Raw genomic sequence first — 72,089 nt, forward strand, 5'->3', positions numbered from 1 at the left:
TATGTGTCGTTCTAAACGGACTGAATAAATCTTGTTCTGGCCGTAACCAAGTCCAAACAGCTTCTGGTGCAATGGACACAGAGACATCACGACAGCCCATGCCACTGGATCAGAGACCTGATAATCCACCTAACCGAACTCCAGCTTCTCATGTTTCAGAACTGAGAATCCCAGACATCAGAGAAGGTGAGGATGCTGAGAGCTTCTCTGTGCGGTTTGAGTGCATGGGGGTGGAGGCAGGGAAAATGGGTTGCCCCGGTTGTCACTTTATGGACCAGACGGGCCCTTGAAGCATATGCTGGCATGGATGAACAACAACAGTCAGAGTCATATGAAGCTATCAAAACAGCAGAACCAAACAAATACAAGGCTACTGAAGAGACTTATCGACAGAGGTTCTGCAGCACCATTGTTCCAGCAGAGGAGACTGTCAGAGAGATCTGACTGAAGGGGCTGTACAAGTGATGGATGCGTCCAGGCAGTCGTACCAAGGACGAGATTGGAGAGGTCATCATTCTACTACTACTACGCTACTACTTGCTGGGGAGGGAGTTCAAGCTGCTGACTGACCACTGAGCCCTAAGGTGGATGCACTAGCTTGATGCAACATCAGAATGCCTGCATCCTCCAGGCATAGTCTATAGCCCTCCAACCATACCAGTTCACTATTAAGCATTTTTGTGGTAGGAAAAACCTTATTATTTTTCAAGGTTATGTGTGAGCCAAAGGGAGAAGGGGTGAAAAATATCATGGAGGCTCATTTCTCCAGTCCCAAAATTCCAAACATGTAATCACATTCATATTCAGGTATGAGGTCATTGATTGTGTAATGTTTGCAAGGGGAAGGTTCGGATTCCTCTTGCTCATGTTTTCACTATTCACTTTCACTATTCTTTGTCTACAGACTTAAATTCCTGGACATAACCATTTAAGAAGGAGTGTTCATCCCCCTTAAGTTGTCATGTGATTTCCTGGTTATATTGATTTTCTGGTTGTATTATTAATTTCACAGAAGGTAATACTTTGTTAATTTATTAACATTAACACAGTATGTGTTATTGTCTGCATTGTACACATGGTTATGTCCTCTAACTTAATAGGCTTGACAGGTTAGGTCTAATTGAGGTGTGATCAATGCCACCTGTGTCTAAGTGGAACTACTTAGTTAGAGTCTTCCCTCAAGTTAGCTGGTGATCAGGTATAAAAGGTGTTTGAAAACTAGAAATCAGATGGGGTTGATGTTGGTGAGACGTGTCTTGTGTGAGCTCCTGTTTGCAAAATAAAACCCTGATTTTCTGGAACAGCTCTGCTGCATCCTGGTCCATTTTCCATTTCCACACTACCTACCAACCATCCTCATGTGAAAAATATTAAAAGTTATTCAAATAATATTTCATTTTATGTTATTAAAAGCTATTAAAAGACTAATTATGTGGTCTTGAGCATTTATTTGTCACGTTGAAAATAATCTATAATCAGAATTAATGTAGCTATTCAACCCTGTTACTGTCATTTCAACCCTGTTACCATTATCATTTTAATCAAATATTAACATAAATGTCTTTCTCAACGCATAAGGGTTTGACCTATTGTCCTTTAAAGAGTTTAAGTAATTATATGCATAATGGGTTAGAGCAAATATTTGAAAATTAATACTTAAATTAGTAAAGTGAAACATGCCACAATTGAAAAGTTGTGCAAGACAGATTTCAAAAGTTGCTTAAACTAATTGAAATAAATTCATATCTGAAATCAAATGTTTATTCGGAGAGAATGTTACTTCTTTAACCTAATGGTAAAGGAATTATATTAAAAAAATACATGAATGCACTTTTTGTAGGTTCCTGAGTGTTGGTAACAGGGTTGCGCCAGGTATAGCAAACAATAAATAAAACATGTAATAAAAAAAATATCTTTGATGCCTGAGCTGAGCCAATCAAGCTTTTGATAGTTTAGTACCTATTATTGATGAATATATAACAGAAATGTGTCAAATAGAAGGTTAATTTTTCAAAAATTTGAAAGCCCAAATGTCCTCCAATTCTGGAATGACCCACGTATGGAGGCATGAGCTCCAATTCCTCCAAGCCAATATGTGCACCACTGATCAACACTTACCACAAACCTTTAGTTGCACTTATTGATGCACAAGGGCTCACACCACATGCTGAGAGCAAAGCTTCACATACATTTCCCTCAATAAATAAATCACCAAGTATAATATTGTCTCTGTCGGGTGGAAACCTTGTACATCCAAAACCGTTTCTTTTTTAATCATTATTCTAAAAATGATTTGACGCATTGTTGACCGACTATTTTCAGTGAAAAGATATAGTGTGTAGAGGGAAAGTATAGACCTCTAGGGGTTTATACTCTTCCATCTATGGGACCCACCCATAGATGGAAGTATATATTGGTTTTAAGTGGTTCATTACAGTTTGTATCAGGTTTGAGTTGACTTTTTATTATTTTTATTGATTGGATACTTTATTAGCCAGAAATGTAAACAGCATGTGGTAAAATAAGACAAGGCTAAAAGGATAACACAAAGAAGACCTGGGGACTTGTTTCCACTGTGGTCCTATGTATTAAATGCATCAACATTTAGAGGTGGGACTATAATCCTTTGTAAAATAATAGCTTTAATTGAAATCATTTGGTGCTTGTCTTCATTAAATGTTTGTCTCGTGTCCTTTTTCATATTTTTTTTAAAGCCTTGAATGGCTTAGCTCCACAATATATTTATGATCTACTTACTGCACCTCCTGCTCCCAGGTCACTTAGGTCATCTTCCCAAAAGCTCCTTACAGTTCCCCCAACACACCTCAAAACTAAAGGTGACCTTTAACCTTTAAGGCCTTTTCTGTTGTTGCCCCCAGACTCTGGAACAATCTCCCATTACACAAAAAGTCCAGCTCCACCATTGAACATTTTAAATCCACCTTAAAACCTCACTTGTTTTCTATTGCTTTTAGCTCAGTCTGAGGGAAACTAACTCTGACTAACTCTGTTTTGCCCACTGAATGTAATTCACTTTTGAGTTTAAACTATATTGCTTTTCTTTTGAACTATGCTGTATTTTAGGTCTATGTGCTGTTATTTTCAATGAAAGTTGTTTTTTAAATGTGCTATACTGTACAAATAAAGGTGACTTGACTTGTATCCCGGTCTCGATTCAGTGAGGTCCAGACACAGATTGAAAAGCAAGAGCACCTCTGAACCAGTCACACCACTGGACAGCTGGTCAAGTCAACCAACCACACATCACCTGTTGAAACACAAAATAATATACCTTTAGGATTTAGGACTCGTCACTGTCATGTTAGAGTACACTGAATCATAATACTCCACACTGTTGGACTTAAACCTTGTATCTGCTTATTTCATCTCATGATGTTTCTTGTTCTTTTTCAAAATGTTGTACTTGGCGAATGACAGTTTCATGTAAAAGTAGCCAAACTATTAGATCAGATTTACAAGCTTGATCTTGACTCTCTGCCAGTACCTCTGCTGTTTTTTCCCCACTGCTGTTGCTGCTGCTTTGACACCTGAATTTAATCAATAAAGGTTTATCTGGATGAGAACATGAAAATAGGTATTACAGTAATGTTGTGGAATCAGGTTGATTGTTTGAAAGAACTAATGTAGCAAACATTCTTATATGAGTTGTTTCTCTCTCTCTCTCTCTTTCCCTCCACTCTCAAGTTTGAAAAGATAGATTACTAAACTATCTGTATTTATATTGTTTATTATTTTGGTGTCAGCATGTTGGCACTGGAAATATTGTGTTCTTTACAATGTGTTTGAATAATCCCCAAAGGGATGGGCTGTGTTGAGGCAGCCAGACACGAAAATAAAAAGTATTCATTCATTCTCATAGGAAAATATTGTACTTTTTACACTACAATTAGGGTGGCCACCAGCAGAACCTCAGAAAGGAGGACACTTTTGCACAACAAGGACACCCACATTGATATGTATTATAGCCGCGGACCCCCTTCTCAAAATATTTTGTGCCAGGGACCCCCCAAGATTATTCCAGATTTTTCAAAATGTACAAGAAAATACAAGCTATATGAGCTTGTACAGTATGTATATGTCCAGTGTATATGTGTAAACTATTTGCACATTTTTATTACATTTTGCAAATTTTTATTAAAGCATAAGATATCTTGAAAAAGCTTCTTTACTGATAAATGTAAAACAAAATCACACCCGTGGTTTCAGCAGGTGCCAAAAAAAATACACTTTTGCTTGAAATGCTCCCTCTCCCATTTTCGTGTTCTCGCAATGTTATGAATATTTTTTGTGGTCATGTTACCTGTTGGTAGTTTATTATAGATTATTTTTGTTTTCTGTTTTGTTAGATTCGTGAGTGTGTTTGCTAGTTTAAGTTTTTATGGTTTATGGTTTTTATGGTTTTATCCTATAAATAGGATTATGCACTTCAAAAAATCCATTTAAAAAAAAAGTGAGCTTCCATCACTATGATGACCACTGTGATGACCACACCACCCACTTCACACTGGGTGTGATTTTTGGGCGGTGAAACTGCCCCTATATGTGAGGTTTGGACATCGACATTCGCTGCACTGTGATTGGCCACCATTGTACCCCCCCCACCCATTGCACCCCCCCAACCCTGCGCTGTGATTGGCCACCAGTGTACCCCCCTAACCCTGCACCGTGATTGGCCAATCACAGTCTATTCAGGACTGTGATTGGCTAGTGAAACATGACACATGTGCATAGCCCTATAAATAGGACTATGCACTTAAAAAAAACACATTTATGTTTTTTTAAGTTAGGGGTGTACAATGGTTGGTCCACAATATTACTTTTCTTTAAGTGAACTTCCATCACTGTGATGACCACTGTGACCACACCGCCCACTTCACACTGGGTGTGATTTTTTAAATATAGGAGGAAGATTTAAGAAGTTCACAATAGGTACATGTCTCAGTCATGTACACATCCCAGTTTCACTTAACATAGCACCAATGCTTGTGTTGCCAAAGTTGACCAAATTGACAAAGACTAAAACTATACTTTAAGGGTAAAATAGCAGAAATAAATCTACAGGGATTAGTTATTTTAGTTAGTTTTGTATATTTTCTATTCTTTCTAAAGTCTATTTGTATTTTTTATTGGAGTAAACAAATCAATGCTACAGTAGGGTGCGGCAACCTCTGACCAGTCAGAATCCTATTTACAAGTGGTGAGTGCTGAGGAGTCTTTGGCTTTTCCAGTTTCCAGTAGGCCTACAGCACGTTCAAGATGAACTTGTGCCAAAAAGAGATGCCAGGAGCATATGGCTACAGTCCTAATACTCAGACTGAAAGGAAAATTGAATAATTGATAACATTTCCTGCCCTCTTGTTTCAGAGAAATGATAATTGGGGTCTGGTGGGGATAGGCTGTGCATAGTCACTGTGACATCAGTAAAGCACTCCTCGATGTCTACATTATCCTTTAGCACCAAACATGTTTTATATTGGTGTTCACTTGTTGGCGTGTTGTTTAGCCCACATGGCATACGAGCTCTGCCATGCAGATAGGCATTCATATTGTACTAACTAAGCATTAAATTAAAATTTCGTTCATAATGCAAGCTGCAGTTAACCTCACTCCGTCAAATGGAAGAAGCTTGCGACACACATTTTGTTTCACAGCGTACTTGCATCTGAGACTCCGGGCGCAGAATCGATGACAGACAGTTTTTCTTTTTTTCAAGCTACTAGGCAGGTGATTGGATGATCCCGCCCCTAGCAGCCGCTGATTGGTTCGGACACGCAGTGTTCGGGCATGCTTACTCCTTGTGCAATCCCAGACCTCCCTGAAATCAAATGCAAATGAGATTTCCGGAGGGAGGGGGTTTACCAGGCTAAGCTGCAGTGCCAGCTTAAATGAACCGAATTAACATAATTCACACATGAAAAGCAAAAGCATTAGTTCCGTTACTTATTTTCATTTATTAAATCCACCAAATGAGGATGACATACAGAGGAAAAATCCCATCATCAATCCTCTCTGAGACAAAACAGGACTAAAATGTTTTCCCTCCATTCAAATGGGACAGCAGAGTGACAGGAACCTGAGGGCAGAGGGGGGGTGACATGCAGCCAACCATTCAGACTAAAAATGGTTGTTTTTAATGAAACCATAACCAATGTTCACATGGTGCATACAGAAAAACAAACAATGTTTGGCTCCCGTTGGCTCCCGTTCTTCTACAGTTGAGGTGCATTGGGATGGGTGGAAGGGCTTTCTCTCAGGAACGTAGAGCTGTCACTTTCTCCACCAGCTTGTCATAATTGGCCCCAGAGAACTCCTCAACCTAAAAAGAAAATAATGCATTAAGTCAGGGGTCTTCAACAGGGGGTCCTCAGAGTTACTACAGGGGGCTCGGCAAATCTTTGTGTGATAGGATCATCCTTTTTACATGAACCACTTGAACCCTAGCATCCCTATACTGAGGGGAACTACACGCTCACACGATCTACAAGCTCACAAGAGCTTGTAGATCAGCAAACCAAGTACAGAGCCAAAGGTCAAGTTTACTAAGTACTGAGGGTTTAAGTGGTTAAATGTCTGAAATAAACGAACAAATAAAAGGAACATTAATTTACACAACACTGATAAAAGTAAATGAAGCTATCTATGAAATCTCTGAAAAGGTTTAATCTGTATCACAATTGTATACAAGCTAGGAGGGGGTCCCTGCTTCTTCTCTCTCTCAGCTAAGGGGTCCTTGGCCTGAAAAGGACCCCCACCGCTTTGACGGTCTTGGGTCACCCTGTCTGGGTTTTTGTTCCAATAATGACCACCTCATTGTACAGTATCCCTCTTATTATACACCTACTTTATTCAAATGCAAAATGATGCTTTTATTAGCCAAAGATGACCTGCTTCCACAGCAATGCAAATAAAGAGAGCATGCCTTGATTGACCAAATAAGAATAGAGTATTCAACAAAGTGGTATAACAGTTAAACGAAAAAGGAAAACACATTTAATACTGATGTTTTCTTCCAGTCTCCACTGCTCAAATAACTGATGATTATTCCTTAAGTCACACGTAGCCAGACAACTATTCCTCAATCTCCGAATACGAGTCTGGAACTACCGAGAGCGGAAGCTGTCATCTGCTCGTCAACTCCGTTCACAAAAATACTAATTTAAAATAACTACATTTGATATTACAATTTCAATTTTTGATAAGCAGCAAGCTATGTATGCTTCAATTATTTAAATTTATATGAGAACGAATTGTGACGAAACGGAAGCGGGAGGAGGCGTCACATCCGCTTTATCCTCTGATCATTTTCAGAGCTTCCGTGCTCCAGACTGTATGTACTGTACTGTACAATTGTGGGAGGCAACAGTCTGGCTTGCGAGACTAGTTATTCCTGAACACATACTTCAACTAAATAGCTTACCATCTTTCCATTCTTGTAGAACTGGAATGTGGGCATACACTTGACTTTACATTCTGCTGACACGTCCTGAGAAGGGAGAAGAGAGAGACGGTGAAAATGCTTGTCAGACATTAAAACGGGACCGTACCTATGTTCCCCAGGTTCTATGTTCCCCGCTTTCCTAGGGAGAGCGGGGAATATAGGACCTAACCTAAACCTAACCCTAACCATAACCTTAGTGGGGAACATAGAACCCGGGGAACATAGGTATGACCCCCATTAAAACGACCAAGACCTTTCACCTTGTAAGCATGGCCAGTATAGAGTTCTTAGATCTTAGTTGCATTCGCTGTTGCGTTCACTTCCACATGTTCCGCTTGTTGATGACAGGAGTATCAACGTAGACGATGTTTGCCATAGCAGCATTATACACAATGTCAATCGGAACCACAACCACACGGTTTGGTGAGATAATTAAAGAGGAAAATAAGCATGTCACTGTGAGGAGCAAGAAATCGATATTTTCTCTTGTTGTGCTGCGCCCATACACCCACAGAAAATAAACTAAAACTAAACTAGATGTTGAGCAACTGCACAGCCTATTTCTTGCCTTAATGTTGCCAGAAACTGGTGGGCTGTATAGGTAAAACACACTGACTTACCGCTGCCACATCCACATCGACCTTCAGGAAGACTACGTTCATGTTCTCTGCTTTTTCTGCCAATTCCTATGGGAGAATAGATTACATCAGCATGGAATTGGTTTATGACAGCTAATACTGGACGTACAGCTGGCAAAATACACAACCTTGAATCAACATCATTCAAGGTTGGATTTTCAAGTCTTGATGGAGAGAGCTCATAAGACAAGTAATAATGAAAATATGGAACAACAGCTACAGTATCTGAGCCCAAGCTGGTTCTGTCTTCTTTGACTCACTTCCAGTCCAGTCTACATCCTAAACCACTTTCAACCTGGCGTCCACATTTTGGGCGTACCCCATCATAGGCAAAATCTTTCAAAAATAGAAAAATAGCAGATCTACCAGCTCACAACATATTGCACAGTGACAAGCTTGTAGATTGGCTATTTTCATGCAACACAGTTGTATGAAGAAGTCTAAAAACAGGGCTTAAGTGATTAAGTCTATCTATGCTATCGATGAGCTCCAACTCTGCGATCACAATCATCTGATCTCTCACCTTGAAGCGAGGGGCAATCTGTTTGCAGGGGCCACACCATGTGGCTGTAAAGTCCACCACCACTAGCTTGTCCCCAGCTTCCACCAGGATGGCACGGAAAGAGTCCTAGAGAATGTCAAACATTATTATACTATGGGTGACAGACAGATCATCAATTCACCTATAGGCATACATTCCCACTCAAATCCACACTGTCCACTTTATATTTGTGACATTTACACACCTTCTTTCTGGCTCATACACGTTTGCAAACCATTCTATGTCTGGCATACAGTAAATATGGAACATGAAATGAAGATATTCATTGTTAAAAACTTAAACATTGTGTTTAGAACACAATTGGTGTATTACTTATTTTGTGATATCATAACTAAAACACACACTCAACTCTGGAAATAGAAACAAATGAACAAATTGGCGCCTATATATTCTAAACAATTGCACTGCCTGAGCCTGAACCAAAACGTCTTACTGGATGTGACAATGACAGAACGAAATATGAACATAAACAATAGCTAAACACTCACCAGGTCTTTAACTTCACGAACCATGGTGACTGATGATGGTATTTCTCTGGATGATGATGATCAGACTGCTGGCTGGGACTAGAGGTAGAGTGATCCTGTCTGTCTGCCTGTGTTGCTTTATGACACTTACTACAGAACCTCCCCTTTGAGGAAACACCACAGCATGCACTTTGATCATTGGCAGCTCGTCAAATCACCATGCAATCAATCACCAATCAATGATCACAATGGTCAACCTTTGTTTGTTTGATCAACCAATCGCCATACGACCATGCTTGTAAAAAAAAAAAAAAAGATTTCATTTTCCAGATATATGAAGAGATGAAGATGAATCTGATGTTTCAGCTCTTAACCACTTAAACCCCTATGGGTAACCGGAGTCCCTCAGGGCTCAATACTAACTTTCAAAGCTTTAGCTGAAAATAGCCGATCGACAAGCTCACAAATGAACGCGGAGCTTGTCGATCTGCTATTTTCAGTGAAAGCTTTCCCCACAATACTATGCTGGGGTAAGTGGTTAATGAATATAAATGTAATTGTATTCTATTATAAAGTGCAGTTTGCATCATGGATGTGATTGTGTGTTAGGAGCCGCGCGGCGGGGAGGCTCTTCCTCATTCTAGTCACTATGACTTGACACATTCCTCTGGTCTACTGTTAGAGACTGAATTATGAATGAAGCTGCATAATGTACAATGGCAATGAAAGTATTTGTAGTATAGTATTATTTAGTCCCACATTACGTTAACGTTTTCCTAAATTTGAACAGTAGCCAATGTCTTGAGCTCATCAAACACATCTCACATTCTCCTTGACAATAGAGTAGCAGTAGCAACATCCTCAACCATGGAAACAAGACCACAGACTTATAATCAGTGTATAAAAATAGCCTCTTTTTTCCTGATCAAACAAAAACCTCCAGTAGGCAACCTAAGGCCAGTACACTGGGTGCTTTATGTTTGAGATTTAAAAAAAGGGTTTTCTCCTTTTCCCAGAATGATAATTCACAAACATATACAAATGAAGCTCTACACAAAGTTATACAGTTAGTATTAACTTGTTCTCTAGTCTAGAGCCAGTGGGGCTGATGAGAGGCCAAGATACAATGTAAGTGTTAGAAGTTTATTTGAATGACATGAGACAGACAGGAGAAGTTGTATGAAAAACAAAGTTAAATTTTTTGTATAGAAAGGCACTCAGTAAACTTTCATATTTGACTCAACTGGATGAATAGTAAGTGGTCCAGTAATTAGATTTATGAGAAAACAAGTGTGCTACAAAGTACTAAGATAGTAGGTAGGTAGACCTTAAACCTAGCAACTATCACAAACATTACAAGGTATAACAAATATAAGTCAACAGAGTTAACATTTGTTACCTTGACAAAAACACATAGTACTGTTTATTTGGTGTAGTGAGAGTTTACCCACTTTCTACCAGGTGTCCTTATTTTGGGCATGTGTTATAAGTGAAAACATTGTTTAAAGCTCACAATGCATCCAAAACTGTTCCTCTTTTATTACTATTTTAAAAACATTTTAAAATAGTGAAAATAGCAGATCTACAAGCTCACCGCGCTTTGCGATGCGTTGTGAGATGTAGATCGGCTGTTTTCACTACTTTTGTGAAATGCTCTTGTATGATGAAGTAGGGCAGGGGTGGGTAGCATTTATTTCCAGAGGGCCATACTGACTTCAATAAAAATGAGTGAAGGGTCACAAATTGTACAATTGAATTGAAACTTGAAACACAAGGCGCTGAATGATGTTAAAACTGCATGAATTTGGTAGACATGCCAGACTACTTTAGAATAAGGTCCTTGCTTTCACAACAAGAATTTTCAGTTGATCTTTCTTTTTGTATCACTCTGGTGTACTCTGTACGAGGTTACAATGAAAAGATTACACAAAACAATCCACGTCAATGCTGTATCTCATCTTATCTGATATGCACCACTCCATAGGTCACTGATAAAACACATTGCATTCACATTGCATTCATTATATATAGACACACGGCAGACTGTTTCACTGTTACATTATAAACATAAAACATTAGTTTTACATACGGATGGAGGAATTCATTTGTCTCAAAACCATTAACATATGGCAGCCTTCTAAAATGTAGATTTATAGATTAGGGGGGCAGTTTCTTTTTTTATTTTTATGACTTGGCAGGCTGGATTGAGGTGGTCAAAGGGCCGGGTCCGGCCCCCGGGCCGTATGTTGCCCATGTGTGAAGGAGGGCGTTAGTTTACGAAAACACATAAAAAGTTGAAATATGGAGATACAAGATTTCTGCCCAACAGCAACAATATAATAGGGCTTAAGTGGTTAAAGGTGTGTTAATGTGGGTGTCAGAATCTCCAGTAAGTACTACAATATTGTTTTTGAAAGTGTCTTGATCCTTGGTGGGATTAGACTTTGACAATGGCCTTGCCAATGTTTTCTCTTTTTTACTAGCAATCCCATGAAAGCAGCTGGCATGTTTTCAAATCCATCTGTGCTCCCTGTACGTTTTTCATCTGTGGTAATCTCTCAAGAACAGATTCTGCTCTGCGTTGGAATCTGTCGGGGAGGTTCGTCATAACGTGTACGCACTGACCTACAAGTGGGCGTGCCTTCAGATCAGGAAGCAGGCCACGCTTTACCCAATCAAATGTAGTGGGCGGGATTCAAGTGTCCGTCGATCCTTCCCCACTGGAAACCAACCGAAACTAATTTAACAATAGCGTCCGTGGAGCAGACATAACCACGGAAAGATATTCACATTTTAACTTGCTCTTTCATCATAGAAACAAGTGGGCTTATAACCAAAACGATCCATGTTCTCTGGGAGAAGTGGTGTTAGTGTTCCGTGTAGAAATATTGTTAGTGGGAATGAAAACACCGGAAGTGAAAAGCTGAAGGCAGACCAAAACCCCGGTTTCCTTGCGCACGGGTGCTCCATTTTGCTCCCCCCAGAGCTAACTGAGATAGTAACAAACAGCAGATGTCGCTGTTTTTCCTTTTCAGTTGGCTCTTGGTTCCCAGATTGCATCTGTGGCAATAAGGCAACACTGGAGAAAGGCCCTCCCACCTGCCGTCAAGAAAAAGATTATCAGTAGGATTCCCAAAAAATATTAACACCCTTTATGTATCCCTAAAATAGGAAAAATGTCCCAATAACCCTATAAAAGACACTTGTTGTTTATCAACAAATACATCCCAAGATTGTTTAATGCTAGTAATGACAGTTAAAGGGACTACACCGTGAATTTTAACTTTTTCTTATTTTTTCCTTTAAGCAACATGTATGTGTAATCGATGACGAATGCTTACATCCTCAAAGTAGCAGTCATATCCATCTTAGGAGGCGTCTTTCAGGGTCTGGTCCAGTGACGTCACACTTTTGTAGTTAAAGGCTTGTAGTTAAAGGCTCTTTGAGGAAGACCACCTTGGCATCGGAGCCTGCGCAGCTCAAATTCACATGCTCAATTCACATGCTCAGTGCTTCACATAAGAATGTATATGAAATGAACATGAAAACCGAGTGCGGTTAAGATTTTTTTCTTCTTTTTTTTAACAAGCACTGTAATGCATCCAACACAGTTTCTGGTTGATAGTGGACAGTATTGAACCTTTTGTGTGGAAATTAAACAAGAAAACATGCTTAAATATTTTTTTAACATGGGCGTCAATGGGAAATTGTGACATCAGCACACCACCTATTTAAGCATTTTTGTCTCCGCCAGAGCGAGAGAGTATGTTTTACCCTCCGTCCGTCCGTGTGTGTGTCCGTGTGTGTGTCCGTCCTGTCTGTGTGTTACCAGCTAATCTCCGGCACCGTTGGCCCGTTCGCTCCGAAACTGTGCACACACACTCCCTGGATGCCAATTCAGAACCTCTGCCCCAATTTTTTCACATGGGCCTGTTATAGTGCCACCAGGAGGCCGATTTGTGCAATTATTTTTTTTTTACATTACTCCTACAGATTTTATCCAAACGTCATGCAAATCGGTACACAGTATATAGTCATGTGATCAACACGGATCTGTCCGATTTCCCATATTCCATCCTCATTGCCTATGGTTGGTTTCCAAAGTTTGCAGGATTGGTCCGTTTTGAACAAAAAGCCTCAAACTATGCACGTTCCCACTAGGCCGAGGAAGAAATGCCACCCTTTTCACATTGGTCTGTTATAGCGCCACCAGCAGGTCTAATTTAGCAAAACACATTTTTGGAACAAAATGCCTCAAATCATGAATGCAGTGTCTAATTGCCGTGGAAGACCTAAGAATAAATGGCACCCTTTTCACATTGGCCTATTATAGCGCCACCAGGAGGCCAGAATAACGTACCTGACCTGGGGCCTGTTCCTCAAAAGGTGAATTAGAGCTAAAGCCTGGCTTTACCACCTACGGTTCCTCAAAAGGTGAATTATCTTGAAGATTAGTTTAGCCAGTTCACCCTGGCTAAGTTTAGCCTTATCCGATTCCTCAAAAGAGAATTGAAGCAAGCCTAGCTTAGTTACCATGGCAATTTAGCTGTGAAGTTAGCCTGGTCAGGAGCAGGCTAACAGCCAAGCTTACTTAATCCAGTGCCTTGTTCTTCAGGTTTTTCCACAGTTAATTCAACACATGTGTTTGAATATGGACTCATTTTAATGACCTTGCATTCAAATAAAATGAAATAAATACAATAAGATATAATCAATTTAATTATATTACTGAAATAGTGTGTGACCATGAATCATAATTGTTTCACAATGACTCATGTGATATGTCATTGTCACTCTGTTAACACTATAGTTCATATTGTTGTTAGATGTTTGATAATATATTACATTTCTTTTTAAATATTATAAAAAATGTCTAACACATACATATACATATATATATATAAATAAATATATTTAAATATATATATAAATTATTAGTTACAGGTTTAAAGGAGCCTCTTTGTAAGTCAATAAGGAGCATATTTTAAATTATCAATTTCTAGTCAATGGAGAAATTATTTTGTATTTCTTGTCACCTTTGGAGTTACATCATGATGGCAAGGTAACTACACAACCCAAATCTCTACCAAAGTGGTCTTGCAAATGTGGGGTTATTGCGTGTCTCGTCCCGTCCCCCGTTCATCCCGCCCCCCCCCGTCCCCCCGTCCCGTCCCGTCCCCCCCCGCCCCCCCCCCGCCCCCCCCCCCCGTCCCCCGTCCCGTCCGTGACCGTCCCGTGCGTCCCGTTGCGGCCCCCGTCGCGGCCCCCGTCGCAGTACACCACTCCCCCGTCCCCGTCCCGTCCCGTCCGTCCGTCCTGTTGCCCGTCCGTTGCAAACACACACACAGACACACAGACACAGACACACACACACACACACACACACACACACACACACACACACACACACACACACACACACACACACACACACACACACACACACACACACACACACACACACACACACACACACTCTGTGTGTGCTTGCAATACTTTGCCACGCTTTCTCCCTGGATCTATTTATTGCGGTCGCTTTTCCTTTTCTGTTGATAACATGTTTCACTTCCTCATATGCTTACATGAGCTGCTGCTGTTCGGCCACAGAGAAAAACGCTGCTCGAGTTTTGTTCCCCGCTGCCATGATTGGTCAAGTTCAAGGAATCTGCGCTCGAGTTCATGGTCTTTTATAGAAATACGTCGCCGGCCCATTCAGCCTGGCTTCATTATCCTGGCTGGACACAGCCTGGCTTGACATAGCCTAGCTCGACAAAGTTGCTCCTGTTCAGCCTGGCTTGGCGTCTGAGGAACGGAATAAACGAGGCTTTTCGGACCCGACTTTGTCAACCCTGGATTTGGCTTAAGGCCAGGCTTTTTTAATTCACCTTTTGAGGAACAGGCCCCTGGAGGAGACCTGTGCTCCGAGGAGCACTTTTTCTAGTTCAATATGTTCCACCTCTGGGATTTCTTAGGACTTTTTTGTTTGTTTTTGATAACTAACATATTTATGAAACAAAAAAAGTTCAAAGAGTTTTTGTTGCAATTTGTCCTAGGTTAACCCCTTATTATCCATAGAATGCCTATACTTGATATGGCTGTTTTGAATGGCCCACTTAATTGCAGATTTCTAAAGATCCGCTCATCCAAACAAGTTCAAACTTGATACTGCGTTTCCCTTGGACCCCAGCAACACACCTGACAAATGTCAACTTCATACAGTGTTCGGTTTTCAAGATATATAATTGCATATGTAATAATAGTGTCGATGGTGGCCATTTTGAATTAAAATAATTTCCCTACATGCAATTCCTTGCGACTTTTTTCCTCTCATTCAGGACATATTTAGGACAGAAAATCTGTTGAGTTTGTTTTTGTTGCAATTAGTGGGAGGTCAAGTGACATTATTACTGGACTATACTCCTCCTCCTACCCTTCACTGATCACTGATGTCTGTCAATCTGCCTGAGTGGTGATGTGATCAGGAATTTAATGGATGGGTTGATGATGACATTCCTTTAGTCAATACTAGTCATGCGGTGAATCATTGTTGTAGCCTAAACATTGAATGGCATTGTGTCTTTGAAATCTGCTTATGATGTAGTGGGGGAAATAGGTCTATCTATCTTTCTTATGGTGGCCAATGGCCATTGAAGATGATATCGACTTATTAGACACACACAGACACATTGTTGATGTCAGCAACAAAGGGAAAGGTGCCATAATGGAATGCTTTGAGTGAGTGACAAGCAATGACTCAATCTGAGAAGTGCATGTAGGCCTACCCTCTCGACTTTTTCCCCATCCTGTCAGATCCCCAATTGAGAACAAAATAACAGCACCAGAGCTATCCAGTCCCCTACTATGTCCATGAGTCTCCGCTTCTCTTCACCTCTCTCTCTCTCTCTGTTTTATTCTTTTCTAAAGAAAATCTAATCATGAACAAAAACAAGTAAATAATAAGATTACAAAATACAATCATTCATGAATGATCTTTGGTTCCCTAAATAAAGGGGGTCCACAGTTAATAGAGTTAATAGAGCATCAAAGTTTAAACGCCTTTATGTTTACACTATATTCTAAAGTAGCCGATCTACAGTATGCACATCATACAAGTATATAGCAGCATATATTTAATACTGTGGAATTTTCTATTTGAAAAAATGCAGCTTTATTTTACAAAATGGTTCTTGCTTTGCTTCTTCGGGAGATGAGAATGAATGGTTTACAATTGAGACTGTATTTATACAACATTTCGGCCACAGGAATGAACAATTATTATGGTGTTTCCCTTTAAAGGCTTCTTAAACTTGAATGATTTTCAACTACTATGAGTGTATTTGTTTCAGTATTGACCTCCTGACAAAACAATAGCTGTCCTGACAAGCTGTGTTTCTATGGCAACAAGATGACACAGTAGTGTACACCAACTCAGATCAGAGCCTTACTCACCAAGGAATCTACCCAGCTCCTTATCCAAGCCTCAGTCATCTCCTTGTTTCACTACTGTAACTCCCTCCTTGTGTAGCAGAGTGGCTCACCGCCTCAGCCTGATGGCCTGAAAGTCTAATATCCCCTCAAGCTATAGGGAATTCCCTTTGGCTTAGTGGTTAAGATGTTGGCTTTCCATGCGGGAGACCCGGGTTCGATTTCCGGGTGTTACACGTGGGTATCTCCCACCATGCTTAAACTTCTTCAACAGAACCAGAATGCTGTGGCAGGCCTGGTTTTAAACCTCCCAACATTTTCATATGCCCCCCCCCCCCCCCTTTGCCGTTCCCTTCTATGGCTTCCGGATGCTGTCCTCATCCAATTCAAAACAATTGTGGTGACCAACATGGCAATCAAGGACACGGCACCCCCACCTCGAGGATATGATGAACCCCTACACCCCTTCTCACTCACTAAAATCAGATAACTCAGGACGTCTGTCCCTTTCTTCCCTATGACACCCTGGTCATTCCTTGCTCCCCAGCTGTTGAATGACCTCTGCCCCCTTACATATTTGTTACACTTTCCTACAATATTCTAAGGAAGAGAAGGGGTATAAGGTAAAATGTGTACTAAACTCTAATCTGTACTCTTTTGACACTTGATTGATTTACAACTGAACAATTTTATTTTTTTCACAGCCATTTTTGTTCAGCTGTACGTGTATACATGTAGCTCAGCTAACAGCCAAAGTCACACATGTATGCATTACACATACACACACTCACCACTGTGACATCACGTTCCCGTCCAGCCCGCGGGACACTCTCACTGGTAAGGTGCCACACAGCACCCTCCGTTCAAGCATGGCAGGATGCAGATTGCTATGATAAGATGCAAGAAACGAGAGACCATGTGTAAAAACAAAACCATCGTGACTAATTTCTCTCTCTCTCCCCCATGCAAACGTTCTTTCATTCTTCGTTATAATTTCCCAAGGAAACCACACACTATTTCACAACATAGGTCAGGCTAGCATTACTAATGGTTCAAGGCTTAATTGTCACATACAGATGCATATAGGCAGTGAAATTCTTCAAGCTTCTCGTCCTTACAAATAATAATAAGATAACTAATAATATGGAAGGGAATGCGGTTCTGGCTCTGGATAAAGAATGTTTTTCCTCTATATTATGTGCAATCAGTCTAATGACAGTAATCCAGAGAGACACGGGGAGAAAGTGAACTTCTATCATGACTATGTATTTTCTTAAAGGGATATTTCACTTTCAAAAAAACTTTGGGTCATTTTATCGTCTACTCAGGCTTTTGTGAGCCCCCCCGACAGTTTTTACGTTGCTTTATTCAGTATTTAGATATTTGATATTCATTTTATCAGACACGCCCCGTTCCTATACAAACCCATTATAACTTCAAACTCATTTTTAACATGTTAGATTCATCAAAAACACCCATCCTTGGTTCTGGTGACTCACCCTGCCCTCCTAATATGCGAGGGGGCCATGTTTTTTCGATAACTTTTTCCATTTCTTTTATAATTTTGTTTTATTGTATTTCTTTTTTTTCATTTTCCAATTAAAAAAATAAATAAATAAAAGTTATCGAAAAAACACGGTCTCCTCGCGTATTAGGAGGGCAGGGTGAGTCACCAGAACCAAGGACGGGTGTTTTTGATGAATCTAGCATGCTAAAAATTTAGGTTGAAGTTATAATGGGTTTGTATAGAAGGGGGCGTGTCTGATAAAATGAATATCAAATATCTAAATACTGAATCAAGCAACTTAAAAACGGTCTGGGGGGCTCACAAAAGCCTGAGTAGACGATAAAATGACCCAAAGTTGTTTTGAAAGTGAAATATCCCTTTAACCGTCTACTGAAACCTCTCTAGCAAATCTATTTGAGTGTCAAAAGCTTTTGTTGGAACACAGTTAACTGTTTTGTGTAATTGCTTATTCTATTGTATCAACAGGGCATTTATGATGACTATTTCTATTGTATCAACAGGGCATTTATGATGACTATTTAGTAGGTTAACACTTAAAGGACAACTTCACCCATTTTCAACCTATTGTGACGTTGCGGGGTAGCTAGAAAGACGAGGCGAGGAGACGATGTGCAAGTTGCCAGCTCAAAACACACTGAGCCCAGATTTATTCCCTTGCCGCAGCACCAATCTAACCCGAGGTTGAGGGTCACTGGACATAAAACAATAAAGAGGGTGGCTAGCCCAAGGCTAATAATAATGAGAACGTGTGCTGTCTCTCAGTTAACTCAGTCCCGCATTACAGCACCCCAGAGCAGCCAAACTTAACTAACTCTTCCTCCCTCCCCGGCACACATGTAGCCAATACCCAAATCAGTGACACCTCCCTCAATCAAAGTAACAGGACACACATGTGTAATAGTACCCCAGCGTTACACTATCTTCATATAATAGGTCCTCACTAATGCTCATGATATAATGATAAAAAAAAATTCTAATCAGTCTGTGTCTCAGAGGAGGGCTGTAGACAGTTCAGAAACCCGTCTACCAGTGACATCATCGATGGGGAATCCAAGCTAATAGAAACTGTACGGCTTTGTATTCCTGGAAAGTTGCAATGCAATAATAGGTCCCATTGTTGTTCCATTAATAAAAATCTGAATAAAAAAAAAAAATCTTTTTAGAAAGAAATATCCTGCCTAACGATGATGTCACTGGTAGACGGGTTTCTGGACTGTCCACAGCCCTCCTCTGAGACACAGACCAAGTAGATTTTTTTTAAATAATTTTATCATGAGCATTAGTGAGGACCTATTATATGAAGATACTGTAGGTTGAAAATGGGTGAAGTCGTCCTTTAAGCTCCTCACATAACCGTCCCATCCAACCTTCTGGGCCTTTGTCACACACCACCGTTCTGACACAAAACACAGCTGGAAAGAGGAAAATACATACAGCAGACAAATTTACATTAAAAACAATGTCGCGCAAATAATTGTCTCCGCCGGAGGCGGAGAGTATGTTTTCGCTTCGTTCCGCTGTATGTCCCCCTCCCCCCTAGCCAAGCTAACATTGGTCAAACTTCACGTGACACGTGACAATATGTTGTCACCAATGCTTTTGATTGGCTAGCGAGACGCATGACGAAATAAAATCCTATAAATAGGTGTGTCACTTCAATCAGTCTTGATTGGAACAGTACCTTCCAGTACAAATCACCCGTCCGTGCGTGTGTGTGTCCCTCTGAGAACACCTAACATTGGTCAAGCAAAGGCGCAGAAGGCCAAAGCTAAGAAAGCATACTCATCTACAACAGTAACACAGAAGAGGACTATAGAGTTGAATTGATCCCACAACAAGGTCGAAGTCTTAATACTGTAACAATTGGCCACCTTGATCAAATACATTATGTAGCACTAGAGAAAACTGACATAGATCAAACACACCAATCAACTGCTGAAACTGTTCAAGACAATGAAGATGAAGAAGACAGACAAGCATTTGAACAAACCAGTCAATTAGATCTGCATCTAATTATAATTAGATGCAGACATTACATATTCAGTCGCCCCTGCAGAACACCAAAAACCACGCGCATTCTACTAGGGGTGTCACGATACGCGATTCAAGGGTTAAAAAAAAAAAATACTCCCGCGCATGCGCACATCGGATTGCACGTCCGGGTGAAACCATGCTGGAGCTGCTGTTGTGTTTTTCCGTGCATCGCGCATGCGTTCTTACGACGGGGGAGGAAAAAAAAGACGACACGACAAACCCACACACAGTGCACACCGCAGCAGAGGAGAGGAGTGTGGAGGAGAGACAGAGAGAGAGACCGCTGTTGCGTTGCGTCTGTACTGCTACGTTAGTAACGTTACATTTCACCATGGCCACTGCTGAAGCCAGCGATGATAATGATGATACACAAACGGAAGAATTGGAAAACCCTCCCGCTTCCTTTAAGTCAAAAGTCTGGCAATATTTTGGCTTCCCAGTGAATTATGAGGGCACCCGACGCGTTGTTAACAAAACGGCTACCGTTTGTCGATTATGCTCCACACGTGTATCGTATCCCAGCTCAGGCAACACGTCAAATATGGGGACGCATATTCGCAGGCATCACAAAGACATTGATCTGGCCGGTAAAAGGATGACACAGCCAACAATTCCAGGCTCATATAGAGCCAAACTCCCACATCTTTCGACCCGCGCTCAACAAATAACGAGCGCAGCTGGGATGTTAATAGCATTAGACATGCGACCCCTTTCAGTGGTGGAGAACGCTGGGTTCAATCATTTGATCAGTGTCCTAGAACTAGAAAGAAGAAAATGTGAACATGCTCATCTTCTTGAAGAAGAATTTGAAAATAAAAAGTGAATAGTATGGCGTAGCTTATTATTCACATTTCTTGTTTGTTAAAGCTCTTACCTGTTCAAACAATGTGAACATACTTTAAGAAGTTTAAGAACATGTAGCCAAATAACAGAATAACAAATTTGGATCCTTTTTTCTTAAATCAATTTTGTATTATTTATTTAGATTTTATTTAGTTATAGAGCTTCACAAGAATGTTGTTGTTGTAAGGGCATAAAACCCTTTTTGTTATTCTCATTCTCATTTGATGTTATTCAAATAAAAGAGACTTATTGAGAAACATGTGTTTTTCTTTACAAATCAAGACAATAGCCTAAATTAATAATCATATAGCCCTCAAAGCTGAAAAAAAGGACGTTTTAAAAATATATATCGTATCGAAAATCGAATCGAATCGTGACCTTAATATCGAAAGTCGAATCGAATCGTGGAATAGGCGTATCGTGACACCCCTACATTCTACCAAGACGACCCGTGCTATTAAAATAGCATGGGTCTGCTGGCGGAGACTTGTGCTCCGAGGAGCACATTTTCTAGGTTTTATATTTGGTGAGAGGGGAAATATGTTGCATGTTATTGTTCATTCTCAGCCAAGTATCTTGGTCTTCATGCAGTGATTACAGTAAACCTCGGCCTTGCGCTGTCATGCTGGAATAAAAAAGACCAAAAGAAAAGAACATTTCATGTAAGTCCCTAGAAATCCAGTAGCTCACATCTCCATCTGAGATATTTCCTCGGAACAGTGCCTCCTTAATTGGTACAGATATCCCTGTGTACTGTATGTGGCCCTAGAGTGAAGGAGTATTTCAATGACAGGTGAGGAAGGTGCTAGTCAGAGGACAGGACAGGAAAGGTCTGCAAAGGAAGAGGTAGTGCACAAGAATGGGAAATACACAGCAAGAGGAAGTGCATAGGAAGAGGAAGAATGCAAGGGTACAGTAATAGGCATCAGTCACAGAAGAGAAGGCAGTTGTGGGTTAAACTATCTCTCTCTCAACCACAGTCATCATATCTGGACATAGATCATAATGTATCAACCACCACTTCCAGATTAGCATCCATAGATAATATCAAACAATTAAGGCTGATGTAAATGCATTGCAAGTGCTGCAGGTGTCCTAGGGAAGCTGAAGGAACAGAAAACATTGGTTGTAGGTGAGGTGCAGACAGGAAGGCCCTGAATGATTCCCTCGACACAGAATATGACGGACGTACGGAAGCAGCTCAAAGTAAAGACCAATGATACGGGAGGGTACAGTAGATCGTACAGTATATGTGTTGTGTTCAGAGCGGAGAGTCCCGCGAGGAAAGGAGAGGAGGGGGGTCCCTCGTCCGGGTCCGTTGCGCTCTCTACAGACACCTGCTCCTGCCGGTGCCCTCCATGGCGTAGCCGGCAAAACACAAGTACACCGCCACGTCCCCGAACTGGAACACGGTCCCCCACATCACCCCGTTGGCCACGTGGAGAGGTGGGCCGCAGGACACCCCTGTACAACAGCCCAAATGGAACCATCCATGATACTGGCTAAATCTCTCATGGTCATGTACTGAGGTCATTTTTTCAGTCTTTTGTCTCTAGTACTAAGAGACAGAGATTCATATAGAGGCGGTCATACAAGGTACTAGTAGTTATCAGAAATTCTCATACTTTACACAATCCAGCATGATTTTGCATGTTTGTCACTGGACCAGTTCAAAATGCTCTAACTTAAGATATGGGGTTTGACAACTAACCACACCCTTCTGCTGAACGGCTAGAACATGTGTTAACTCTACCTCTGCATAATATACTATACTAATGAAGAAAGGTGCACTGCCGAGCGAGGTTCTGCATGAGCTGTTTGTGAAGGTAAACTGCATCTCATATATTTCTCATATTTCGCCGTGCTCATGAAGACAGTGAGGTTCATGCCCAGTGACGCCAACACATTGAAATTTGAGTTTCCTTTAGTACCTCAACGACATTCTGAAAGGATTGCGCCACACAGAGATAAGAGAGGGCAGAGAAACAACATGCAAATGCATATCACAATGCAACACAGCAAGCAAAACAGCAGCACCATAGCTACCATTGTGTTCTGACGTGTCTCAAGAAAGAGCAGGAGATTATCTAACAGCTAGGGTTGCCATAGCAGCTGCAGGTGCAGCCCATAATTAGGCTAGCATGCACGAGACATTGCTTGTTGCATTCACATCCATAATGATTCTATCTCCAGAGGAGAGTGTGAGTCAATAAAGTGGAGAGATGAGCAAGTACTGAAGGTAAGAGGCAGATCAAAGTGAGGAGTCATGCTCAGTGCAGAGTACTAGAATAAAGACACTGTTAAGTATAGCATGATGTGATGTGACACTTGAAAATCAATCATGCACATTGTACCACACTGACACTATCTGTATACTATAGGGCTACCATTGTTCCCTCTGTGATTTGTTCACAGAGGCCTCCAGTGCTGATTAAATTCATGTAATTATTACCTAGCTGTTGTTTTGAAACCCCACAGACTTGGGTTTTTCTGATTACCCAGTTCTATTGCTGTAATACTCTTGGTTCATGTGTCTTGGTGTTGAGTCACACTGCTGTCAGTCTGTGGAATGTGGATCAATATGCTATTTCAAGCTTTGATTAATCCTTCATCTACTGTTATTTGTCTGTGCATCATAAAAAATATGTGGTACATGATTTAATCAATTATAAAAACAATCACTTTTAATAAAAAGATCTATTTTTGGAAAATAACTGAAATTTAATTTAGTTAAACACCATCCCTATTCTGGACATGTTATGAGCCTGCAGATCAGTTATTTCCATTTTGTTGTGCAACACTTGATGTACAGTTTAAAAAGAGAAATAAAGAAGCGCTGCAAGGATCATTCATTGGCTCTGATAGATAGGTGCTCTTTGGTGACACAGGTAGGAACATATGAACAAAAAAGGGGTTTCCAAAGAAGTACTGCTTGCCAAAAAGGTGTGAACTGCAGACTTGCATAGAAAACAATTCCAAGGCACTCCTTCTTAAGTGAAAAAATATATAGATTTATTTAGAGCGAGGCAACAGAATACGACCAACGCGTATGGACCTAGCAGGTCTTCATCAGGGCCTGTCTCAACTTGATGTACATTGTAGGGCTTAAGTTCATTCTAATCGATTTAGAAAAAAGGAAACAGATGGCTAACTGACTTGCTAACTGCCTACACTACATTTTGTGTTTGTATTTCGTATAATAAAATGTAATGTCTCTCTCTCTTTCTTTCAGTCTAACTGCTCTGGATGGCATAGAGGAGGTCTTGGGGCTCAAGGGTGGGGAGACCCTCCTGGTGAACGCAGCAGCTGGGGTAGTTTGTTTAATTGTTTGTTTGTTTGTTTGTTTGTTTATTTGGATCCCCATTAGCTACTACCTTAGCAGCAGCTACTCTTCCTGGGGTCCACACAGAAATAAATTACATTGCATTACATTCAAATGTGGGCTCTGTGGTTGGCCAGATCGCCAAGCTCAAGGGCTCTAAGGTGGTGGGCTGCGCAGGCTCCGATGCCAAGGTGGTCTTCCTCAAAGAGCTGGGCTTTGATGAAGCCTTCAACTACAAAAGTGTGACGTCACTGGACCAGGCCCTGAAAGACGCCTCCTAAGATGGATATGACTGCTACTTTGAGGATGTATGCATTCGTCATCGATTACACATACATGTTGCTTAAAGGATCTACACCATGAATTTAAAACATAATAATACTATTTAATATCATATTGTTTATGTCCCTCAAACGTTTTTCAAAAGGTTTGAGCCTAAATCAAGCCTCAGATATACTCATTCCAACTTACTTCTCTCTGGCTTATAAAGCACTTTCACCTGAAATACCACCTTGTCCTGTTTGGCACGGGGCGCTATTGAGCCAGTTTGTATGCATGTTATCTCCTGGTTCTGTGTGGGAAACGTTTTTTTTTTTTTTAAATAAGAGAAACTTCCAAGAGTTGGTTGGAACTGAAAAACGGGAGGGATTGTACCCTGACGTGACGTCACGTCAGGGTGCAAATCAGTTTGGCCTGTTTTGAGACCAATTTACAGAAAACCCCAGATTTGCTGTGAAAGCCTGAGTGTTCAAACTGGGGTATTTTGGGGGATAGAAGAGAGGTAGGGGAGACACAAAAAAGAAGAAAACTTTAAAATTCATGGTGTAGTCCCTTTAACTGTCATCAGCATTAAACAATCTTGGGATGTATTTGTTGATAAACAACAAGTGTCTTTTATAGGGTTATTGGGACGTTTTTCCTATTTAGGGATACATAAAGGGTGTTAATATTTTTTGAGAATCCTACTGATAATCTTTTTCTTGACGGCAGGTGGGAGGGCCTTTCTCCTGTGTTGCCTTATAGACCAATTATTTGTTTACTAACATTGAGACTTGACGCACAGGTGATTGTTTCACGCAATCAATTCTCAACCTGTTGTTTTGGAGTGAGCTGGTTTCAGCACACCCCAAACCCCTCTTGTGTGTTGGCTAGTGAGGCGCGTCCTAGCGAGACCTGATAGAATGGGTTTCATTGCGCGCATACTGGTTGCACGCATACTGGTTCTTATCAGTGTGACGTCGTCTGTTAAGGGGTCTATAGCCACAGATGAAAAACATACAGGGAGCACAGATGGATTTGAAAACATGCCAGCTGCTTTCATGGGATTGCTAGTAAAACAAGACCAGGAGACCTGGTTCTGCGTCTGGCAGAACCAGGAACCAGCCTGTGTCTATGCCCATGTATGGACGAAAGGGGGACAGACTTTTTTGGCTGGGGCCGGAGGACAAAGTGACCATGCCCATGTATGGACGAAACAGGTACAAAGCCTCATGTAAGCCCGACCCCTTGGGTCTGGCAAAAAGAGAAAACAAAGTCTAATCCCACCAAGGATCAAGACACTTTCAAAAACAATATTGTAGTACTTACTGGAGATTTTACACCCACATTAATACACCTTTAACCACTTAAGCCCTATTATATCGTTGCTGTCGGGCAGAAATCTTGTATCTCCATATATACTTTGTATGTGTTTTCGTAAATTAACTTCCTACTTCACACATGGGCAGGGCAACATACGGCCCGGGGGCCGGACCCGACCCTTTGACCATCTCAATCCAGCCTTTATTAAATCCAGCCCAGGATTTAAAAAAAAAAGAAGAAACTGCCCCCCTAATCTATAAATCTACATTTTAGAAGGCTGCCATATGTTAATGGTTTTGAGACAAATGAATTCCTCCATCCGTATGTAAAACTAATGTTTTATGTTTATAATGTAACAGTGAAACAGTCTGCTGTGAGACCATAATGAATGCAATGTGAATGCAATGTGTTTTATCAGTGACCTATGGAGTGGTGCATATCAGATAAGATGAGATACGGCATTGACGTGGATTGTTTTACGTAGTCTTTTCATTGTAACCTCGTACAGAGTACACCAGAGTGATACAAAAAGAAAAAGATCAACATTTTGTAACTGAAAATTCTTGTTGTTTTAACATCATTCAGCACCATGTGTTTCAAGTTTCAATTCAATTGTACAATGTGTGGCCCTTCACTCATTTTATTGAAGTCAGTATGGCCCTCTGGAAATAAATGCTGCCCACCCCTGCCCTACTTCATCATACAAGAGTATTTCACAAAAATAGTGAAAATAGCGATCTACATCTCACGACGCATCGCAAAGCGCGGTGAGCTTGCACATCTGCTATTTTCACTATTTTAAAATGTTTTTAAAATAGTAATAAAAGAGGAACAGTTTTGGACATACAGTACATAGTTTCCACCCGACAGACACAATATACTTCGTTGTACTGTATGATGAATAGCCAAAATAGCCGACCTACAAGCTCACAATGCCTCGCAATGAAATGCGCTGTGAGCTTTAAACAATGTTTTCACTTATAACACATGCCCAAAATAAGGACACCTGGTAGAAAGTGGGTAAACTCTCACTACACCAAATAAACAGTATTATGTGTTTTTGTCAAGGTAACAAATGTTAACTCTGTTGACTTATATTTGTTATACCATGTAATGTTTGTGATAGTTGCTAGGTTTAAGGTCTACCTACCTACTATCTTAGTTACTGTACTTTGTAGCACACTTGTTTTCTCATAAATATAATTACTGGACCACTTACTATTCATCCAGTTGAGTCAAATATGAAAGTTTATTGAGTGCCTTTCTATAAAAAAAGAACTTTGTTTTTCATACAACTTCTCCTGTCTGTCTCATGTCATTCAAATAAACTTCTAACACTTACATTGTATCTTGGCCTCTCATCAGCCCCACTGGTTCTAGACTAGAGAACAAGTTAATACTAACTGTATAACTTTGTGTAGAGCTTCATTTGTATATGTTTGTGAATTATCATTCTGGGAAAAGGAGAAAACCCTTTTTTTTTTTATCTCAAACATAAAGCACCCAGTGTACTGGCCTTAGGTTGCCTACTGGAGGTTTTTGTTTGATCAGGAAAAAAAGAGGCTATTTTTATACACTGATTATAAGTCTGTGGTCTTGTTTCCATGGTTGAGGATGTTGCTACTGCTACTCTATTGTCAAGGAGAATGTGAGATGTGTTTGATGAGCTCAAGACATTGGCTACTGTTCAAATTTAGGAAAACGTTAACGTAATGTGGGACTAAATAATACTATACTACAAATACTTTCATTGCCATTGGACATTATGCAGCTTCATTCATAATTCAGTCTCTAACAGTAGACCAGAGGAATGTGTCAAGTCATAGTGACTAGAATGAGGAAGAGCCTCCCTGCCGTGCAGCTCTTAACACACAATCACATTCATGATGCAAACTGCACTTTATAATAGAAGACAATTACATTTATATTCATTAACCACTTACCCCAGCATAGTATTGTGGGGAAAGCTTTTACTGAAAATAGCAGATCGACAAGCTCCACGTTCATTTGTGAGCTTGTCGATCGGCTATTTTCAGCTAAAGCTTTGAAAGTTAGTATTGAGCCCTGAGGGACTCCGGTTACCCATATGGGTTTAAGTGGTTAAGAGCTGAAACATCCGATTCATCTTCATCTCTTCATGTATCTGGAAAATGAAATCTTTTTTTTTTTTTTTACAAGCATGGTCGTATGGCGATTGGTTGATCAAACAAAGGTTGATCATTGTGATCATTGATTGGTGATTGATTTCATGGTGATTGGCGAGCTGCCAATGATCAAAGTGCATGCTGTGGTGTTTCCTCAAAGGGGAGGTTCTGTAGTAAGTGTCATAAAGCAACACAGGCAGACAGACAGGATCACTCTACCTCTACTCCCAGCCAGCAGTCTGATCATCATCATCCAGAGAAATACCATCATCAGTCACCATGGTTCGTGAAGTTAAAGACCTGGTGAGTGTTTAGCTATTGTTTATGTTCATATTTCGTTCTGTCATTGTCACATCCAGTAAGACGTTTTGGTTCAGGCTCAGGCAGTGCAATTGTTTAGAATATATAGGCGCCAATTTGTTCATTTGTTTCTATTTCCAGAGTTGAGTGTGTGTTTTAGTTATGATATCACAAAATAAGTAATACACCAATTGTGTTCTAAACACAATGTTTAAGTTTTTAACAATGAATACATCTTCATTTCATGTTCCATATTTACTGTATGCCAGACAAAGAATGGTTTGCAAACTTGTATGAGCCAGAAAGAAGGTGTGTAAATGTCACAAATATAAAGTGGACAATGTGGATTTGAGTGGGAATGTATGCCTATAGGTGAATTGATGATCTGTCTGTCACCCATAGTATAATAATGTTTGACATTCTCTAGGACTCTTTCCGTGCCATCCTGGTGGAAGCTGGGGACAAGCTAGTGGTGGTGGACTTTACAGCCACATGGTGTGGCCCCTGCAAACAGATTGCCCCTCGCTTCAAGGTGAGAGATCAGATGATTGTGATCGCAGAGTTGGAGCTCATCGATAGCATAGATAGACTTAATCACTTAAGCCCTGTTTTTAGACTCCTTCATACAACTGTGTTGCATGAAAATAGCCAATCTATAAGCTTGTCACTGAGCAATATGTTGTGAGCTGGTAGATGTGCTATTATTTCTCTATTTTTGAAAGATTTTGCCTATGTTGTATTCACCCAAAATGTGGACGCCAGGTTGAAAGTGGTTTAGGATGTAGAATGGACTGGAATTGAGCCAAAGAAGACAGAACCAGCTTGGGCTCAGATACTGTAGCTGTTGTTCCATATTTTCATTATTACTTATCTTTTGAGTTCACTCCATCAAGATTTGAAAATCCATAAAACTTTGTAATAAACAGTCTGGGAAATCCAGACAATGCCTACTTTAAATGAAAACCTCTGTAGACCCCTTGACATTATTTAACCAGGGAATTGTTTGAATTTGTTACTAAAATATTTACATACATAAATGATATACTGTTTTGCCATCAGGTCTACATGCCTCTTTTTTTTTTACTGGGTCAGATCAAACATCTACAGTATATCATCAACCAATTCCATGCTGATGTAATCTTTTCTCCCATAGGAACTGGCAGAAAAAGCAGAGAACAAGAACGTAGTCTTCCTGAAGGTCGATGTGGATGTGGCAGCGGTAAGTCAGTGTGTTTTACCTATACAGCCCACCAGTTTCTGGCAACAATAAGGCAAGAAATAGGCTGTGCAGTTGCTCAACATCTAGTTTAGTTTTAGTTTATTTTCTGTGGGTGTATGGGCGCAGCACAACAAGAGAAAATATCGATTTCTTGCTCCTCACAGTGACATGCTTATTTTCCTCTTTAATTATCTCACCAAACCGTGTGGTTGTGGTTCTGATTGACATTGTGTATAATGCTGCTATGGCAACCATCGTCTACGTTGATACTCCTGTCATCAACAAGCGGAACATGTGGAAGTGAACGCAACAGCGAATGCAACTAAGATCTAAGAACTCTATACTGGCCATGCTTCCAAGGTGAAAGGTCTTCGTTTTAATGTCTGACAAGCATTTTCACCGTCTCTCTCTTCTCCCTTCTCAGGACGTGTCAGCAGAATGTAAAGTCAAGTGTATGCCCACATTCCAGTTCTACAAGAATGGAAAGATGGTAAGCTATTTAGTTGAAGTATGTGTTCAGGAATAACTCGCAAGCCAGACTGTTGCCTCCCACAATTTCACAGTGCAGTACATACAGTCTGGAGCACGGAAGCTCTGAAAATGATCAAAGGATAAAGTGGATGTGACGCCTCCTCCCGCTTCCGTTTCGTCACGATTCGTTCTCATATAAATTTAAATAATTGAAGCATACATAGCTTGCTGCTTATCAAAAATTGAAATTGCAATATAAAATGTAGAGTTATTTTAAAATTGTATTTTTGTGAACGGAGTTGACGAGCAGATGACAGCTTCCGTTCTCGGTAGTTCCAGACTCGTATTCGGAGATTGAGGAATAGTTGTCTGGCTACGCGTGTCTTAAGGAATAATCATCAGTTATTTGAGCAGTGGAGACTGGAAGAAAACATAAATTAAATGTGTTTTCCTTTTTCGTTTAACTGTTATACAGCTTTGTTGAATACTCTATTCTTATTTGGTCAATCAAGGCGTGCTCTCTTTGTTGGCATTGCTGTGGAAGCAGGTAATCTTTGGCTAATAAAAGCATCATTTTGCATTAGAATAAAGTAGGCGTATAATAAGAGGGATACTGTACAAGGGTGACCCAAGACCGTCAAAGCGGTGGGGGTCCTTTTCAGGCCAAGGACCCCTTAGCTGAGAGAGAGATGAAGCAGGGACCCCCTACTACATTGTATACAATTGTGATACAGACTAAACCTTTTCATAGATTTCATAGATAGCTTCATATACTTTTATCAGTGTTGTGTAAATTAATGTTCCTTTTATTTGAACGTTTATTTCAGAAATACCACTTAAACCCTCAGTACTTAGTAAACTTGACCTTTGGCTCTGTACTTGGTTTGCTCCTTTTTCCCTCTACACCAAACGTATTTGCCGTAAATAGCTGATCTACAACCCCTTTGAGCCTGTAGATCGTGTGAGCGTGTAGTTTCCCTCAGTATAGGGATGCTAGGGTTCAAGTGGTTCATGTAAAAAGGATGATCCTATCACACAAAGATTTGCCGAGCCCCCTGTAGTAACTCTGAGGACCCCCTGTTGAAGACCCCTGACTTAATGCATTATTTTCTTTTTAGGTTGAGGAGTTCTCTGGGGCCAATTATGACAAGCTGGTGGAGAAAGTGACAGCTCTACGTTCATGAGAGAAAGCCCTTCCACCCATCCCAATGCACCTCAACTGTAGAGGAACGGGAGCCAACGGGAGCCAAACATTGTTTGTTTTCCTGTATGTGCACCATGTGAACATTGGTTATGGTTTCATTAAAAACAACCATTTTTAGTCTGAATGGTTGGCTGCATGTCACCCCCCCCCCCCCCTCTGCCCTCAGGTTCCTGTCACTCTGCTGTCCCATTTGAATGGAGGGAAAACATTTTAGTCCTGTTTTATGTCTCAGAGGATTGATGATGGGATTTTTCCTCTGTATGTCATCCTCATTTGGTGGATTTAATAAATGAAAATAAGTAACAGACCTAATGCTTTTGCTTTTCATGTGTGAATTATGTTAATTCGGTTCATTTAAGCTGGCACTGCAGCTTGCATTATGAACGAAATTTTAATTTAATGCTTAGTTAGTACAATATGAATGCCTATCTGCATGGCAGAGCTCGTATGCCATGTGGGCTAAACAACACGCCAACAAGTGAACACCAATATAAAACATGTTTGGTGCTAAAGGATAATGTAGATATCGAGGAGTGCTTTACTGATGTCACAGTGACTATGCACAGCCTATCCCCACCAGACCCCAATTATCATTTCTCTGAAACAAGAGGGCAGGAAATGTTATCAATTATTCAATTTTACTTTCAGTCTGAGTATTAGGACTGTAGCCATATGCTCCTGGCATCTCTTTTTGGCACAAGTTCATCTTGAACGTGCTGTACTGGAAACTGGAAAAGCCAAAGACTCCTCAGCACTCACCACTTGTAAATAGGATTCTGACTGGTCAGAGGGTGCTGCACCCTACTGTAACATTGATTAGTGTACTCGAATAAAAAATGTAAATAGACTTTAGAAAGAATACAAAATATACAAAACTAACTAAAATGACAAATCTCTTTAGTTTTATTTCTGCTATTTTACCCTTAAACTATAGTTTTAGTCTTTGTCAATTTGGTCAACTTTGGCAACACAAGCAGGCATCGGTGCCTATGTTAAGTGAAACTGGGATGTCTACATGACTGAGACATTTACCTATTGTGAACTTCTTAAATCTTCCCTCTGACAAATACCTCCTGTATTATAATGTAATACTAATAATACTGAAACTAATAAAAACAAACTAGGGCTTAACATCTTTAAGGGCGTGGTCACACCAAAGTTTAATTCTACCTATGAGGGCTGATTTTTGCAGATATCCGCAAATGGCAACAAACCGCTCGGTTCGCATTGAAAAGCATTGGCAGAATCCGCCCTCATATACAGTAGGTAGAATTGAACTTCGGTACGACCACGCCCTAAACCATAAAAACTGAAACTAGCGAACACACTCATGAATCTGACAAAACAGAAAACAAAAGTAATCTATAATAAACTACCAACAGGTAACCTGACCACAAAAGATATTCATAACATTGCGAGAACACGAAAATGGGAGAGGGAGCATTTCATTAACAATCCTAAGTGTCATTCTTTTTGACACCTGTTGAAACCACGGGTGTTATTTTGTTTTACATTTATCAGTAAAGAAGCTTTTTTAAGATATTTTATGCTTAAATAAAAATGTAGTATATAATAGTTGCCATCCTAGTAGTAATATAATAGTAATAATAGTTTACACATATACACTGGACAATCACATCAACAGTTTTTACACATCATACAAGTATATAGCAGCATATATTTAATACTGTGGAATTTTCTATATGAAAAAATACAGCTTTATTTTACAAAATGGTTCTTGTTTTGCTTCTTCGGGAGATGAGAATGAATGGTTTACAATTGTGACTGTATTTATACAAAATTTCAATTCATAGGACTTGAGTGCTGAGTGGCATCTTAGAAATGATAGTATCCAGATCTCCTCTTCCTGTGGGTGGGGGAGAGACGATGCGAAATGCCAGTAAACATTTAACTTGGCTCAAGTGAGCTTCACTCTGAATGTTGGGACTATATGTCTACTCATCGATATCTATCTACGTATACAAAATGCTAAATGGCATATTTCCAAGTTAATCCACTTCACACAAGTACTGTACACTGTGAGGAGGGAAGACAAGGAAGTAAACTGAATTAGTGCTGTGCATGCGTGTTACCTCGAGCAATCATGGCCGGTCCACCCTTGACTGCAGTGACATCTATTCGGCCTGAGGCACCGCCCTCCATTCCTACACGGTGATGAGCATACAGCTGTGAACATATTAATGGCCACAGGAATGAACATGTTCTCATTTAACTACAGTACAATTATGGTGTTTCCCTTTAAAGGCTTCTCAGACTTGAATGATGTTCTACTACTATAAGTGTATTTGTTTCAGTATTGACCTCCTGACAAAACAAAGCTGTCCTGACAAGCTGTATTTCTACGGCAACACGATGACACAGTAGTGTACACCAACTCAGATCAGAGCCTTCCTCACCAAGGAGTCTACCCAGCTCCTTATCCAAGCCTCAGTCATCTCCTTGTTTCAATACTGCAACTCTCTCCTTGTGTAGCAGAGCTGAAAGTCTAATATCCCACAATTGTGATGACCAACAAGGCAATCAAGGACACGACACCCCCACCTCGAGGATATGATCAATCCCTACACCCCTTCTCGCTAACTAAAATCAGATAACTCAAGACGTCTGTCCCTTTCTTCCCAATGACACCCTGGTCAACACTCCTCCTTGCTCCCCAGCTGTGGAATGACCTCTGCCTCCTTACATATTTGTTACACTCTCCTACAATATTCTAAGGAAGAGAAGGGGTACAAGGTAAAATGTGTACTAAACTCTAATCTTTACCACATTTACTCTTTTGACACTTGATTGACACACTGATTTACAACTGAACAATTTTCTTTTTTTCCCAGCCATTTTTGTTCAGCTGTACGTGTATACATGTAGCTCAGCTAACAGCCAAAGTCACACATGTATGCATCACACATACACACACTCACCACTGTGACATCGCGTTCCCGTCCAGCCCGTGGAACACTCTCACTGGTAAGGTGCCACACAGCACCCTCCGTTCAAGCATGGCAGGATGCAGATTGCTATGATAGGAAGAAAGAAACGAGAGACAGAAATAAACAGAAAACCATCGTGACTCATTTCTCTCTCTCTCGTTCTTTCATTCTTCGTTATAATTTCCCAAGGAAACCACAAACTATTTCACAACATAGACAGGAAAGAGGAAAGGAGAGGAGGGGAGTTCCTTGTCCGTTGCGCTCTCTACCTCTGCAGGCATGGGGCGTCCATCTGCTCTTCTCCAGACACCTGCTCCTGCCGGTGCCCTCCATGGCGTAGCCGGCAAAACACAAGTACACCGCCACGTCCCCGAACAGGAACACAGGCCACCGGCACCACCCCGTTGGCCGCGTGGAGAGGTGGGTCGCAGGACATCCCTGTACAACAGTACTCATGTCATGTACTGAGGTAATTTTTTCAGTCTTTTGTCTCTAGTACTAATTCAGAGATTCATATAGAGGCGGTCATACAAGGTACTAGTAGTTATCAGAATTCTCATACTTTTCACGATCCAGCATGATTTTGCATGTTTGTCACTGGACCAGTTCAAAATTCTCTAACTTAAGATATGGGGTTTGTCAACTAACCACACCCTTCTGCTGAACGGCTAGAACAGCTAGTGTTAACTCTACCTCTGCATAATATACTATACTAGTGAAGAAAGGTGCACTGCCGAGCGAGGTTCTGCATGAGCTGTTTGTGAAGGTAAACTGCATCTCGAAGACAGGGAGGTTCATGCCCAGTGACGCCAACACATTCAAATTTGAGTTTTCTTTAGTACCTCAACGACATTCTGAAAGGATTACGCCACAGAGATAATAGAGGGCAGCGAAACAACATGCAATTGATGCAAATGCATATCAAAATGCAACACAGCAAGCAAAACAGCAGCACCGTAGCTACCATTGTGTTCTGACGTGTCTCAAGAAAGAGCAGGAGATTATCTAGCAGGGGTTGCCATAGCAGCTGCAGGGGCAGCTCATAATTAGGCTAGCATGCACGAGACATTGCTTGGTGCATTCACATCCATAATGATTCTATCTCCAGAGGAGAGTGTGAGTCAATAAACAGACATGCAAAAGTGTCACTTTTCAGCTACAGTCACCTTTTTGAACCCAAATAGGGCAATTGTGTGACACCTGACCCGAAAGAAAACAACATGTTGTCACCTTTTTCACCTCGGGGCTGTTTGCATGCCTGAATAAAGTGGAGAGATGAACAAGTACTGAAGGTAAGAGGCAGATCAAAGTGAGGAGTCATGCTCAATGTAGAGTACCAGAATAAAGACACTGTTAAGTATAGCATGATGTGATGTGACACTTGAAAATCAATCATGCACATTGTACCACACTGACACTATCTGTATACTGTAGGGCTACCATTGTTCCCTCTGTGATTTGTTCACAGAGGCCTCCAGTGCTGATTAAATTCATATAATTATTACCTAACTGTTGTTTTGAAACCCCACAGACTTGGGTTTTTCTGATTACCCAGTTCTATTGCTGTAATACTCTTGGTTCTGTGTCTTGGTGTTGAGTCACACTGCTGTCAGTCTGTGGAATGTGGATCAATATGCTATTTCAAGCTTTATGATTAATCCTTCATCTACTGTAATTTGTCTGTGCATCATAAAAATATGTGGTACATGATTTAATCAATTATAAAAACAATCACTTTTAATAAAAATATCTATTTTGGGAAAATAACTGAAATTTAATTTAGTTAAACACCATCCCTATTCTGGACATGTTATGAGCCTGCAGATCAGTTATTTCCATTTTCTTGTGCAACACTTGATGTACAGTTTAAAAAGAGAAATAAAGAAGCGCTGCAAGGATCATTCATTGGCTCTGATAGATAGGTGCTCTTTGGTGACACAGGTAGGAACATATGAACAAAAACGGGGTTTCCAAATAAGTACTGCTTGCCAAAAAGGTGTGAACTGCAGACTTGCATAGAAAACAATTCCAAGGCACTCCTTCTTAAGTGAAAAAATATATAGATTTATTTAGAGCGAGGCAACAGAATACGACCAACGCGTATCGACCTAGCAGGTCTTCATCAGGGTCTGTCTCAACTTGATGTACATTGTAGGGCTTAAGTTCATTCTAATCGATTTAGAAAAAAGGAAACAGATGGCTAACTGACTTGCTAACTGCCTACACTACATTTTGTGTTTGTATTTCGTATAATAAAATGTAATGTCTCTCTCTCTTTCTTTCAGTCTAACTGCTCTGTATGGCATAGAGGAGGTCTTGGGGCTCAAGGGTGGGGAGACCCTCCTGGTGAACGCAGCAGCTGGGGTAGTTTGTTTAATTGTTTGTTTGTTTGTTTGTTTGTTTATTTGGATCCCCATTAGCTACTACCTTAGCAGCAGCTACTCTTCCTGGGGTCCACACAGAAATAAATGACATTGCATTACATTCAAAAGTGGGCTCTGTGGTTGGCCAGATCGCCAAGCTCAAGGGCTCTAAGGTGGTGGGCTGCGCAGGCTCCGATGCCAAGGTGGTCTTCCTCAAAGAGCTGGGCTTTGATGAAGCCTTCAACTACAAAAGTGTGACGTCACTGGACCAGGCCCTGAAAGACGCCTCCTAAGATGGATATGACTGCTACTTTGAGGATGTAAGCATTCGTCATCGATTACACATACATGTTGCTTAACTCTTTGACTGCGGACGACGCGATAACGCGTCAAGTGCTACTTTGTCCAGTTGGCCGTCGACGCGCTCGACGCGCTGGACGCGCGTTCATTGTTTAATCTCTGATTGCGCTATGCTGCTTAATATTCAATGTTATTCTCGAGTTCTACTTACTTCACGGACATCTGCATCCGGTTTCATGGCCTGGATTCCGTTTCCGGTTTTTGATTTTTTTCCCCAGTCATTTTCGTCCAAAATAGGTAAATAAACGATTTTTCACACGGTATAACGGACAAACGGACAGCTTCTCTTCTATAATCTATGGTCTGGGTGACGATCAGTCATCGCCGTCGTATATCACAACGTAATTTTCGCTGATCAAAACAATCTGGGTGACGTCACATCCGTTTTCATGTTTTTCCTTGTCTAATCTATGAAGAAGGGTGAGAGAGACCCAACGACATGATCACGCTGTCATGTGCTGCTCTCTGCTGGCGGATTTGTGCTGGGTCTTTACATTATGTGTCCTTAAATTATTTTCATGAGAAAAATTCAAAATATAAAAATAAAAAAACACGAAAATTGCTGGCACTGGGGGAGTACTTTATGAAAATACTCTGGCAGTCAAAGAGTTAAAGGATCTACACCATGAATTTAAAACATAATAATAATATTTAATATCATATTGTTTATGTCCCTCAAATGTTTTTCAAAAGGTTTGAGCCTAAATCAAGCCTCAGATATACTCATTCCAACTAACTTCTCTCTGGCTTATAAAGCACTTTCACCTGAAATACCACCTTGTCCTGTTTGGCACGGGGCGCTATTGAGCCAGTTTGTATGCATGTTATCTCCTGGTTCTGTGTGGGAAACGTTTTTTTTTTTAAATAAGAGAAAAGAAAAAACTGAAAAACGGGAGGGATTGTACCCTGACGTGACGTCGCGTCAGGGTGCAAATCAGTTTGGCCTGTTTTGAGACCAATTTACAGAAAACCCCAGATTTGCTGTGAAAGCCTGAGTGTTCAAACTGGGGTATTTTTGGGGATAGAAGAGAGGTAGGGGAGACACAAAAAAGAAGAAAACGTTAAAATTCATGGTGTAGTCCCTTTAACTGTCATCAGCATTAAACAATCTTGGGATGTATTTGTTGATAAACAACAAGTGTCTTTTATAGGGTTATTGGGACGTTTTTCCTATTTAGGGATACATAAAGGGTGTTAATATTTTTTGAGAATCCTACTGATAATCTTTTTCTTGACGGCAGGTGGGAGGGCCTTTCTCCTGTGTTGCCTTATAGACCAATTATTTGTTTACTAACATTGAGACTTGACGCACAGGTGATTGTTTCACGCAATCAATTCTCAACCTGTTGTTTTGGAGTGAGCTGGTTTCAGCACACCCCAACCCCCTCTTGTGTGTTGGCTAGTGAGGCGCGTCCTAGCGAGACCTGATAGAATGGGTTTCATTGCGCGCATACTGGTTGCACGCATACTGGTTCTTATCAGTGTGACGTCGTCTGTTAAGGGGTCTATAGCCACAGATGAAAAACATACAGGGAGCACAGATGGATTTGAAAACATGCCAGCTGCTTTCATGGGATTGCTAGTAAAACAAGACCAGGAGACCTGGTTCTGCCAGACGCAGAACCAGGTCAGCCTGTGTCTATGCCCATGTATGGACGAAAGGGGGACAGACTTTTTTGGCTGGGGCCGGAGGACAAAGTGACCATGCCCATGTATGGACGAAACAGGTACAAAGCCTCATGTAAGCCCCGACCCCTTGGGTCTGGCAAAAAGAGAAAACAAAGTCTAATCCCACCAAGGACACTTTCAAAAACAATATTGTAGTACTTACTGGAGATTTTACACCCACATTAATACACCTTTAACCACTTAAGCCCTATTATATCGTTGCTGTCGGGCAGAAATCTTGTATCTCCATAAATACTTTGTATGTGTTTTCGTAAATTAACTTCCTACTTCACACATGGGCAACATACGGCCCGGGGGCCGGACCCGACCCTTTGACCATCTCAATCCAGCCTGCCAAGTCATTAAAAAAAAAAGAAGAAACTGCCCCCCTAATCTATAAATCTACATTTTAAAAGGCTGCCATATGTTAATGGTTTTGAGACAAATTAATTCCTCCATCCGTATGTAAAACTAATGTTTTATGTTTATAATGTAACAGTGAAACAGTCTGCTGTGAGACCATAATGAATGCAATGTGAACGCAATGTGTTTTATCAGTGACCTATGGAGTGGTGCATATCAGATAAGATGAGATACGGCATTGACGTGGATTGTTTTACGTAATCTTTTCATTGTAACCTCGTACAGAGTACACCAGAGTGATACAAAAAGAAAAAGATCAACATTTTGTAACTGAAAATTCTTGTTGTTTTAACATCATTCAGCACCATGTGTTTCAAGTTTCAATTCAATTGTACAATGTGTGGCCCTTCACTCATTTTATTGAAGTCAGTATGGCCCTCTGGAAATAAATGCTGCCCACCCCTGCCCTACTTCATCATACAAGAGTATTTCACAAAAATAGTGAAAATAGCGATCTACATCTCACAACGCATCGCAAAGCGCGGTGAGCTTGCACATCTGCTATTTTCACTATTTTAAAATGTTTTTAAAATAGTAATAAAAGAGGAACAGTTTTGGACATACAGTACATAGTTTCCACCCGACAGACACGATATACTTCGTTGTACTGTATGATGAATAGCCAAAATAGCCGACCTACAAGCTCACAATGCCTCGCAATGAAATGCGCTGTGAGCTTTAAACAATGTTTTCACTTATAACACATGCCCAAAATAAGGACACCTGGTAGAAAGTGGGGAAACTCTCACTACACCAAATAAACAGTATTATGTGTTTTTGTCAAGGTAACAAATGTTAACTCTGTTGACTTATATTTGTTATACCATGTAATGTTTGTGATAGTTGCTAGGTTTAAGGTCTACCTACCTACTATCTTAGTTACTGTACTTTGTAGCACACTTGTTTTCTCATAAATATAATTACTGGACCACTTACTATTCATCCAGTTGAGTCAAATATGAAAGTTTACTGAGTGCCTTTCTATAAAAAAAGAACTTTGTTTTTCATACAACTTCTCCTGTCTGTCTCATGTCATTCAAATAAACTTCTAACACTTACATTGTATCTTGGCCTCTCATCAGCCCCACTGGTTCTAGACTAGAGAACAAGTTAATACTAACTGTATAACTTTGTGTAGAGCTTCATTTGTATATGTTTGTGAATTATCATTCTGGGAAAAGGAGAAAACCCTTTTTTTTTATCTCAAACATAAAGCACCCAGTGTACTGGCCTTAGGTTGCCTACTGGAGGTTTTTGTTTGATCAGGAAAAATCAAATTATACACTGATTATAAGTCTGTGGTCTTGTTTCCATGGTTGAGGATGTTGCTACTGCTACTCTATTGTCAAGGAGAATGTGAGATGTGTTTGATGAGCTCAAGACATTGGCTACTGCTCAAATTTAGGAAAACGTTAACGTAATGTGGGACTAAATAATACTATACTACAAATACTTTCATTGCCATTGGACATTATGCAGCTTCATTCATAATTCAGTCTCTAACAGTAGACCAGAGGAATGTGTCAAGTCATAGTGACTAGAATGAGGAAGAGCCTCCCCGCCGTGCAGCTCTTAACACACAATCACATTCATGATGCAAACTGCACTTTATAATAGAATACAATTACATTTATATTCATTAACCACTTACCCCAGCATAGTATTGTGGGGAAAGCTTTCACTGAAAATAGCAGATCGACAAGCTCCACGTTCATTTGTGAGCTTGTCGATCGGCTATTTTCAGCTAAAGCTTTGAAAGTTAGTATTGAGCCCTGAGGGACTCCGGTTACCCATATGGGTTTAAGTGGTTAAGAGCTGAAACATCCGATTCATCTTCATCTCTTCATGTATCTGGAAAATGAAATCTTTTTTTTTTTTTTTACAAGCATGGTAGTATGGCGATTGGTTGATCAAACAAAGGTTGATCATTGTGATCATTGATTGGTGATTGATTTCATGGTGATTGGCGAGCTGCCAATGATCAAAGTGCATGCTGTGGTGTTTCCTCAAAGGGGAGGTTCTGTAGTAAGTGTCATAAAGCAACACAGGCAGACAGACAGGATCACTCTACCTCTAGTCCCAGCCAGCAGTCTGATCATCATCATCCAGAGAAATACCATCATCAGTCACCATGGTTCGTGAAGTTAAAGACCTGGTGAGTGTTTAGCTATTGTTTATGTTCATATTTCGTTCTGTCATTGTCACATCCAGTAAGACGTTTTGGTTCAGGCTCAGGCAGTGCAATTGTTTAGAATATATAGGCGCCAATTTGTTCATTTGTTTCTATTTCCAGAGTTGAGTGTGTGTTTTAGTTATGATATCACAAAATAAGTAATACACCAATTGTGTTCTAAACACAATGTTTAAGTTTTTAACAATGAATACAGCTTCATTTCATGTTCCATATTTACTGTATGCCAGACAAAGAATGGTTTGCAAACTTGTATGAGCCAGAAAGAAGGTGTGTAAATGTCACAAATATAAAGTGGACAATGTGGATTTGAGTGGGAATGTATGCCTATAGGTGAATTGATGATCTGTCTGTCACCCATAGTATAATAATGTTTGACATTCTCTAGGACTCTTTCCGTGCCATCCTGGTGGAAGCTGGGGACAAGCTAGTGGTGGTGGACTTTACAGCCACATGGTGTGGCCCCTGCAAACAGATTGCCCCTCGCTTCAAGGTGAGAGATCAGATGATTGTGATCGCAGAGTTGGAGCTCATCGATAGCATAGATAGACTTAATCACTTAAGCCCTGTTTTTAGACTCCTTCATACAACTGTGTTGCATGAAAATAGCCAATCTATAAGCTTGTCACTGAGCAATATGTTGTGAGCTGGTAGATGTGCTATTTCTCTATTTTTGAAAGATTTTGCCTATGTTGTATTCACCCAAAATGTGGACGCCAGGTTGAAAGTGGTTTAGGATGTAGAATGGACTGGAATTGAGCCAAAGAAGACAGAACCAGCTTGGGCTCAGATACTGTAGCTGTTGTTCCATATTTTCATTATTACTTATCTTTTGAGTTCACTCCATCAAGACTTGAAAATCCATAAAACTTTGTAATAAGCTGTCTGGGAAATCCAGACAATGCCTACTTTAAATGAAAACCTCTGTAGACCCCTTGACATTATTTAAGCAGGGAATTGTTTGAATTTGTTACTAAAATATTTACATACATAAATGATATACTGTTTTGCCATCAGGTCTACATGCCTCTTTTTTTTTTTACTGGGTCAGATCAAACATCTACAGTATATCATCAACCAATTCCATGCTGATGTAATCTTTTCTCCCATAGGAACTGGCAGAAAAAGCAGAGAACAAGAACGTAGTCTTCCTGAAGGTCGATGTGGATGTGGCAGCGGTAAGTCAGTGTGTTTTACCTATACAGCCCACCAGTTTCTGGCAACAATAAGGCAAGAAATAGGCTGTGCAGTTGCTCAACATCTAGTTTAGTTTTAGTTTATTTTCTGTGGGTGTATGGGCGCAGCACAACAAGAGAAAATATCGATTTCTTGCTCCTCACAGTGACATGCTTATTTTCCTCTTTAATTATCTCACCAAACCGTGTGGTTGTGGTTCTGATTGACATTGTATATAATGCTGCTATGGCAACCATCGTCTACGTTGATACTCCTGTCATCAACAAGCGGAACATGTGGAAGTGAACGCAACAGCGAATGCAACTAAGATCTAAGAACTCTATACTGGCCATGCTTCCAAGGTGAAAGGTCTTGGTCGTTTTAATGTCTGACAAGCATTTTCACCGTCTCTCTCTTCTCCCTTCTCAGGACGTGTCAGCAGAATGTAAAGTCAAGTGTATGCCCACATTCCAGTTCTACAAGAATGGAAAGATGGTAAGCTATTTAGTTGAAGTATGTGTTCAGGAATAACTGGTCTCGCCAGCCAGACTGTTGCCTGCCACAATTTCACAGTGCAGTACATACAGTCTGGAGCACGGAAGCTCTGAAAATGATCAAAGGATAAAGTGGATGTGACGCCTCCTCCCGCTTCCGTTTCGTCACGATTCGTTCTCATATAAATTTAAATAATTGAAGCATACATAGCTTGCTGCTTATCAAAAATTGAAATTGCAATATAAAATGTAGAGTTATTTTAAAATTGTATTTTTGTGAACGGAGTTGACGAGCAGATGACAGCTTCCGTTCTCGGTAGTTCCAGACTCGTATTCGGAGATTGAGGAATAGTTGTCTGGCTACGCGTGACTTAAGGAATAATCATCAGTTATTTGAGCAGTGGAGACTGGAAGAAAACATCAGTATTAAATGTGTTTTCCTTTTTCGTTTAACTGTTATACAGCTTTGTTGAATACTCTATTCTTATTTGGTCAATCAAGGCGTGCTCTCTTTGTTTGCATTGCTGTGGAAGCAGGTAATCTTTGGCTAATAAAAGCATCATTTTGCATTAGAATAAAGTAGGCGTATAATAAGAGGGATACTGTACAAGGGTGACCCAAGACCGTCAAAGCGGTGGGGGTCCTTTTCAGGCCAAGGACCCCTTAGCTGAGAGAGAGATGAAGCAGGGACCCCCTACTACATTGTATACAATTGTGATACAGACTAAACCTTTTCATAGATTTCATAGATAGCTTCATATACTTTTATCAGTGTTGTGTAAATTAAAGTTCCTTTTATTTGAACGTTTATTTCAGAAATACCACTTAAACCCTCAGTACTTAGTAAACTTGACCTTTGGCTCTGTACTTGGTTTGCTCCTTTTTCCCTCTACACCAAACGTATTTGCCGTAAATAGCTGATCTACAACCCCTTTGAGCCTGTAGATCGTGTGAGCGTGTAGTTCCCCTCAGTATAGGGATGCTAGGGTTCAAGTGGTTCATGTAAAAAGGATGATCCTATCACACAAAGATTTGCCGAGCCCCCTGTAGTAACTCTGAGGACCCCCTGTTGAAGACCCCTGACTTAATGCATTATTTTCTTTTTAGGTTGAGGAGTTCTCTGGGGCCAATTATGACAAGCTGGTGGAGAAAGTGACAGCTCTACGTTCATGAGAGAAAGCCCTTCCACCCATCCCAATGCACCTCAACTGTAGAGGAACGGGAGCCAAACATTGTTTGTTTTCCTGTATGTGCACCATGTGAACATTGGTTATGGTTTCATTAAAAACAACAATTTTTAGTCTGAATGGTTGGCTGCATGTCACCCCCCCCCCTCTGCCCTCAGGTTCCTGTCACTCTGCTGTCCCATTTGAATGGAGGGAACATTTTAGTCCTGTTTTATGTCTCAGAGGATTGATGATGGGATTTGTCCTCTGTATGTCATCCTCATTTGGTGGATTTAATAAATGAAAATAAGTAACGGACCTAATGCTTTTGCTTTTCATGTGTGAATTATGTTAATTCGGTTCATTTAAGCTGGCACTGCAGCTTGCATTATGAACGAAATTTTAATTTAATGCTTAGTTAGTACAACATGAATGCCTATCTGCATAGCAGAGCTCGAATGCCATGTGGGCTAAACAACACGCCAACAAGTGAACACCAATATAAAACATGTTTGGTGCTAAAGGATAATGTAGATATCGAGGAGTGCTTTACTGATGTCACAGTGACTATGCACAGCCTATCCCCACCAGACCCCAATTATCATTTCTCTGAAACAAGAGGGCAGGAAATGTTATCAATTATTCCATTTTCCTTTCAGTCTGAGTATTAGGACTGTAGCCATATGCTCCTGGCATCTCTTTTTGGCACAAGTTCATCTTGAACGTGCTGTACTGGAAACTGGAAAAGCCAAAGACTCCTCAGCACTCACCACTTGTAAATAGGATTCTGACTGGTCAGAGGGTGCTGCACCCTACTGTAGCATTGATTAGTGTACTCGAATAAAACATTAAAATAGACTTTAGAAAGAATACAAAATATACAAAACTAACTAAAATGACAAATCTCTTTAGTTTTATTTCTGCTATTTTACCCTTAAACTATAGTTTTAGTCTTTGTCAATTTGGTCAACTTTGGCAACACAAGCATGGAGGCATTGGTGCCTATGTTAAGTGAAACTGGGATGTCTACATGACTGAGACATTTACCTATTGTGAACTTCTTAAATCTTCCCTCTGACAAATACCTCCTGTATTATAATGTAATACTAATAATACTGAAACTAATAAAAACAATCAAAAACAATAACATCTTTAAGGGCGTGGTCACACCAAAGTTTAATTCTACCTATGAGGGCGGATTTTTGCAGATATCCGCAAATGGCAACAAACCGCTCGGTTCGCATTGAAAAGCATTGGCAGAATCCGCCCTCATATACAGTAGGTAGAATTAAACTTCGGTACGACCACGCCCTAAACCATAAAAACTGAAACTAGCGAACACACTCATGAATCTGACAAAACAGAAAACAAAAGTAATCTATAATAAACTACCAACAGGTAATCTGACCACAAAAGATATTCATAACATTGCGAGAACACGAAAATGGGAGAGGGAGCATTTCATTAACAATCCTAAGTGTCATTCTTTTTGACACCTGTTGAAACCACGGGTGTTATTTTGTTTTACATTTATCAGTAAAGAAGCTTTTTCAAGATATTTTATGCTTAAATAAAAATGTAGTATATAATAGTTGCCATCCTAGTAGTAATATAATAGTAATAATAGTTTACACATATACACTGGACAATCACATCAACAGTTTTTACACATCATACAAGTATATAGCAGCATATATTTAATACTGTGGAATTTTCTATATGAAAAAATACAGCTTTATTTTACAAAATGGTTCTTGTTTTGCTTCTTCGGGAGATGAGAATGAATGGTTTACAATTGTGACTGTATTTATACAAAATTTCACTTCATAGGACTTGAGTGCTGAGTGGCATCTTAGAAATGATAGTATCCAGATCTCCTCTTCCTGTGGGTGGGGGAGAGACGATGCGAAATGCCAGTAAACATTTAACTTGGCTCAAGTGAGCTTCACTCTGAATGTTGGGACTATATGTCTACTCATCGATATCTATCTACGTATACAAAATGCTAAATGGCATATTTCCAAGTTAATCCACACACACAAGTACTGTACACTGTGAGGAGGGAAGACAAGGAAGTAAACTGAATTAGTGCTGTGCATGCGTGTTACCTCGAGCAATCATGGCCGATCCACCCTTGACTGCAGTGACATCTATTCGGCCTGATGCACCGCCCTCCATTCCTACACGGTGATGAGCATACAGCTGTGAACATATTAATGGCCACAGGAATGAACATGTTCTCATTTAACTACAGTACAATTATGGTGTTTCCCTTTAAAGGCTTCTCAGACTTGAATGATGTTCTACTACTATAAGTGTATTTGTTTCAGTATTGACCTCCTGACAAAACAAAGCTGTCCTGACAAGCTGTATTTCTACGGCAACAAGATGACACAGTAGTGTACACCAACTCAGATCAGAGCCTTCCTCACCAAGGAGTCTACCCAGCTCCTTATCCAAGCCTCAGTCATCTCCTTGTTTCAATACTGCAACTCCCTCCTTGTGTAGCAGAGTGGCTCACAGCCTCAGCCTGATGGCCTGAAAGTCTAATATCCCACAATTGTGATGACCAACAAGGCAATCAAGGACACGACACCCCCACCTCGAGGATATGATCAATCCCTACACCCCTTCTCGCTAACTAAAATCAGATAACTCAAGACGTCTGTCCCTTTCTTCCCAATGACACCCTGGTCAACACTCCTCCTTGCTCCCCAGCTGTGGAATGACCTCTGCCTCCTTACATATTTGTTACACTCTCCTACAATATTCTAAGGAAGAGAAGGGGTACAAGGTAAAATGTGTACTAAACTCTAATCTTTACCACATTTACTCTTTTGACACTTGATTGACACACTGATTTACAACTGAACAATTTTCTTTTTTTCCCAGCCATTTTTGTTCAGCTGTACGTGTATATGTCACAGTACGTTTGGAGAACCAGTACGATTGAAGACAGAGCGCTCGTTTTTAGGCACGGGGCTCCTTCGGGGCGAGGCGGGGCTTTTCGAGACAGGGTTTATTAGCGAGGCTCGCGAGGAGGAGAAGGAGGACGCGGCGCTGCGAGGCGGGGGTTTATTACGCGAGGCTCGCGAGGAAGAGGAGCCTCCTCCTCCTCCTCCTCCTCGCGTAATAAACCGTCCCGTCCTCTCCTTCTCTCCTTCTCCTCCTCCTCCGAGGAGGAGAAGGAGAACGCGGAGAGGCGGGGCTTTGATGCGCCGACGCGGACCTGTCTTTTGTTGTTCCCCCCCACATAGCAACCAGGAAGCTACGCTAGGGGAACCATAATATCTATGAGGGGAACGCTGAACACGCGTTCACACGCACACGCTTGTCCATGACGGAGGCGCGCCGCCTTAGTAGAGCTTGAGGCCGAGGAAGCACGCCCTCGCGCCTCCAGGCGCGAGTGCCCGCGCTGACCGGCCGATGCTCTACTAGTCGACTCAGCGCCGTTTGAATTGTAAACCGATAGGGACAGAATAGTTCTTTTCATGGATCACTGTGTGTGTGTGTGTGTGTGTGTGTGTGTGTGTGCGTGTGTGTGTGTGTGTGTGTGTGTGTGTGTGTCAGGGAGAAAGTAAAACAAAAGCCAGAACACAATAAAAGTATCTAAACAGTCCTGCTTTCAATAAACCAAAAAAAGCATGAGCGCGTGCGCGTGTGTGTGCGCTTGTGTGTGTGTGTGTGTGTGTGTGTGTGTGTGTGTGTGTGTGTGTGTGTGTGTGTGTGTGTGTGTGTGTGTGTGTGTGTGTGTGTGTGTGACTGTGTGTGTGTGTGTGGCCATATATGTTTGTGCACAAGCCTGGCTTGTGGCTCCCTCTAGTGCTGGGTGGGTGGTAAAAACGAGCGCGCTTTCTTCAATCATACTGGTTCTCCAATCATACTGTAACATATACATGTAGCTCAGCTAACAGCCAAAGTCACACATGTATGCATCACACATACACACACTCACCACTGTGACATCGCGTTCCCGTCCAGCCCGTGGGACACTCTCACTGGTAAGGTGCCACACAGCACCCTCCGTTCAAGCATGGCAGGATGCAGATTGCTATGATAGGAAGAAATAAACGAGAGACCAGTGTAAACAGAAAACCATCGTGACTCATTTCTCTCTCTCTCGTTCTTTCATTCTTCGTTATAATTTCCCAAGGAAACCACAAACTATTTCACAACATAGACAGGAAAGAGGAAAGGAGAGGAGGGGAGTTCCTTGTCCGTTGCGCTCTCTACCTCTGCAGGCATGGGGCGTCCATCTGCTCTTCTCCAGACACCTGCTCCTGGCGGTGCCCTCCATGGCGTAGCCGGCAAAACACAAGTACACCGCCACGTCCCCGAACAGGAACACAGGCCACCGGCACCACCCCGTTGGCCGCGTGGAGAGGTGGGTCGCAGGACATCCCTGTACAACAGTACTCATGTCATGTACTGAGGTAATTTTTTCAGTCTTTTGTCTCTAGTACTAATTCAGAGATTCATATAGAGGCGGTCATACAAGGTACTAGTAGTTATCAGAATTCTCATACTTTTCACGATCCAGCATGATTTTGCATGTTTGTCACTGGACCAGTTCAAAATTCTCTAACTTAAGATATGGGGTTTGTCAACTAACCACACCCTTCTGCTGAACGGCTAGAACATGTGTTAACTCTACCTCTGCATAATATACTATACTAATGAAGAAAGGTGCACTGCCGAGCGAGGTTCTGCATGAGCTGTTTGTGAAGGTAAACTGCATCTCATATATTTCTCATATTTCGCCGTGCTCATGAAGACAGTGAGGTTCATGCCCAGTGACGCCAACACATTGAAATTTGAGTTTCCTTTAGTACCTCAACGACATTCTGAAAGGATTGCGCCACACAGAGATAAGAGAGGGCAGAGAAACAACATGCAAATGCATATCACAATGCAACACAGCAAGCAAAACAGCAGCACCACAGCTACCATTGTGTTCTGACGTGTCTCAAGAAAGAGCAGGAGATTATCTAACAGCTAGGGTTGCCATAGCAGCTGCAGGTGCAGCCCATAATTAGGCTAGCATGCACGAGACATTGCTTGTTGCATTCACATCCATAATGATTCTATCTCCAGAGGAGAGTGTGAGTCAATAAAGTGGAGAGATGAGCAAGTACTGAAGGTAAGAGGCAGATCAAAGTGAGGAGTCATGCTCAGTGCAGAGTACTAGAATAAAGACACTGTTAAGTATAGCATGATGTGACACTTGAAAATCAATCATGCACATTGTACCACACTGACACTATCTGTATACTATAGGGCTACCATTGTTCCCTCTGTGATTTGTTCACAGAGGCCTCCAGTGCTGATTAAATTCATGTAATTATTACCTAGCTGTTGTTTTGAAACCCCACAGACTTGGGTTTTTCTGATTACCCAGTTCTATTGCTGTAATACTCTTGGTTCATGTGTCTTGGTGTTGAGTCACACTGCTGTCAGTCTGTGGAATGTGGATCAATATGCTATTTCAAGCTTTGATTAATCCTTCATCTACTGTTATTTGTCTGTGCATCATAAAAAATATGTGGTACATGATTTAATCAATTATAAAAACAATCACTTTTAATAAAAAGATCTATTTTTGGAAAATAACTGAAATTTAATTTAGTTAAACACCATCCCTATTCTGGACATGTTATGAGCCTGCAGATCAGTTATTTCCATTTTGTTGTGCAACACTTGATGTACAGTTTAAAAAGAGAAATAAAGAAGCGCTGCAGGGATCATTCATTGGCTCTGATAGATAGGTGCTCTTTGGTGACACAGGTAGGAACATATGAACAAAAAAGGGGTTTCCAAAGAAGTACTGCTTGCCAAAAAGGTGTGAACTGCAGACTTGCATAGAAAACAATTCCAAGGCACTCCTTCTTAAGTGAAAAAATATATAGATTTATTTAGAGCGAGGCAACAGAATACGACCAACGCGTATGGACCTAGCAGGTCTTCATCAGGGCCTGTCTCAACTTGATGTACATTGTAGGGCTTAAGTTCATTCTAATCGATTTAGAAAAAAGGAAACAGATGGCTAACTGACTTGCTAACTGCCTACACTACATTTTGTGTTTGTATTTCGTATAATAAAATGTAATGTCTCTCTCTCTTTCTTTCAGTCTAACTGCTCTGGATGGCATAGAGGAGGTCTTGGGGCTCAAGGGTGGGGAGACCCTCCTGGTGAACGCAGCAGCTGGGGTAGTTTGTTTAATTGTTTGTTTGTTTGTTTGTTTGTTTATTTGGATCCCCATTAGCTACTACCTTAGCAGCAGCTACTCTTCCTGGGGTCCACACAGAAATAAATTACATTGCATTACATTCAAATGTGGGCTCTGTGGTTGGCCAGATCGCCAAGCTCAAGGGCTCTAAGGTGGTGGGCTGCGCAGGCTCCGATGCCAAGGTGGTCTTCCTCAAAGAGCTGGGCTTTGATGAAGCCTTCAACTACAAAAGTGTGACGTCACTGGACCAGGCCCTGAAAGACGCCTCCTAAGATGGATATGACTGCTACTTTGAGGATGTAAGCATTCGTCATCGATTACACATACATGTTGCTTAAAGGATCTACACCATGAATTTAAAACATAATAATAATATTTAATATCATATTGTTTATGTCCCTCAAACGTTTTTCAAAATGTTTGAGCCTAAATCAAGCCTCAGATATACTGATTCCAACTAACTTCTCTCTGGCTTATAAAGCACTTTCACCTGAAATACCACCTTGTCCTGTTTGGCACGGGGCGCTATTGAGCCAGTTTGTCTGCATGTTATCTCCTGGTTCTGTGTGGGAAACGTTTTTTTTTTTTTAAATAAGAGAAACTTCCAAGAGTTGGTTGGAACTGAAAAACGGGAGGGATTGTACCCTGACGTGACGTCACGTCAGGGTGCAAATCAGTTTGGCCTGTTTTGAGACCAATTTACAGAAAACCCCAGATTTGCTGTGAAAGCCTGAGTGTTCAAACTGGGGTATTTTTGGGGATAGAAGAGAGGGGAGACACAAAAAAGAAGAAAACTTTAAAATTCATGGTGTAGTCCCTTTAACTGTCATCAGCATTAAACAATCTTGGGATGTATTTGTTGATAAACAACAAGTGTCTTTTATAGGGTTATTGGGACGTTTTTCCTATTTAGGGATACATAAAGGGTGTTAATATTTTTTGAGAATCCTACTGATAATCTTTTTCTTGACGGCAGGTGGGAGGGCCTTTCTCCTGTGTTGCCTTATAGACCAATTATTTGTTTACTAACATTGAGACTTGACGCACAGGTGATTGTTTCACGCAATCAATTCTCAACCTGTTGTTTTGGAGTGAGCTGGTTTCAGCACACCCCAACCCCCTCTTGTGTGTTGGCTAGTGAGGCGCGTCCTAGCGAGACCTGATAGAATGGGTTTCATTGCGCGCATACTGGTTGCACGCATACTGGTTCTTATCAGTGTGACGTCGTCTGTTAAGGGGTCTATAGCCACAGATGAAAAACGTACAGGGAGCACAGATGGATTTGAAAACATGCCAGCTGCTTTCATGGGATTGCTAGTAAAACAAGACCAGGAGACCTGGTTCTGCCAGACGCAGAACCAGGTCAGCCTGTGTCTATGCCCATGTATGGACGAAAGGGGGACAGACTTTTTTTGGCTGGGGCCGGAGGACAAAGTGACCATGCCCATGTATGGACGAAACAGGTACAAAGCCTCATGTAAGCCCGACCCCTTGGGTCTGGCAAAAAGAGAAAACAAAGTCTAATCCCACCAAGGATCAAGACACTTTCAAAAACAATATTGTAGTACTTACTGGAGATTTTACACCCACATTAATACACCTTTAACCACTTAAGCCCTATTATATCGTTGCTGTCGGGCAGAAATCTTGTATCTCCATATATACTTTGTATGTGTTTTCGTAAATTAACTTCCTACTTCACACATGGGCAGGGCAACATACGGCCCGGGGGCCGGACCCGACCCTTTGACCCATCTCAATCCAGCCTGCCAAGTCATTAAAAAAAAAAGAAGAAACTGCCCCCCTAATCTATAAATCTACATTTTAGAAGGCTGCCATATGTTAATGGTTTTGAGACAAATGAATTCCTCCATCCGTATGTAAAACTAATGTTTTATGTTTATAATGTAACAGTGAAACAGTCTGCTGTGAGACCATAATGAATGCAATGTGAATGCAATGTGTTTTATCAGTGACCTATGGAGTGGTGCATATCAGATAAGATGAGATACGGCATTGACGTGGATTGTTTTACGTAATCTTTTCATTGTAACCTCGTACAGAGTACACCAGAGTGATACAAAAAGAAAAAGATCAACATTTTGTAACTGAAAATCCTTGTTGTTTTAACATCATTCAGCACCATGTGTTTCAAGTTTCAATTCAATTGTACAATGTGTGGCCCTTCACTCATTTTATTGAAGTCAGTATGGCCCTCTGGAAATAAATGCTGCCCACCCCTGCCCTACTTCATCATACAAGAGTATTTCACAAAAATAGTGAAAATAGCGATCTACATCTCACAACGCATCGCAAAGCGCGGTGAGCTTGCACATCTGCTATTTTCACTATTTTAAAATGTTTTTAAAATAGTAATAAAAGAGGAACAGTTTTGGACATACAGTACATAGTTTCCACCCGACAGACACGATATACTTCGTTGTACTGTATGATGAATAGCCAAAATAGCCGACCTACAAGCTCACAATGCCTCGCAATGAAATGCGCTGTGAGCTTTAAACAATGTTTTCACTTATAACACATGCCCAAAATAAGGACACCTGGTAGAAAGTGGGTAAACTCTCACTACACCAAATAAACAGTATTATGTGTTTTTGTCAAGGTAACAAATGTTAACTCTGTTGACTTATATTTGTTATACCATGTAATGTTTGTGATAGTTGCTAGGTTTAAGGTCTACCTACCTACTATCTTAGTTACTGTACTTTGTAGCACACTTGTTTTCTCATAAATATAATTACTGGACCACTTACTATTCATCCAGTTGAGTCAAATATGAAAGTTTACTGAGTGCCTTTCTATAAAAAAAGAACTTTGTTTTTCATACAACTTCTCCTGTCTGTCTCATGTCATTCAAATAAACTTCTAACACTTACATTGTATCTTGGCCTCTCATCAGCCCCACTGGTTCTAGACTAGAGAACAAGTTAATACTAACTGTATAACTTTGTGTAGAGCTTCATTTGTATATGTTTGTGAATTATCATTCTGGGAAAAGGAGAAAACCCTTTTTTTTAATCTCAAACATAAAGCACCCAGTGTACTGGCCTTAGGTTGCCTACTGAAGGTTTTTGTTTGATCAGGAAAAAAGAGTCTATTTTTATACACTGATTATAAGTCTGTGGTCTTGTTTCCATGGTTGAGGATGTTGCTACTGCTACTCTATTGTCAAGGAGAATGTGAGATGTGTTTGATGAGCTCAAGACATTGGCTACTGTTCAAATTTAGGAAAACGTTAACGTAATGTGGGACTAAATAATACTATACTACAAATACTTTCATTGCCATTGGACATTATGCAGCTTCATTCATAATTCAGTCTCTAACAGTAGACCAGAGGAATGTGTCAAGTCATAGTGACTAGAATGAGGAAGAGCCTCCCCGCCGTGCAGCTCTTAACACACAATCACATTCATGATGCAAACTGCACTTTATAATAGAATACAATTACATTTATATTCATTAACCACTTACCCCAGCATAGTATTGTGGGGAAAGCTTTCACTGAAAATAGCAGATCGACAAGCTCCACGTTCATTTGTGAGCTTGTCGATCGGCTATTTTCAGCTAAAGCTTTGAAAGTTAGTATTGAGCCCTGAGGGACTCCGGTTACCCATATGGGTTTAAGTGGTTAAGAGCTGAAACATCCGATTCATCTTCATCTCTTCATGTATCTGGAAAATGAAATCTTTTTTTTTTTTTTTACAAGCATGGTCGTATGGCGATTGGTTGATCAAACAAAGGTTGATCATTGTGATCATTGATTGGTGATTGATTTCATGGTGATTGGCGAGCTGCCAATGATCAAAGTGCATGCTGTGGTGTTTCCTCAAAGGGAGGTTCTGTAGTAAGTGTCATAAAGCAACACAGGCAGACAGACAGGATCACTCTACCTCTAGTCCCAGCCAGCAGTCTGATCATCATCATCCAGAGAAATACCATCATCAGTCACCATGGTTCGTGAAGTTAAAGACCTGGTGAGTGTTTGGCTATTGTTTATGTTCATATTTCGTTCTGTCATTGTCACATCCAGTAAGACGTTTTGGTTCAGGCTCAGGCAGTGCAATTGTTTAGAATATATAGGCGCCAATTTGTTCATTTGTTTCTATTTCCAGAGTTGAGTGTGTGTTTTAGTTATGATATCACAAAATAAGTAATACACCAATTGTGTTCTAAACACAATGTTTAAGTTTTTAACAATGAATACATCTTCATTTCATGTTCCATATTTACTGTATGCCAGACAAAGAATGGTTTGCAAACTTGTATGAGCCAGAAAGAAGGTGTGTAAATGTCACAAATATAAAGTGGACAATGTGGATTTGAGTGGGAATGTATGCCTATAGGTGAATTGATGATCTGTCTGTCACCCATAGTATAATAATGTTTGACATTCTCTAGGACTCTTTCCGTGCCATCCTGGTGGAAGCTGGGGACAAGCTAGTGGTGGTGGACTTTACAGCCACATGGTGTGGCCCCTGCAAACAGATTGCCCCTCGCTTCAAGGTGAGAGATCAGATGATTGTGATCGCAGAGTTGGAGCTCATCGATAGCATAGATAGACTTAATCACTTAAGCCCTGTTTTTAGACTCCTTCATACAACTGTGTTGCATGAAAATAGCCAATCTATAAGCTTGTCACTGAGCAATATGTTGTGAGCTGGTAGATGTGCTATTTCTCTATTTTTGAAAGATTTTGCCTATGTTGTATTCACCCAAAATGTGGACGCCAGGTTGAAAGTGGTTTAGGATGTAGAATGGACTGGAATTGAGCCAAAGAAGACAGAACCAGCTTGGGCTCAGATACTGTAGCTGTTGTTCCATATTTTCATTATTACTTATCTTTTGAGTTCACTCCATCAAGACTTGAAAATCCATAAAACTTTGTAATAAACAGTCTGGGAAATCCAGACAATGCCTACTTTAAATGAAAACCTCTGTAGACCCCTTGCCATTATTTAACCAGGGAATTGCTTGAATTTGTTACTAAAATATTTACATACATAAATGATATACTGTTTTGCCATCAGGTCTACATGCCTCTTTTTTTTTTTACTGGGTCAGATCAAACATCTACAGTATATCATCAACCAATTCCATGCTGATGTAATCTTTTCTCCCATAGGAATTGGCAGAAAAAGCAGAGAACAAGAACGTAGTCTTCCTGAAGGTCGATGTGGATGTGGCAGCGGTAAGTCAGTGTGTTTTACCTATACAGCCCACCAGTTTCTGGCAACAATAAGGCAAGAAATAGGCTGTGCAGTTGCTCAACATCTAGTTTAGTTTTAGTTTATTTTCTGTGGGTGTATGGGCGCAGCACAACAAGAGAAAATATCGATTTCTTGCTCCTCACAGTGACATGCTTATTTTCCTCTTTATTTATCTCACCAAACCGTGTGGTTGTGGTTCCGATTGACATTGTGTATAATGCTGCTATGGCAACCATCGTCTACGTTGATACTCCTGTCATCAACAACCGGAACATGTGGAAGTGAACGCAACAGCGAATGCAACTAAGATCTAAGAACTCTATACTGGCCATGCTTCCAAGGTGAAAGGTCTTGGTCGTTTTAATGTCTGACAAGCATTTTCACCGTCTCTCTCTTCTCCCTTCTCAGGACGTGTCAGCAGAATGTAAAGTCAAGTGTATGCCCACATTCCAGTTCTACAAGAATGGAAAGATGGTAAGCTATTTAGTTGAAGTATGTGTTCAGGAATAACTAGTCTCGCAAGCCAGACTGTTGCCTCCCACAATTTCACAGTGCAGTACATACAGTCTGGAGCACGGAAGCTCTGAAAATGATCAAAGGATAAAGTGGATGTGACGCCTCCTCCCGCTTCCGTTTCGTCACGATTCGTTCTCATATAAATTTAAATAATTGAAGCATACATAGCTTGCTGCTTATCAAAAATTGAAATTGCAATATAAAATGTAGAGTTATTTTAAAATTGTATTTTTGTGAACGGAGTTGACGAGCAGATGACAGCTTCCGTTCTCGGTAGTTCCAGACTCGTATTCGGAGATTGAGGAATAGTTGTCTGGCTATGCGTGACTTAAGGAATAATCATCAGTTATTTGAGCAGTGGAGACTGGAAGAAAACATCAGTATTAAATGTGTTTTCCTTTTTCGTTTAACTGTTATACCACTTTGTTGAATACTCTATTCCTATTTGGTCAATCAAGGCGTGCTCTCTTTGTTTGCATTGCTGTGGAAGCAGGTAATCTTTGGCTAATAAAAGCATCATTTTGCATTAGAATAAAGTAGGCGTATAATAAGAGGGATACTGTACAAGGGTGACCCAAGACCGTCAAAGCGGTGGGGGTCCTTTTCAGGCCAAGGACCCCTTAGCTGAGAGAGAGATGAAGCAGGGACCCCCTACTACATTGTATACAATTGTGATACAGACTAAACCTTTTCATAGATTTCATAGATAGCTTCATATACTTTTATCAGTGTTGTGTAAATTAATGTTCCTTTTATTTGAACATTTATTTCAGAAATACCACTTAAACCCTCAGTACTTAGTAAACTTGACCTTTGGCTCTGTACTTGGTTTGCTCCTTTTTCCCTCTACACCAAACGTATTTGCCGTAAATAGCTGATCTACAACCCCTTTGAGCCTGTAGATCGTGTGAGCGTGTAGTTTCCCTCAGTATAGGGATGCTAGGGTTCAAGTGGTTCATGTAAAAAGGATGATCCTATCACACAAAGATTTGCCGAGCCCCCTGTAGTAACTCTGAGGACCCCCTGTTGAAGACCCCTGACTTAATGCATTATTTTCTTTTTAGGTTGAGGAGTTCTCTGGGGCCAATTATGACAAGCTGGTGGAGAAAGTGACAGCTCTACGTTCATGAGAGAAAGCCCTTCCACCCATCCCAATGCACCTCAACTGTAGAGGAACGGGAGCCAATGGGAGCCAAACATTGTTTGTTTTCCTGTATGTGCACCATGTGAACATTGGTTATGGTTTCATTAAAAACAACCATTTTTAGTCTGAATGGTTGGCTGCATGTCACCCCCCCCCCCCCCCCCTCTGCCCTCAGGTTCCTGTCACTCTGCTGTCCCATTTGAATGGAGGGAAAACATTTTAGTCCTGTTTTATGTCTCAGAGGATTGATGATGGGATTTTTCCTCTGTATGTCATCCTCATTTGGTGGATTTAATAAATGAAAATAAGTAACAGACCTAATGCTTTTGCTTTTCATGTGTGAATTATGTTAATTCGGTTCATTTAAGCTGGCACTGCAGCTTGCATTATGAACGAAATTTTAATTTAATGCTTAGTTAGTACAATATGAATGCCTATCTGCATGGCAGAGCTCGTATGCCATGTGGGCTAAACAACACGCCAACAAGTGAACACCAATATAAAACATGTTTGGTGCTAAAGGATAATGTAGATATCGAGGAGTGCTTTACTGATGTCACAGTGACTATGCACAGCCTATCCCCACCAGACCCCAATTATCATTTCTCTGAAACAAGAGGGCAGGAAATGTTATCAATTATTCAATTTTACTTTCAGTCTGAGTATTAGGACTGTAGCCATATGCTCCTGGCATCTCTTTTTGGCACAAGTTCATCTTGAACGTGCTGTACTGGAAACTGGAAAAGCCAAAGACTCCTCAGCACTCACCACTTGTAAATAGGATTCTGACTGGTCAGAGGGTGCTGCACCCTACTGTAACATTGATTAGTGTACTCGAATAAAAAATGTAAATAGACTTTAGAAAGAATACAAAATATACAAAACTAACTAAAATGACAAATCTCTTTAGTTTTATTTCTGCTATTTTACCCTTAAACTATAGTTTTAGTCTTTGTCAATTTGGTCAACTTTGGCAACACAAGCAGGCATCGGTGCCTATGTTAAGTGAAACTGGGATGTCTACATGACTGAGACATTTACCTATTGTGAACTTCTTAAATCTTCCCTCTGACAAATACCTCCTGTATTATAATGTAATACTAATAATACTGAAACTAATAAAAACAAACTAGGGCTTAACATCTTTAAGGGCGTGGTCACACCAAAGTTTAATTCTACCTATGAGGGCTGATTTTTGCAGATATCCGCAAATGGCAACAAACCGCTCGGTTCGCATTGAAAAGCATTGGCAGAATCCGCCCTCATATACAGTAGGTAGAATTGAACTTCGGTACGACCACGCCCTAAACCATAAAAACTGAAACTAGCGAACACACTCATGAATCTGACAAAACAGAAAACAAAAGTAATCTATAATAAACTACCAACAGGTAACCTGACCACAAAAGATATTCATAACATTGCGAGAACACGAAAATGGGAGAGGGAGCATTTCATTAACAATCCTAAGTGTCATTCTTTTTGACACCTGTTGAAACCACGGGTGTTATTTTGTTTTACATTTATCAGTAAAGAAGCTTTTTTAAGATATTTTATGCTTAAATAAAAATGTAGTATATAATAGTTGCCATCCTAGTAGTAATATAATAGTAATAATAGTTTACACATATACACTGGACAATCACATCAACAGTTTTTACACATCATACAAGTATATAGCAGCATATATTTAATACTGTGGAATTTTCTATATGAAAAAATACAGCTTTATTTTACAAAATGGTTCTTGTTTTGCTTCTTCGGGAGATGAGAATGAATGGTTTACAATTGTGACTGTATTTATACAAAATTTCAATTCATAGGACTTGAGTGCTGAGTGGCATCTTAGAAATGATAGTATCCAGATCTCCTCTTCCTGTGGGTGGGGGAGAGACGATGCGAAATGCCAGTAAACATTTAACTTGGCTCAAGTGAGCTTCACTCTGAATGTTGGGACTATATGTCTACTCATCGATATCTATCTACGTATACAAAATGCTAAATGGCATATTTCCAAGTTAATCCACTTCACACAAGTACTGTACACTGTGAGGAGGGAAGACAAGGAAGTAAACTGAATTAGTGCTGTGCATGCGTGTTACCTCGAGCAATCATGGCCGGTCCACCCTTGACTGCAGTGACATCTATTCGGCCTGAGGCACCGCCCTCCATTCCTACACGGTGATGAGCATACAGCTGTGAACATATTAATGGCCACAGGAATGAACATGTTCTCATTTAACTACAGTACAATTATGGTGTTTCCCTTTAAAGGCTTCTCAGACTTGAATGATGTTCTACTACTATAAGTGTATTTGTTTCAGTATTGACCTCCTGACAAAACAAAGCTGTCCTGACAAGCTGTATTTCTACGGCAACACGATGACACAGTAGTGTACACCAACTCAGATCAGAGCCTTCCTCACCAAGGAGTCTACCCAGCTCCTTATCCAAGCCTCAGTCATCTCCTTGTTTCAATACTGCAACTCTCTCCTTGTGTAGCAGAGCTGAAAGTCTAATATCCCACAATTGTGATGACCAACAAGGCAATCAAGGACACGACACCCCCACCTCGAGGATATGATCAATCCCTACACCCCTTCTCGCTAACTAAAATCAGATAACTCAAGACGTCTGTCCCTTTCTTCCCAATGACACCCTGGTCAACACTCCTCCTTGCTCCCCAGCTGTGGAATGACCTCTGCCTCCTTACATATTTGTTACACTCTCCTACAATATTCTAAGGAAGAGAAGGGGTACAAGGTAAAATGTGTACTAAACTCTAATCTTTACCACATTTACTCTTTTGACACTTGATTGACACACTGATTTACAACTGAACAATTTTCTTTTTTTCCCAGCCATTTTTGTTCAGCTGTACGTGTATACATGTAGCTCAGCTAACAGCCAAAGTCACACATGTATGCATCACACATACACACACTCACCACTGTGACATCGCGTTCCCGTCCAGCCCGTGGAACACTCTCACTGGTAAGGTGCCACACAGCACCCTCCGTTCAAGCATGGCAGGATGCAGATTGCTATGATAGGAAGAAAGAAACGAGAGACAGAAATAAACAGAAAACCATCGTGACTCATTTCTCTCTCTCTCGTTCTTTCATTCTTCGTTATAATTTCCCAAGGAAACCACAAACTATTTCACAACATAGACAGGAAAGAGGAAAGGAGAGGAGGGGAGTTCCTTGTCCGTTGCGCTCTCTACCTCTGCAGGCATGGGGCGTCCATCTGCTCTTCTCCAGACACCTGCTCCTGCCGGTGCCCTCCATGGCGTAGCCGGCAAAACACAAGTACACCGCCACGTCCCCGAACAGGAACACAGGCCACCGGCACCACCCCGTTGGCCGCGTGGAGAGGTGGGTCGCAGGACATCCCTGTACAACAGTACTCATGTCATGTACTGAGGTAATTTTTTCAGTCTTTTGTCTCTAGTACTAATTCAGAGATTCATATAGAGGCGGTCATACAAGGTACTAGTAGTTATCAGAATTCTCATACTTTTCACGATCCAGCATGATTTTGCATGTTTGTCACTGGACCAGTTCAAAATTCTCTAACTTAAGATATGGGGTTTGTCAACTAACCACACCCTTCTGCTGAACGGCTAGAACAGCTAGTGTTAACTCTACCTCTGCATAATATACTATACTAGTGAAGAAAGGTGCACTGCCGAGCGAGGTTCTGCATGAGCTGTTTGTGAAGGTAAACTGCATCTCGAAGACAGGGAGGTTCATGCCCAGTGACGCCAACACATTCAAATTTGAGTTTTCTTTAGTACCTCAACGACATTCTGAAAGGATTACGCCACAGAGATAATAGAGGGCAGCGAAACAACATGCAATTGATGCAAATGCATATCAAAATGCAACACAGCAAGCAAAACAGCAGCACCGTAGCTACCATTGTGTTCTGACGTGTCTCAAGAAAGAGCAGGAGATTATCTAGCAGGGGTTGCCATAGCAGCTGCAGGGGCAGCTCATAATTAGGCTAGCATGCACGAGACATTGCTTGGTGCATTCACATCCATAATGATTCTATCTCCAGAGGAGAGTGTGAGTCAATAAACAGACATGCAAAAGTGTCACTTTTCAGCTACAGTCACCTTTTTGAACCCAAATAGGGCAATTGTGTGACACCTGACCCGAAAGAAAACAACATGTTGTCACCTTTTTCACCTCGGGGCTGTTTGCATGCCTGAATAAAGTGGAGAGATGAACAAGTACTGAAGGTAAGAGGCAGATCAAAGTGAGGAGTCATGCTCAATGTAGAGTACCAGAATAAAGACACTGTTAAGTATAGCATGATGTGATGTGACACTTGAAAATCAATCATGCACATTGTACCACACTGACACTATCTGTATACTGTAGGGCTACCATTGTTCCCTCTGTGATTTGTTCACAGAGGCCTCCAGTGCTGATTAAATTCATATAATTATTACCTAACTGTTGTTTTGAAACCCCACAGACTTGGGTTTTTCTGATTACCCAGTTCTATTGCTGTAATACTCTTGGTTCTGTGTCTTGGTGTTGAGTCACACTGCTGTCAGTCTGTGGAATGTGGATCAATATGCTATTTCAAGCTTTATGATTAATCCTTCATCTACTGTAATTTGTCTGTGCATCATAAAAATATGTGGTACATGATTTAATCAATTATAAAAACAATCACTTTTAATAAAAATATCTATTTTGGGAAAATAACTGAAATTTAATTTAGTTAAACACCATCCCTATTCTGGACATGTTATGAGCCTGCAGATCAGTTATTTCCATTTTCTTGTGCAACACTTGATGTACAGTTTAAAAAGAGAAATAAAGAAGCGCTGCAAGGATCATTCATTGGCTCTGATAGATAGGTGCTCTTTGGTGACACAGGTAGGAACATATGAACAAAAACGGGGTTTCCAAATAAGTACTGCTTGCCAAAAAGGTGTGAACTGCAGACTTGCATAGAAAACAATTCCAAGGCACTCCTTCTTAAGTGAAAAAATATATAGATTTATTTAGAGCGAGGCAACAGAATACGACCAACGCGTATCGACCTAGCAGGTCTTCATCAGGGTCTGTCTCAACTTGATGTACATTGTAGGGCTTAAGTTCATTCTAATCGATTTAGAAAAAAGGAAACAGATGGCTAACTGACTTGCTAACTGCCTACACTACATTTTGTGTTTGTATTTCGTATAATAAAATGTAATGTCTCTCTCTCTTTCTTTCAGTCTAACTGCTCTGTATGGCATAGAGGAGGTCTTGGGGCTCAAGGGTGGGGAGACCCTCCTGGTGAACGCAGCAGCTGGGGTAGTTTGTTTAATTGTTTGTTTGTTTGTTTGTTTGTTTATTTGGATCCCCATTAGCTACTACCTTAGCAGCAGCTACTCTTCCTGGGGTCCACACAGAAATAAATGACATTGCATTACATTCAAAAGTGGGCTCTGTGGTTGGCCAGATCGCCAAGCTCAAGGGCTCTAAGGTGGTGGGCTGCGCAGGCTCCGATGCCAAGGTGGTCTTCCTCAAAGAGCTGGGCTTTGATGAAGCCTTCAACTACAAAAGTGTGACGTCACTGGACCAGGCCCTGAAAGACGCCTCCTAAGATGGATATGACTGCTACTTTGAGGATGTAAGCATTCGTCATCGATTACACATACATGTTGCTTAAAGGATCTACACCATGAATTTAAAACATAATAATAATATTTAATATCATATTGTTTATGTCCCTCAAATGTTTTTCAAAAGGTTTGAGCCTAAATCAAGCCTCAGATATACTCATTCCAACTAACTTCTCTCTGGCTTATAAAGCACTTTCACCTGAAATACCACCTTGTCCTGTTTGGCACGGGGCGCTATTGAGCCAGTTTGTATGCATGTTATCTCCTGGTTCTGTGTGGGAAACGTTTTTTTTTTTAAATAAGAGAAAAGAAAAAACTGAAAAACGGGAGGGATTGTACCCTGACGTGACGTCGCGTCAGGGTGCAAATCAGTTTGGCCTGTTTTGAGACCAATTTACAGAAAACCCCAGATTTGCTGTGAAAGCCTGAGTGTTCAAACTGGGGTATTTTTGGGGATAGAAGAGAGGTAGGGGAGACACAAAAAAGAAGAAAACGTTAAAATTCATGGTGTAGTCCCTTTAACTGTCATCAGCATTAAACAATCTTGGGATGTATTTGTTGATAAACAACAAGTGTCTTTTATAGGGTTATTGGGACGTTTTTCCTATTTAGGGATACATAAAGGGTGTTAATATTTTTTGAGAATCCTACTGATAATCTTTTTCTTGACGGCAGGTGGGAGGGCCTTTCTCCTGTGTTGCCTTATAGACCAATTATTTGTTTACTAACATTGAGACTTGACGCACAGGTGATTGTTTCACGCAATCAATTCTCAACCTGTTGTTTTGGAGTGAGCTGGTTTCAGCACACCCCAACCCCCTCTTGTGTGTTGGCTAGTGAGGCGCGTCCTAGCGAGACCTGATAGAATGGGTTTCATTGCGCGCATACTGGTTGCACGCATACTGGTTCTTATCAGTGTGACGTCGTCTGTTAAGGGGTCTATAGCCACAGATGAAAAACATACAGGGAGCACAGATGGATTTGAAAACATGCCAGCTGCTTTCATGGGATTGCTAGTAAAACAAGACCAGGAGACCTGGTTCTGCCAGACGCAGAACCAGGTCAGCCTGTGTCTATGCCCATGTATGGACGAAAGGGGGACAGACTTTTTTGGCTGGGGCCGGAGGACAAAGTGACCATGCCCATGTATGGACGAAACAGGTACAAAGCCTCATGTAAGCCCCGACCCCTTGGGTCTGGCAAAAAGAGAAAACAAAGTCTAATCCCACCAAGGACACTTTCAAAAACAATATTGTAGTACTTACTGGAGATTTTACACCCACATTAATACACCTTTAACCACTTAAGCCCTATTATATCGTTGCTGTCGGGCAGAAATCTTGTATCTCCATAAATACTTTGTATGTGTTTTCGTAAATTAACTTCCTACTTCACACATGGGCAACATACGGCCCGGGGGCCGGACCCGACCCTTTGACCATCTCAATCCAGCCTGCCAAGTCATTAAAAAAAAAAGAAGAAACTGCCCCCCTAATCTATAAATCTACATTTTAAAAGGCTGCCATATGTTAATGGTTTTGAGACAAATGAATTCCTCCATCCGTATGTAAAACTAATGTTTTATGTTTATAATGTAACAGTGAAACAGTCTGCTGTGAGACCATAATGAATGCAATGTGAACGCAATGTGTTTTATCAGTGACCTATGGAGTGGTGCATATCAGATAAGATGAGATACGGCATTGACGTGGATTGTTTTACGTAATCTTTTCATTGTAACCTCGTACAGAGTACACCAGAGTGATACAAAAAGAAAAAGATCAACATTTTGTAACTGAAAATTCTTGTTGTTTTAACATCATTCAGCACCATGTGTTTCAAGTTCAATTCAATTGTACAATGTGTGGCCCTTCACTCATTTTATTGAAGTCAGTATGGCCCTCTGGAAATAAATGCTGCCCACCCCTGCCCTACTTCATCATACAAGAGTATTTCACAAAAATAGTGAAAATAGCGATCTACATCTCACAACGCATCGCAAAGCGCGGTGAGCTTGCACATCTGCTATTTTCACTATTTTAAAATGTTTTTAAAATAGTAATAAAAGAGGAACAGTTTTGGACATACAGTACATAGTTTCCACCCGACAGACACGATATACTTCGTTGTACTGTATGATGAATAGCCAAAATAGCCGACCTACAAGCTCACAATGCCTCGCAATGAAATGCGCTGTGAGCTTTAAACAATGTTTTCACTTATAACACATGCCCAAAATAAGGACACCTGGTAGAAAGTGGGGAAACTCTCACTACACCAAATAAACAGTATTATGTGTTTTTGTCAAGGTAACAAATGTTAACTCTGTTGACTTATATTTGTTATACCATGTAATGTTTGTGATAGTTGCTAGGTTTAAGGTCTACCTACCTACTATCTTAGTTACTGTACTTTGTAGCACACTTGTTTTCTCATAAATATAATTACTGGACCACTTACTATTCATCCAGTTGAGTCAAATATGAAAGTTTACTGAGTGCCTTTCTATAAAAAAAGAACTTTGTTTTTCATACAACTTCTCCTGTCTGTCTCATGTCATTCAAATAAACTTCTAACACTTACATTGTATCTTGGCCTCTCATCAGCCCCACTGGTTCTAGACTAGAGAACAAGTTAATACTAACTGTATAACTTTGTGTAGAGCTTCATTTGTATATGTTTGTGAATTATCATTCTGGGAAAAGGAGAAAACCCTTTTTTTTAATCTCAAACATAAAGCACCCAGTGTACTGGCCTTAGGTTGCCTACTGGAGGTTTTTGTTTGATCAGGAAAAAAGAGGCTATTTTTATACACTGATTATAAGTCTGTGGTCTTGTTTCCATGGTTGAGGATGTTGCTACTGCTACTCTATTGTCAAGGAGAATGTGAGATGTGTTTGATGAGCTCAAGACATTGGCTACTGTTCAAATTTAGGAAAACGTTAACGTAATGTGGGACTAAATAATACTATACTACAAATACTTTCATTGCCATTGGACATTATGCAGCTTCATTCATAATTCAGTCTCTAACAGTAGACCAGAGGAATGTGTCAAGTCATAGTGACTAGAATGAGGAAGAGCCTCCCCGCCGTGCAGCTCTTAACACACAATCACATTCATGATGCAAACTGCACTTTATAATAGAATACAATTACATTTATATTCATTAACCACTTACCCCAGCATAGTATTGTGGGGAAAGCTTTCACTGAAAATAGCAGATCGACAAGCTCCACGTTCATTTGTGAGCTTGTCGATCGGCTATTTTCAGCTAAAGCTTTGAAAGTTAGTATTGAGCCCTGAGGGACTCCGGTTACCCATATGGGTTTAAGTGGTTAAGAGCTGAAACATCCGATTCATCTTCATCTCTTCATGTATCTGGAAAATGAAATATTTTTTTTTTTTTTTTACAAGCATGGTAGTATGGCGATTGGTTGATCAAACAAAGGTTGATCATTGTGATCATTGATTGGTGATTGATTTCATGGTGATTGGCGAGCTGCCAATGATCAAAGTGCATGCTGTGGTGTTTCCTCAAAGGGGAGGTTCTGTAGTAAGTGTCATAAAGCAACACAGGCAGACAGACAGGATCACTCTACCTCTAGTCCCAGCCAGCAGTCTGATCATCATCATCCAGAGAAATACCATCATCAGTCACCATGGTTCGTGAAGTTAAAGACCTGGTGAGTGTTTAGCTATTGTTTATGTTCATATTTCGTTCTGTCATTGTCACATCCAGTAAGACGTTTTGGTTCAGGCTCAGGCAGTGCAATTGTTTAGAATATATAGGCGCCAATTTGTTCATTTGTTTCTATTTCCAGAGTTGAGTGTGTGTTTTAGTTATGATATCACAAAATAAGTAATACACCAATTGTGTTCTAAACACAATGTTTAAGTTTTTAACAATGAATACAGCTTCATTTCATGTTCCATATTTACTGTATGCCAGACAAAGAATGGTTTGCAAACTTGTATGAGCCAGAAAGAAGGTGTGTAAATGTCACAAATATAAAGTGGACAATGTGGATTTGAGTGGGAATGTATGCCTATAGGTGAATTGATGATCTGTCTGTCACCCATAGTATAATAATGTTTGACATTCTCTAGGACTCTTTCCGTGCCATCCTGGTGGAAGCTGGGGACAAGCTAGTGGTGGTGGACTTTACAGCCACATGGTGTGGCCCCTGCAAACAGATTGCCCCTCGCTTCAAGGTGAGAGATCAGATGATTGTGATCGCAGAGTTGGAGCTCATCGATAGCATAGATAGACTTAATCACTTAAGCCCTGTTTTTAGACTCCTTCATACAACTGTGTTGCATGAAAATAGCCAATCTATAAGCTTGTCACTGAGCAATATGTTGTGAGCTGGTAGATGTGCTATTTCTCTATTTTTGAAAGATTTTGCCTATGTTGTATTCACCCAAAATGTGGACGCCAGGTTGAAAGTGGTTTAGGATGTAGAATGGACTGGAATTGAGCCAAAGAAGACAGAACCAGCTTGGGCTCAGATACTGTAGCTGTTGTTCCATATTTTCATTATTACTTATCTTTTGAGTTCACTCCATCAAGACTTGAAAATCCATAAAACTTTGTAATAAACAGTCTGGGAAATCCAGACAATGCCTACTTTAAATGAAAACCTCTGTAGACCCCTTGCCATTATTTAACCAGGGAATTGCTTGAATTTGTTACTAAAATATTTACATACATAAATGATATACTGTTTTGCCATCAGGTCTACATGCCTCTTTTTTTTTTTACTGGGTCAGATCAAACATCTACAGTATATCATCAACCAATTCCATGCTGATGTAATCTTTTCTCCCATAGGAATTGGCAGAAAAAGCAGAGAACAAGAACGTAGTCTTCCTGAAGGTCGATGTGGATGTGGCAGCGGTAAGTCAGTGTGTTTTACCTATACAGCCCACCAGTTTCTGGCAACAATAAGGCAAGAAATAGGCTGTGCAGTTGCTCAACATCTAGTTTAGTTTTAGTTTATTTTCTGTGGGTGTATGGGCGCAGCACAACAAGAGAAAATATCGATTTCTTGCTCCTCACAGTGACATGCTTATTTTCCTCTTTATTTATCTCACCAAACCGTGTGGTTGTGGTTCCGATTGACATTGTGTATAATGCTGCTATGGCAACCATCGTCTACGTTGATACTCCTGTCATCAACAACCGGAACATGTGGAAGTGAACGCAACAGCGAATGCAACTAAGATCTAAGAACTCTATACTGGCCATGCTTCCAAGGTGAAAGGTCTTGGTCGTTTTAATGTCTGACAAGCATTTTCACCGTCTCTCTCTTCTCCCTTCTCAGGACGTGTCAGCAGAATGTAAAGTCAAGTGTATGCCCACATTCCAGTTCTACAAGAATGGAAAGATGGTAAGCTATTTAGTTGAAGTATGTGTTCAGGAATAACTAGTCTCGCAAGCCAGACTGTTGCCTCCCACAATTTCACAGTGCAGTACATACAGTCTGGAGCACGGAAGCTCTGAAAATGATCAAAGGATAAAGTGGATGTGACGCCTCCTCCCGCTTCCGTTTCGTCACGATTCGTTCTCATATAAATGTAAATAATTGAAGCATACATAGCTTGCTGCTTATCAAAAATTGAAATTGCAATATAAAATGTAGAGTTATTTTAAAATTGTATTTTTGTGAACGGAGTTGACGAGCAGATGACAGCTTCCGTTCTCGGTAGTTCCAGACTCGTATTCGGAGATTGAGGAATAGTTGTCTGGCTACGCGTGACTTAAGGAATAATCATCAGTTATTTGAGCAGTGGAGACTGGAAGAAAACATCAGTATTAAATGTGTTTTCCTTTTTCGTTTAACTGTTATACCACTTTGTTGAATACTCTATTCCTATTTGGTCAATCAAGGCGTGCTCTCTTTGTTTGCATTGCTGTGGAAGCAGGTAATCTTTGGCTAATAAAAGCATCATTTTGCATTAGAATAAAGTAGGCGTATAATAAGAGGGATACTGTACAAGGGTGACCCAAGACCGTCAAAGCGGTGGGGGTCCTTTTCAGGCCAAGGACCCCTTAGCTGAGAGAGAGATGAAGCAGGGACCCCCTACTACATTGTATACAATTGTGATACAGACTAAACCTTTTCATAGATTTCATAGATAGCTTCATATACTTTTATCAGTGTTGTGTAAATTAATGTTCCTTTTATTTGAACGTTTATTTCAGAAATACCACTTAAACCCTCAGTACTTAGTAAACTTGACCTTTGGCTCTGTACTTGGTTTGCTCCTTTTTCCCTCTACACCAAACGTATTTGCCGTAAATAGCTGATCTACAACCCCTTTGAGCCTGTAGATCGTGTGAGCGTGTAGTTTCCCTCAGTATAGGGATGCTAGGGTTCAAGTGGTTCATGTAAAAAGGATGATCCTATCACACAAAGATTTGCCGAGCCCCCTGTAGTAACTCTGAGGACCCCCTGTTGAAGACCCCTGACTTAATGCATTATTTTCTTTTTAGGTTGAGGAGTTCTCTGGGGCCAATTATGACAAGCTGGTGGAGAAAGTGACAGCTCTACGTTCATGAGAGAAAGCCCTTCCACCCATCCCAATGCACCTCAACTGTAGAGGAACGGGAGCCAACGGGAGCCAAACATTGTTTGTTTTCCTGTATGTGCACCATGTGAACATTGGTTATGGTTTCATTAAAAACAACCATTTTTAGTCTGAATGGTTGGCTGCATGTCACCCCCCCCCCCCCCCCCCTCTGCCCTCAGGTTCCTGTCACTCTGCTGTCCCATTTGAATGGAGGGAAAACATTTTAGTCCTGTTTTATGTCTCAGAGGATTGATGATGGGATTTTTCCTCTGTATGTCATCCTCATTTGGTGGATTTAATAAATGAAAATAAGTAACAGACCTAATGCTTTTGCTTTTCATGTGTGAATTATGTTAATTCGGTTCATTTAAGCTGGCACTGCAGCTTGCATTATGAACGAAATTTTAATTTAATGCTTAGTTAGTACAATATGAATGCCTATCTGCATGGCAGAGCTCGTATGCCATGTGGGCTAAACAACACGCCAACAAGTGAACACCAATATAAAACATGTTTGGTGCTAAAGGATAATGTAGATATCGAGGAGTGCTTTACTGATGTCACAGTGACTATGCACAGCCTATCCCCACCAGACCCCAATTATCATTTCTCTGAAACAAGAGGGCAGGAAATGTTATCAATTATTCAATTTTACTTTCAGTCTGAGTATTAGGACTGTAGCCATATGCTCCTGGCATCTCTTTTTGGCACAAGTTCATCTTGAACGTGCTGTACTGGAAACTGGAAAAGCCAAAGACTCCTCAGCACTCACCACTTGTAAATAGGATTCTGACTGGTCAGAGGGTGCTGCACCCTACTGTAACATTGATTAGTGTACTCGAATAAAAAATGTAAATAGACTTTAGAAAGAATACAAAATATACAAAACTAACTAAAATGACAAATCTCTTTAGTTTTATTTCTGCTATTTTACCCTTAAACTATAGTTTTAGTCTTTGTCAATTTGGTCAACTTTGGCAACACAAGCAGGCATCGGTGCCTATGTTAAGTGAAACTGGGATGTCTACATGACTGAGACATTTACCTATTGTGAACTTCTTAAATCTTCCCTCTGACAAATACCTCCTGTATTATAATGTAATACTAATAATACTGAAACTAATAAAAACAAACTAGGGCTTAACATCTTTAAGGGCGTGGTCACACCAAAGTTTAATTCTACCTATGAGGGCGGATTTTTGCAGATATCCGCAAATGGCAACAAACCGCTCGGTTCGCATTGAAAAGCATTGGCAGAATCCGCCCTCATATACAGTAGGTAGAATTGAACTTCGGTACGACCACGCCCTAAACCATAAAAACTGAAACTAGCGAACACACTCATGAATCTGACAAAACAGAAAACAAAAGTAATCTATAATAAACTACCAACAGGTAACCTGACCACAAAAGATATTCATAACATTGCGAGAACACGAAAATGGGAGAGGGAGCATTTCATTAACAATCCTAAGTGTCATTCTTTTTGACACCTGTTGAAACCACGGGTGTTATTTTGTTTTACATTTATCAGTAAAGAAGCTTTTTTAAGATATTTTATGCTTAAATAAAAATGTAGTATATAATAGTTGCCATCCTAGTAGTAATATAATAGTAATAATAGTTTACACATATACACTGGACAATCACATCAACAGTTTTTACACATCATACAAGTATATAGCAGCATATATTTAATACTGTGGAATTTTCTATATGAAAAAATACAGCTTTATTTTACAAAATGGTTCTTGTTTTGCTTCTTCGGGAGATGAGAATGAATGGTTTACAATTGTGACTGTATTTATACAAAATTTCAATTCATAGGACTTGAGTGCTGAGTGGCATCTTAGAAATGATAGTATCCAGATCTCCTCTTCCTGTGGGTGGGGGAGAGACGATGCGAAATGCCAGTAAACATTTAACTTGGCTCAAGTGAGCTTCACTCTGAATGTTGGGACTATATGTCTACTCATCGATATCTATCTACGTATACAAAATGCTAAATGGCATATTTCCAAGTTAATCCACTTCACACAAGTACTGTACACTGTGAGGAGGGAAGACAAGGAAGTAAACTGAATTAGTGCTGTGCATGCGTGTTACCTCGAGCAATCATGGCCGGTCCACCCTTGACTGCAGTGACATCTATTCGGCCTGATGCACCGCCCTCCATTCCTACACGGTGATGAGCATACAGCTGTGAACATATTAATGGCCACAGGAATGAACATGTTCTCATTTAACTACAGTACAATTATGGTGTTTCCCTTTAAAGGCTTCTCAGACTTGAATGATGTTCTACTACTATAAGTGTATTTGTTTCAGTATTGACCTCCTGACAAAACAAAGCTGTCCTGACAAGCTGTATTTCTACGGCAACACGATGACACAGTAGTGTACACCAACTCAGATCAGAGCCTTCCTCACCAAGGAGTCTACCCAGCTCCTTATCCAAGCCTCAGTCATCTCCTTGTTTCAATACTGCAACTCTCTCCTTGTGTAGCAGAGCTGAAAGTCTAATATCCCACAATTGTGATGACCAACAAGGCAATCAAGGACACGACACCCCCACCTCGAGGATATGATCAATCCCTACACCCCTTCTCGCTAACTAAAATCAGATAACTCAAGACGTCTGTCCCTTTCTTCCCAATGACACCCTGGTCAACACTCCTCCTTGCTCCCCAGCTGTGGAATGACCTCTGCCTCCTTACATATTTGTTACACTCTCCTACAATATTCTAAGGAAGAGAAGGGGTACAAGGTAAAATGTG

At 40.6% G+C, this 72,089-nt stretch overlaps 3 protein-coding genes and 2 long non-coding RNA genes across 5 annotated transcripts; 4 read left to right on the forward strand and 1 right to left on the reverse strand.

The window, feature by feature from the left end:
• Positions 1-6,271: 6,271 nt before the first annotated feature.
• Positions 6,272-9,207, reverse strand: LOC308086346 (thioredoxin-like; the record flags this gene model as incomplete). Its single annotated transcript, XM_080429867.1, has 5 exons — positions 9,148-9,207; positions 8,621-8,725; positions 8,080-8,145; positions 7,439-7,504; positions 6,272-6,337 (listed from the first exon to the last, which is right to left on the reverse strand). Exons 1-5 carry the CDS (start codon positions 9,169-9,171, stop codon positions 6,272-6,274), a joined length of 327 nt encoding a protein of 108 aa, XP_080285993.1. The 5' UTR covers positions 9,172-9,207.
• A 20,255-nt stretch (positions 9,208-29,462) lies between these two features.
• Positions 29,463-31,192, forward strand: LOC308087209. The gene is made up of 3 exons (XR_013933292.1): positions 29,463-29,522; positions 29,947-30,012; positions 31,112-31,192. It is a non-coding gene; the product is annotated as an uncharacterized lncRNA (long non-coding RNA).
• Positions 31,193-42,268: 11,076 nt separating this feature from the next.
• On the forward strand, positions 42,269-44,008 carry LOC308087449. The gene is made up of 3 exons (XR_013933336.1): positions 42,269-42,328; positions 42,756-42,821; positions 43,928-44,008. It is a non-coding gene; the product is annotated as an uncharacterized lncRNA (long non-coding RNA).
• Positions 44,009-54,138: 10,130 nt separating this feature from the next.
• LOC308087061 (thioredoxin-like) lies at positions 54,139-57,105 on the forward strand. The gene is made up of 5 exons (XM_080430716.1): positions 54,139-54,211; positions 54,636-54,740; positions 55,360-55,425; positions 55,853-55,918; positions 57,025-57,105. Exons 1-5 carry the CDS (start codon positions 54,188-54,190, stop codon positions 57,088-57,090), a joined length of 327 nt encoding a protein of 108 aa, XP_080286842.1. The 5' UTR covers positions 54,139-54,187; the 3' UTR covers positions 57,091-57,105.
• Positions 57,106-66,349: 9,244 nt separating this feature from the next.
• LOC308086599 (thioredoxin-like) lies at positions 66,350-69,315 on the forward strand. Its single transcript, XM_080430211.1, has 5 exons — positions 66,350-66,422; positions 66,847-66,951; positions 67,571-67,636; positions 68,064-68,129; positions 69,236-69,315. The coding sequence occupies exons 1-5, from the start codon at positions 66,399-66,401 to the stop codon at positions 69,299-69,301; spliced, it is 327 nt and encodes a 108-aa protein (XP_080286337.1). The 5' UTR covers positions 66,350-66,398; the 3' UTR covers positions 69,302-69,315.
• The last annotated feature ends 2,774 nt before the right edge of the window (positions 69,316-72,089 follow it).

This window comes from Gymnoscopelus braueri (genome assembly GCF_963280865.1).
Source record: "Gymnoscopelus braueri genome assembly, chromosome: 6".
Lineage (NCBI taxonomy): Eukaryota > Metazoa > Chordata > Actinopteri > Myctophiformes > Myctophidae > Gymnoscopelus > Gymnoscopelus braueri.

Excerpts from the sequence above, each read along its gene's own strand:
- LOC308087061 (XM_080430716.1), top strand. The coding sequence starts at position 54,188 with ATGGTTCGTGAAGTTAAAGACCTG. Across the intron at positions 54,212-54,635 it reads TTCGTGAAGTTAAAGACCTG|GACTCTTTCCGTGCCATCCT; the intron begins GTGAGTGTTTGG and ends GACATTCTCTAG. Across the intron at positions 55,919-57,024 it reads TCTACAAGAATGGAAAGATG|GTTGAGGAGTTCTCTGGGGC; the intron begins GTAAGCTATTTA and ends TTTTCTTTTTAG.
- LOC308086599 (XM_080430211.1), top strand. The coding sequence starts at position 66,399 with ATGGTTCGTGAAGTTAAAGACCTG. Across the intron at positions 66,423-66,846 it reads TTCGTGAAGTTAAAGACCTG|GACTCTTTCCGTGCCATCCT; the intron begins GTGAGTGTTTAG and ends GACATTCTCTAG. Across the intron at positions 67,637-68,063 it reads TCGATGTGGATGTGGCAGCG|GACGTGTCAGCAGAATGTAA; the intron begins GTAAGTCAGTGT and ends CTCCCTTCTCAG.